This window comes from Sciurus vulgaris (assembly GCF_902686455.1).
Source record: "Sciurus vulgaris genome assembly, chromosome: 12".
NCBI lineage: Eukaryota > Metazoa > Chordata > Mammalia > Rodentia > Sciuridae > Sciurus > Sciurus vulgaris.
In genome coordinates this window covers 24,238,942-24,311,030 of record NC_136473.1, presented here as the reverse complement: position 1 = coordinate 24,311,030, position 72,089 = coordinate 24,238,942, and the positions used below count along the sequence as shown (strand labels likewise).

The 72,089-nt window shown below is 38.5% G+C and overlaps 1 protein-coding gene across 1 annotated transcript; it reads right to left on the bottom strand.

Moving 5' to 3' along the window:
* Positions 1 to 34,308: 34,308 nt before the first annotated feature.
* LOC306641905 (uncharacterized protein) lies at positions 34,309 to 49,032 on the bottom strand (the record flags this gene model as incomplete). The annotated part of the gene is made up of 3 exons (XM_079107259.1): positions 34,309 to 34,693; positions 34,955 to 35,357; positions 48,927 to 49,032. The coding sequence occupies 3 exons, from the start codon at positions 49,030 to 49,032 to the stop codon at positions 34,609 to 34,611; spliced, it is 594 nt and encodes a 197-aa protein (XP_078963385.1). The 3' UTR covers positions 34,309 to 34,608.
* Between the last annotated feature and the right edge of the window lie 23,057 nt (positions 49,033 to 72,089).

The window sequence follows — 72,089 nt, the reverse complement described above, 5'->3', positions numbered from 1 at the left end:
CCCTAGAGTTTGCAATATACATTTACAAATAATCTAAGCCCACTTTCAAATAACCCTAACCATTTCACAGGTAGCGTGCCTGCCTTATGACAGCAAAATGACCTAAGTCCGCTCTCCCATCCCTTTATTATTGCTGTCATTCATTTCACTTAAACACGGCATAGACTTAAGCATATATGCACGTATATGTACACAAGCAAGAGAAAGACCTAAGTGTACATGCTCACTTATATTGTTTGAGCAAATTATTATTACATCAATTAGAATGAGAAAAACAGAAGTCTTTTATTTTCATTTCCTTTTTTCCTTCTTTGTTCTTTTTTTCCCCCTCTTTATATAGATCCATTTTTTTTTTTTTTTTTAATGGTGCTGGGGATTGAACCCAGGGCCTTGTGCTTGCAAGGCAAGCACTCTACCAACTGGGCTATATCCCCAGCCCCTAGATCCAAAATTTCTGAACTACTCTATTTTTCTTCTCTCTTAAGAACTTATTTTTCTTTCTTCTTATTATTCTTCAAATTGAACCAGGGTCACTTTTACCACTGAGCTATATTGCTCTAACCACGGAGCAAGCCCAGCCCCAAACCTTCTTTTAGTGGTTCTGGGGAGTAGAACCCACAGCCGTGTGTGCACAGAGTAAGCACCCTACCAGCTGAGCCATATCTCCAGCCCTGACTTTCCATTTTGACAAAGGGTCTTGGTCAGTTGCTAAGGGTCTTGATTGCTGAGACTGTCCTCAAACTTGCAATCCTCCTTCCAAATCACTGGATTACAGTTGTGTGCCTGGCTCTAAAGAACTTTTTTAAAAAAACATTTCTTGCCAGGCAGACCTACTGGCAACAAATTCCCTGAATTTTTATTTGTGTGAGAAAGTTTTTGTTTCTTAATCACTTTTCAAGGATAATTTCACAAGGTACAGAATTCTAGATTTATGGTTATTTTCTCTGAAAATTTTAAATAGTTCACTACACTCTCTTTATGTAAAATATTTCACCCCACTTTTTGTGCTTTGTGGTTTCTGAAGAGAAGTCCACTCTATTTCTTTATCTTTGCTCTTCTATAGGCAAGGTGGGGATTCCCCCTGCCTTTGACATCTTTCAGAATTTTTTCTTTGTCTTTGATATTTCTATAGTTTGAAAATAAGCTGCCGAGGTGTTGTTTCTTGGCATTTACCCGACTTGCTGTTCTCTCAGATTCCAGGAACTGTGGTTTGGTGCCTGATATTAATTTGGGGGAAATTCTCAGAAGTTATTATTTTAAATAGTTCCTCTGTGGCTGTCTTTATCTCCTTCTGGTGTTATCTTTGCCTGCGTGTTACACCTTTTGTAGTAGTGGTGCTGCAGTTCTTTGATATTCTGTTCTGCTTTTCTTTGTTCTCCTCGCTTTTCAGTTTTGGAAGTTTCTGTTGAGATATCTGAAGTTCAGAGTTTCTTTTCTCATTTGTTAGCCAGTCTACTAATCAGCCCATCATAGACATTATCATTTCTATTACGGTGCTTTTGATCTCTAACCTTTTTAAAATTTCTTTCTTAGGATTTCCATCTCTATGCTTACATTGCCCACCTGCTCATGCATACTGTCTACTTTATTTATAATGTCCTTAGCATATTATATTCTGATACTCACTCTGTTTCTTTGAACTATGTGGTTTTTAAAAGTACATATTGTAATTTTTTTCTAGGTAACCAGACACAACATACTGGGTTAAAAGACCTGCTGTAAACAGGCCTTTAATGATGCAGTAGAGGTTGTGGAGGGAGAAGTCTCCTCTAAGCCTATGATTAGGTCTCAGTCTTTCATTGAGCCTGTACTTGAGATGGAACTTCACAAATGTTCCTCAGCTTCTGTTTAACCCTTAGGTGGGACAGGGCAGCTAGAGTAAACTGGAGTTGGCTATTTTCCTTCCCCAGGCAGTTAGGATCTGGTCAGTAGGATCTGCTGAGGGCTGACCTCATTTAGAACAGAATTCTCTGGTGTATTTCAAAATGGTTTCTTTTTGTTTTCCCCTGCCAGGGGTAGGAGATTATTTTCTCCAATATTTACTTTGAGAACCTGAATGAGTTCTTGGAGCTAACTCACAAAAAGCATGGGGACCCCCCATGATTGGATCCTGCCAGAGGGTTTTTTTTTTTTTTTAAGATGTTGATAGATATTTATTTTTATTCATTTTATTTACACGTGGTGCTGAGAATCGAACCCAGTGCCGCACACATGCTAGGTAAGTGCTCTACCACTGAGCCACAACTCCAGCACACCCTAGAGGTTTTAGCGCTCATACTTATCCATTCCTGGCCTCTATCAATTTATCAACTACAGTTCAGGATTTCCTACCCTAGCACTAGTTTCTGAGAAGGTTTTTGCTCTATATGCTGTGATTCTCTGTATCCCCTGTTTCTTCAGTTTTGGAGGCAGCAGTTTGCCCCATGACTTTGCTTCTCTTTTACATCTAAGAACTGTTGGTTTCTCAGTTTGTTCAGATTTTTACTTGTCATTAGGATGGAATGGTGGGTTCCAGGTCCTCACATGTAAAACTGGAAACCTTCTTCCTATATATAGAACTATAACTAAATTAGGGAATATACCTGCGTAAGGTGAAGATAATTTAGAATTATATTAAACTCTTCACTGTGTAGTTACTTCATCAGATATGTAAGGATACAACTACCTATCTTTTGCAATGTTGAGAAGATTTAATGATCCCATGTATGGGAAGTCCTTAGTATGGTGCCTGGCATACACTAAGTATGTACACACATCATCATGACCAAGATCCTCATGAGATGAACCCCGTCATCTCTACCATCAGGCTCTGTTTTATACACAAAATTTTACAATACTAATTTTACATCAGTCTTCCAAAATGAAAACTCAACATCTGTCATTAACTAAATTGCATTAAATCTCCCCTGTACCATAGTGAGCTCTAAAACAATTCCTTCTCTTCCTCCATGGTATTGTTTCAAAAATTTCTCCAAATATATTTTAATTATTTTAAAATTCAGGGTACTCAACAACCTTCCATATTCCTAAATGATCAAAATTTTCCTATTAATGTCCAGATATTTTTTAGAACTGATAGTGACATAATCTAGACAAACATTCATGTATAAGGCCCACAACAATTAAGAGGCAGGCCCAAAGCCACTCTGCAAGTCAGACTGGCACAGGACTCCAAATCACACCAGGCCTGTCAATCTTCATCATCACAGATGTATCAGGTAACCTGAACTACACAAAAGGACTTCCGTTTATTACATTAAGTTGTGTGCTATCAAGGATTACCCAGGCCTTCCTCCAAAAAATATTTTTACACGAAACAATCCTCTGAGTTTCTAGCAAACTATACTACCTTACTAATTACTATAAACAATAATTTAGGTATTTCAGTTCAAATATCTCTTTTCATATAAAAGAAAAGGGCTAGGTTTGGTGGCACATGCCTATAATTCCAACTACTTAGGAGGCTGAAACAGGAGGATCCCAAGTTGCAGACCAGCTTGGGCAACTTAGTGAGACTGTCTCAAAAGAAAATTTTAAAAGGGCTGGGGATGTGGCTTAGTGGTAGAGAACCCCTGGATTCAATCCCCAGTACTAAAAAAATAAGTAAATAACAACCAAAAATGAAAATGAAAGATTTCAGTTATACTTCAAGCTTTATAGGGAGTGTGTTTTCCCATGCTGGAATCTCACTCCTAATCTTTTTGGCTGTGTTTCAAAATAACCTTTTTATTCAGCTATTTCCTGAATTTTTTTTTTTTTTTTTTTTTTTTTTCTGTTTTAAATATAGCCTTTTGACTGTTTTCCCCGTATGGTGCTGGAGATGGAAACCAGGGCTTCACAAGTGCTCTGTCACTGAGCCACACCCCAGCCTGACTTCTTACACAAATATCAATACTTCTTACCTTCCCAACCCACCCACAAAACATTTTCCCTCCTCCCAATATGGTTATAGCATAATAAATCAATGTTCTATGATTTATCATTGTGACTATAAACCCGCACAACTAAAGCACATAGGTTTCCATGATAACTTTCCCCTAGATATTTCTCTTTGCTTGGTTTTCTCTCTCTGTCTCAAAGTCATCCACACACCCTCTAGGACAAACCTTCATTCTTCGGAAGGGCTGGGAGAAGTAACTGTGGTCATGTGGGAGGTGATCCAGAGTCCCAGCTAGAAAGGCATTCAAATAGTTCTTCCAGAGTCAGTGCGCTCCCTCCCGTGGAAGCCTCTCCTTTCTACAAAAGTCTGTGGCTTTCTGGGAATCTGCAGGTAAGTGGCTTACTTTGGGCTGGCTCTCCACCCAGAGTCTTGGGTTTCAACCTTATTCATGCTATGAATCAGGTATCACTCATTTGCTTTCCTAATCTTGGTTGACATATGTTGTCTGCTGTCATTTGCTCTGCCATTCTCTTTGTTCTGTGTGTTTGTTCCTTTTTTAATCCTATAATGTTGTTTCAATGTGGTTTATAGAAGGATCACAGCAAATGCATCTGTTCAATCCACCATGAGTAACCAGAAGTCTTTGTGCTGATTATTTCTTATGATTTTCTATGTTAAAAAAAAAAAAAGAAAGAAAAACAACAATCACACCCATTTCTCTTTTGTCTACACAAAGATGTCTGTAGGTAAGTCTGATCTGCTAATTGAAATGGATTTTTTTTTTTTAAATCAGAACAACACTCAGACCTAAGCAAAATTGTTAAGTAGATGGAATTCACACTCTATGCCTTTAGCTTCTCCATTCTTTTGCCATTTTCCCCACTTGATGGCACCCTTCTCTGATATACTTATCTCCATGTTCTCTCCAGGAAATTAGATCTTAGTGGGAAAAATAAACCCGAAAACTTATTCATGCTAGAATGTAAATGATTGACATCATTATAAAGTACTTCTCAGGATATCCATACGATGAAATTTTCTAAACTGAAGTGAAGGTAAACTGAAATTTCCAAAGGTGTGTCTTGGAAACTACTTCTGGGAACAGGAATATGTTGAAAGAAGTTTGGGGGTGGGTTGCACAGAGTGAGTGAGAATGGACAGAAAAAATGAAATGCAAAGGCATAGCAGGGAAAATAGATGGGTTTTAATGCCCAACTTCGAGAGCCATGCATATAAATCCTATTCATACCAGTCCCCAAAATGACAAGATAAAAACATCAAGAAAACAAACTTCTGTGTATTCAGAGACATGATAAGAGACACTTCTCTGTGGAGATGCAAATACCATGAAAATTCTCTTACATCTTGTGAACAAAATTATAAATAAAAGGTTTCCCAGATTCCATTTATACTCTTACCTAGCTAATGTTAATAAGTGGCCTAACTTTTTTGTTATTGACATTAACAGCTAAAGCACTGAAGTTTCAGATCAGGGAAATAAATTTGTATGGACTATCCCAGCATGAATATAAAAGAAAGGAAGTAACTGCCTCTTAAAAAGATAACATTGTTTCTAAGATGATCAGCAAGGAACTCCAGGGACTTCTAGAAATGATTACTGGACCTTTTCAAATACACAATCTCTGAGGTGTTTGGGCCAACACAAACAGAGAACTGAAGTAGGATACTCTTTAAAAAAAAATGGGGGAGACCCCACTTTGCAAATTAACTTTAATATGCTTCTTAAAGTATTGTGGAGAATTTTAATTTGCTTATCTATACAATTAGAGATTGGCCTAGATCTGTGGTTCCCAGTTGTTTTAGTCAGTGTTTTCACTGCTGTGCCCAAAAGACCTAACAAGAACAATTAGAGGAGGAAAAGTTTGTTTGGGGGCTTCTGGTTTCAGAGGTCTTAGTCCATAGACAGCCAGTTCCATTCCTTGGGGCTCAAGGTGAGGCCAAACATCATGGCGGAAGGGTGTGTCAGAGGAAAACAACTGGGAACGGAGCCACCAAGAAGGAGAGAGAGAAGAGGAGAGAGAGAGAGAGAGACAGACAGACAGACAGACAGACAAAGTTCAGTACACTAAATACATATCCCAAAAGCAGGCCCCCAGGGACCCACCTCCTCCAGCTACACCCTACCAGGCTATAATTATACTCAAGTTAATCCCATTAGGGATTAATTCACTGATTGGGTAAAGAATCTCATAGCCCAATCATTTCACCTCTGAACCTTCTTGTATTGTCTCACATATGAGCTTTCCGGGGACACCTCACATCCAAACCATAACACCAATGCAGGTATATGAATCAATACCCATCTATCATTAAATTGTCATTGGGTCACAGTGTAGCAAGAAACTCAGGACCAGTAGTGAGCACTTTGTTAAGGCAACTTTCAATTTAAACGATTGTCCTTTATTTTGAGACTGTGTCCTCTCTTTTTTGAAATAGTGATGACAATGGATAGCAGCTCTTCTTTTCTTCCTCTTTCTCCCCTCCTTATCCCTACTTGGATTGTTCTGACTTAACGAAATAGAAAAGTTCATGAATTTCTACTTGTTTCCAACATTTCAAAAATGGAAACCACCTATAACTCAATGATATATAAAGTCACTTCCAAGATTAATATAAATTCAAAATAGTCTTCTGATTTTTATTGCACCAGAGAATTTCAATATGCTTCTCTTATTTTATTTTTTCTTTTTTTTTTTTTTTTTTGCAGTATTGGGGATTGAACCCAGGTCCTCATGCTTGCAAGGCAAGCTCTCTACCAACTGAGCTATCTCCCCAGCCCACTATGCTTCTTTTAAACCTGGCTTTTTTCTTACATTGTTATACTTCTTTGTGTTGGTCTGCATTTATGTTATGGGGAGGGAGGTAAATTATTTAAAATGCAACAAGTACTTATTTGAAGGTCAAGGTCCACCTAGGTACACTGGTGATGGCAGACTGATTGAAAGGAGAGCTATAGGACTTGCCCCCAAAATGACATTACACAGGAAGCATACTCAACTTGCTTAGATTGTATGTTATAGATTAAGGAAAATAGCATTCACAGGCTTATAAAATATTTTTATTTATTTTCCCCTTCAGATAAAGACAATGTCAATTATCCATATCAAAGACCTCAGTTTATACCCAAACGACTTAAAATTAGCATACTATAGTAATGCAGCCACATCAATGTTTATAGCAGCTCAATTCACAATAGCTAGATTGCGCAACCAACCTAGATGCCCTTCAACAGCTGAATGGATAAAGAAACTGTGGTATATATACACAACGGAATATCATTCAGCCATAAAGAAGAATAATATTATGGCATTTGCAGATAAATAGATGGAGTTGGAGAATATCATGCTAAGTGAAAGAAGCCAATCCCAAAAAATCAAAGGTCGAATGTTTTCCCTGATAAGTGAAAGATGATATATAATGGGGGTGGGAGTAAGAGAAGAATGGAGGAACTTTAGATTATGTAGAAGGGGGTATGAAAAATGGTGGAATGAGATAGACATCATTTTGTCTATATCACTATGTACATGTATGATTACACGAATGGTATGATCTACATCATGCACAATCATAGAAACCAAATGATGTGCCCCATTTGTGTAAAATGAATCAAAATGCAGTGTGTTAAAAAAAAAAAAAAAAAAACATGAAATCACTTCAGTATGCAGGTCAACCCTCAGTAACTTTAGGACATTGGTTCCAGGTCCCTCCTCAGATACTAAAGTTCTTGGATGCTCAAGTCCCTTGTATAAAGTGACATAGTATTTGCATATAACCTACACATATCCTTCCATATACTCAAAATAATCTCTAGTTTACTTATACTACCTAATACAATATAGGTATTATGTAAATAATTATTACACCATGTTATATTAAAAACAAGAGAGAAGTCTGTACACATTCAACACAGAACACAGTAGGCCTGATTGCCTTGACTCCTTGGATGCGGAAGGCCGATTGTGTACGTATGTATGCACCCGCGGGGGGGGGGGGGGGGGGGGGGGGGGGGTGCATGTGTGTCCGTCTTCAGCAAGTTCTCCCTGGCTAATCTCCATAAAAGTTGTCAGTGCTTTCCAAGAACAGATGCTTTATAATTTTTAATCTTAAAAATCACATTTATTCTATAAGTATTCAGAAAGTTGAGTTCCTGATTTAGCTCTGTGACTCACTCTGGGACCTGGCCAAATAATCTCACTTTTTTGTGCCCTCAATTTCATGGTGTATCAATGAGGAGAATAACATCTTATAAGAGCTTTAAGATACTCCTGTGAGGTCCTTTCAAAAATGCAAAGCACTATGAAAATATTAAAAGCTTTGCTCAAATTCAAATATCATTTACTGACTTGAGACTTCCAGAATCATCCTTATTTATGTACACATCCAAATCAAATACCACAATTATTACCAATTCCCTGTAATCCATGTGATTCCTCTAGCCTTTCCTTTTATTCCAATTACTTACTCTATCTTAAATCTCTATCAAGTCACTAGATTTTATACAAAAGTTTGCACTTTCTAAATATTTATTCATAAAGTAATTTCTTCATAAGAGTTATTTAAGGGATATATTGCTCTTTTAAAAAAGAATTTTTTAGTTGCAAACGGACCTTTATTTTATTTTTACGTGGTGCTGAGAATCGAACCAGTGCTTCTACACATACCAGGCAAGCACTCCACCACTGGGCCACAGACCCAGCCCAATATGTTACCTTTTGAAAACCAGTGGAATCTTATCTATCTTCTTCCTTCCTTCCTTCCTTCCTTCCTTCCTTCCTTCCTTCCTTCCTTCCTTCCTTCCTTCCTTCCTTCCTTCCTTCCTTTCTTTCTTTCTTTCTTTCTTTCTTTCTTTCTTTCTTTCTTTCTTTCTTTCTTTCTTTCTCTTTTTCTCTCTCTCTCTCTCTCTCTTTCTTTCTTTCATGGAGTCACTAAATTTATGAAAATAATAGAAAGAAAGCCCAGCTCCCGAAGAGGGAGGAATCCTCTATGCAATGTATTTTTCTAACACATTATTCAGTTTGCAAGAAGAAGCCAAATGATTCAAGGTCCAGGAAACAAATAGCAGAGAGCGATTCATCTGAAGATATATTAGCAACTACAAATCCATTAGCAGGGGGTTTAAGGACTTCCACCAGTGGTTTTCCCAACATGTCAAATCTGAAAATTGTTTTAATATCAAAATACCTCCACAACTGAAATATATATAATGACAAAAAGGAAAACACCCTCTGTGAAATTAGTACTGCTTTTGAGTGAATCACCTTTTCCTCGAAAGACACTAATTTAGAAAAACTGTTGCGGAAAGTGTCTCTGAAAAAGTGACAGCACCCCTGGCCCGTACGGGGATTGAACCCGCGACCTTGGCGTTATTAGCACCACGCTCTAACCAACTGAGCTAACCGGCCACCTGCAAACCACCCTTTCCTAATCTTAATAGCTTCTGCATACATTTGAGACAGCATACAATGAATGATTGGCAATCATAGACATCAAGGGACTTACCAGTTTTTGACCCACAGGATGGCAACCAATGACTTAGAGCTAACTCTAGCCATGTTTTTGTCTCACAGTAAGAAATAATTGAGTTCTCCCTTGAACAAAACGGGAGGAAACTAGAAAAATGCAAAATCGGATGTGGCAAGTGGCTGCCTCATGGGTTCTCTTTTTAAATCTAGGGATTGAATTGTTTTTAATTTGAATGATCTCATTAGAAGAAAAACTTTAAAACCTTGCACGTTATTGAATCTTTTAAGTCCAAATTATGAAGTGTTTACTGTCTGCAACAGTGGTTCTCAACAATGTGAGATTTAATAACCCTTTGTATAAAAAATATTCTAGAGTAAGTCCCTTTTGATAAATTAATTTATCTGTTGCAGTGAAAAAAACCACCCAAAGAATAATTTATTACTTCTCATTCTGTGAGTTGACTGGGCAGTTCCTGTGCTTGATGTGGTGTCAACTGAAGCTCTGGGACCCCTGAGAAGCTTCCCTCTTATAAGTGGTGGTTGGTGCTGGGCTGCTGGTTGGGAACTCAGCTGGGGCTCTTGGTCTGTGTTCTCACTTCTCCAGGTCAGCATCTTGCAGTATCTACTGGTGTTTCTTCATAGCACGGGCAGCTGGGTTCAAAGAAGGAGTGCCGGGCGGGAGATGTAGTGCAATTGTAGATCATATGCTTAGCATTCACAAGGCCCTGGGTTCAATCCCCCTCTACAACAAAAGATGTCCCCAAAGCAAAGGTGAAAGCTGCAAACCTCTTAAGGCCATGTCTCCAAAGTCATACAGCACCACTTTTGCAGCATTCTGTTGGTCAGAAGAGGTCACAGGACCAGATCCTACTCAAGAAAAAGGAAAACAGACCTCACCTCCTGAGGTTACACTGTAATAAAACATTTGGGATGGAGAGGTTGTTGGGTGAAGACCATAGAGGTGTGTCCTCAGAAGGGGTTGGTCCATATTTGAGGTGAGAAATGTGAATCCAAGAATTTACCCCCTGTGATGGTTTGAATCTGAAATGTCCCCCAAAGTTTCATGAATTAAAAGGTCGATCCCCAAGGCAGCAGTGTTCAGAGGCAGGGTTTGGAGGACGCACTTGGTTCATGACGACTCTGATCTCATCAATGGTTTAATCCACAGATTGATTCAGAATTGAATGAATTATTGGGAGGTGGTGGAATCTGCCTAATCAGAGGAACTGGGTCGCTGGGGGCATGCTCTGGAAGGGCACCCATTTTAAGTTTTTAGGTGTCACTTCTAAAAGTCCTTTGGTATGGCATTTTGTTTCTTTTGGAAATTATTAGAGGAGAGAATAGAAGGATAGGATAATAGAGGAGAAAGGTCGGATTTCTCCAGTACAACAGGCAAAGGAAGAAAAGGATAGTCAGGAGCAGAATGTTGGCAAAAGTAAGGTTTCTCAGAATTTGTCTTTATTCTGAAACAATCTCTAAAATTTTCTAACAAAATTGCCTGCCTTTTCAACATTTTTTAAATTCTGAAGCAGTCTCCAAAATTCTTAGTTTCTTGTAAATGAGTGATTTTATCATTTCTTCTCTAAGATGCTTCTGAATTACAATTAGACTCCCCATTGGTCATCTTTTGTTTTATTGCCCAGGGTTTCTAGTTTAGTGTGTAAGAAAACAAGTTAGGAGTATCAAATGTTCCCCACCGAGGGAAATGCAAAACCAAAATCGTCTTTAAATTTCCCCATTTTTCCCCACTACTTGAAAGTTGAAGTGCTACAATTACCAAACATAAAATAAGCAGGAGTGCCCAGTGGCAGTTTTTCTCCAAACCCTTCTCTCTTCCTTGAATTTCTGTTTCCTATTTGAGCAGAGGTGCCCCTTCTCCTGAAGTGGCAACCTTCCCTGGGCATTCCCTGTGAGGGAATGCACCTCCTGGGGGTTCCCCCAAATACTTCCCCACTGTCAGATTGTAGGGAACCAAGGGCATTTTGGCATATTGTATAATCAGGCCCTCAGAGAACTTCTAGACTAAAAAAATGCAAGCTTGCAATAATTAAGAGAAAGAAACAAAAAAGCAAATTTAGATAATGGTTGAATGGCAGGAGGGGGGGGGGGGCTAAATGATAGCAAAGCTCTAAAACAACTAACTGACAACAACTAGAAACAAATGCCCTGAAACAACTAGCAAATGGAATCAGCTACAAAACAACAAGAAATATTCAAATCAGTTGACTCAGGATAAACCAAGGTCTGTCAACCAAACTAAGGGAGGTCCAAGTCCCAGGAATGACACTCTAGCAGCCACAGATAGAAGGATCCAGTCAGTGGGCACAGACTGGCTGGTGCTGGTACTTAGCACACTTCTGTGAAAGTGGATCATGTCTGCAATGGGCCCAGTGACACCAAAAGCCTTCACTGGAAAGTAACAGCTCTGAGGAAATAGAAAATGGTTTATTCTGAGCCAAATATGCATGATGACAGCCTGAGATCATACATTCAAGTTACCTAGGATGATGTGGTTCCTCCATGGAAGAAATTACAGACCCTTTGATATTCCCAAAAGAAAGCAGGTGGAGTCATCAAAGAGGCAGACTACCAAGAACAGGGAAAACCTTCTAGAAGATTCAGCTGTTGTATTCAACAGAAGGAAAATCCCCTGTGGGATTCGGGGGCCTCTCATTCCCAGCCTTAAGGCTGAGAGAGGTCAGAGGTCCATTAAGCTTAGGGCACATTTATCCAGTGGTCATTAAAATGCTAGGTCAGACAGAGACTGGCAAATGGCTTTCAAAATGGACTAAAGGGGGCTGGGGCTGTAGCTCAGTGGCATGCATGAGGCACTGGGTTCTATCCTTAGCATCACATAAAAATAGGTAAATAAATAAAATAATTTTGTTTTTTTAAAAAGAACCCTCCCTTCATGGAGAATTTAGTATTATAATGAGCGAACTTAAAAAAAAAAAAAAAAAAAAAAAAAAAAGGAGTGGGGACTAGTCCAATGCAACCTTGGCTTCTTGATCTACTCCATCTCTCCACAAGATCTTGATGTTCCCATCAGTGAAATTCAAAGTGGAAGCTCCCAGATACAAACCTGAGTCTCTATGGAGAGCGTCAGTTCTCAGTCTCACTGCTGTGTTTATAGCAGAATATTGTTCAGTGCATCTTTTGAAACTCTTAACTGGACAGGGAATTTTTTCACTGTGCAGAGCTGAATTGAGTTTTGGGATGAATCAAGCACATCTGGTTTTAGGTGCCAGCAGTATTCCCACACATCAAATCAGGTCAACCAAAAGTGCCTTGGTGTGCTTCCACACCTGCGGGCCAGGTAGGTAATGCCTTGAGTGAGAACGATTGAAGATACGTCGGAAAGTGAGCGCATCCAATGAGCATGGGCTGTCCGCGTCTTTTGAGAACTGTCTTGGATACACATCTAAGGTTGATTTGAACTTTAATTAAGTCACACTTAAAGTCTCTCTAGGGTTTTTTAAAAATTAAAGAGCTTTTAAGATACAATGCTGCATTAGACAATTGTAAAAGCTGAAAGCTGAAGTGATCACGAAACTAGTCACACTATACAATTTAAACCTCTCCCACGGAAAAGATACAACACTCTACTGTTGCTCATTTCTTTTGTGTAGCCACTCGATGCAATTATTATGTTTTATTTAATCGTGTTTTAATTGTTTCATCCCAAATTGAGGCTTTTTTCCCCCTCCCTTTTGTTTTCTACTTGTTTTTTTTTTTTTTTTTTTTTTTTTTTTTTTTAATTTTTATTCTGGACCAGTGGGGTGGGGTGAGGTGGGGGTGGGAGATGGGGGCTGGGGACGTTCTCACTATGCTGCCCAGTCTGCCTTGAACTCCTGGACTCCTCCTGCCTTAGCCTCCCAAGTAGTTGGGACTATAGGCACAGGTCTCTGCACCTGGCTACAAATTTAGGCCTTTGATTTTGGCAATATGTTACACCTTTCAACATACACTTTCCTTTGCATTAATTCACAATAACATTTTTATTCCCAAGATGTCCACGTGGAGAGGGGAAAGGGTGATATTTACAAAAAGAAGTGTCCAAAACCTCCAAAATGATACTGAAAGCACATATAAATGATAATTTTTGTTGTTTTGAGACATGGAGACAATGGAAAAATCACATTAACTGAAAACAATTTAAAGTGCATCTGTAAGTTTTTCTCTCCACCTTAATGGTGTGCTTGCTAATGGATGCCACTTAAGTTTGTGTATTTGACCATGACACTTCTTAATCCCAAACATTTAGTTAACTTACATTTAATTAGCAGCTCTAATCACAACAGCCTGAGCATTATTTATTATGAATACATGTCTTAGATTACAAAAAAAGCAAAAGTCCTTAACTAAAATATGCCTGTAATCTTGATTATTTGGATAATTTAGAATCAGGGTTGGGGCTGAGAGTATAGCTCAGTGGTGGAGGGCTTTGCCTAGCATGCACAAGGCTCTGGGTTTGGCCCCCAGCACTGGCAAAGAAAAAAAAAAAGAATTATTTCCAATATTCCAGTAACCATGACATCAACTACAATGTATCACACACTGGGAAGCACTGGAGAGTACTTGATGGGATCCTTTTTTTTTTTTTTTTTTAAATTTATTTTTATTGTAAACAGATGGGATACATCTTGTTTCTCTGTACATGAAGTAGAGGCATACCATTTGTGTAATCATTTTTGATTCATTCTGTTATTTTTCCCTTCCCCCCACCCCTCTTTTCCCTCTATACAGTCCCTCCTTCCTCCATTAGGATCCTTTCTTTTTTTTAATTATTTATTTATTTATTTTTATTTTTTACAGACTGCATTTTGATTCATTGTACACAAATGGGGTACAACTTTTCATTTCTATGGTTGAATACAAGGTGGATTCATACCATTTGTGTAATCATACATGTACATAGGGTAATGATGTCTGTCTCATTCCACCATTTTTCATACCTTCCCTCTCATTTCCATCTATGTAATCTAAAGTTTCTCCATTCTTCTCTCACTCCTCACCCCCCACCCCCATTATATATCATCATTCACTTATCAGGGAAAACATTTGGCCTTTGGTTTTTTGGGATTGGCTTATTTCACTGTGCATGATATTCTCCAACTCCATCCATTTACCTGCAATGCCATAATATTATTATTCTTTATAGCTGAATAATATTCCATTGTGTATATATACCACAGTTTCTTTATTCATTCTTCTGTTGAAGGGCATCTAGTTTGGTTCTACAAACCAGCTATTGTGAATTGTGCTGCTATAAACATTGATGTGGCTGCGTTGATGGGATCCTTTGAGTACTCTAGGATTTTATGAGTTTTCCAAATCTTGTACCAGCTACAAAGAAGACAATTAAATTAATGAATAAATAACTTGAATTGTATATTCTTCTATTGTTCTACAATATCTTACAGAAAAATCTGAAGATCTTAAAGAGTAACACAGAAATTACAAATGGCTTATCTTCTGAAATTTCTAAAACATGCAGTTTTCAAATGGTCTGTAAAAATCTGATCCCTTGCTAGAGAGGAAAAAAGAAAAGAAAGATGGGGGTGGATCTCATAAAATTCAAAGTGAGATCGGTAGAGGAAAGGGACTAAGCGGGGAGAGGCTGGGAGGGAGGGGAGAAGTGCTGGGGAGTGATATTGGCCAAATTATATCGTTATATTGTGTACATGTACAAATATGTAAAATCAAATTCCATCGTTATGTATGACTGTAATGGATCAATAACATCATGTGGAAAAAATCTGATTGCTTATAAAATTTGGTAGCAATAGGACACATCCCAAATGACCTTTCTTTTCTTCTTTTTTTTTTTTTTTTTTTTTGCGGTGCTGGGGATCAAACCCAGGTTTTGTGCTTGCAAGGCAAGCACTCTACCAACTGAGCTATATCCCCAGCCTCCCAAATGACCTTTCTGATACTTTCCATCTGTTTTGTAAATAGAATAAGTCCTTACCAGACATTTTTTTTACCTAGTTATTGGTTTATGGTCTCAAGACTTTCTTTAGGAAGCTTTCCTGCCCATTTTGGCAATTTATTTTTGGTACAAGAATCTAGGTCAAATACAGCTTCGCAAATAATTTCTGGAATGAAATTTGTTGAAAATTTCTGTAAATATACTTGATTTTAGAGCATTATATCGAAATCAAAATTATATCAAAATCCAATCTAGGGCTCTTGGGTGTAGTTCAGGGGTAGAGAGCATGCTTAGCATGCACAAGGCCCTGGTTTCTAGTCCCAGAGGCGCACACACACACACACACACACACACACACACACACACACAAATATTGAAACAAAACCCAACCTATGAGGCAAATGCTCCGATAAAGTAGATTTCTCTAAGGGAATCCTATAGGTCTTCGACCTCCACTTTCCTGTATGAGCAAAATTATATTCCACTTAAGGCATGAAATTCTAATTAAGGAGCAAATTTGTCTAGCAGTGGCAATGAACTTTCTTTTAGTTTATCAGCCATCCTTAACAAACATATATTAATTATCTGCAGTATAAACACTTTCCCTTGAAAAGTCAGAGATGTAGAAGAAAAATATTATAAAGGATGATATATAATTACTGCTAGTTGCATATACTGTGATTATTTTTATAGAAATTTCAAAATGGAGAACTGGGAAAATTTTTGTCAGAGTATTTTCTAAGTTCAGTGAATGACTTCCATTTCCATATGAATGCCAAATAACATATTAAAAAATATAATGATAAGAGTCATCATCCCCAAGAGCCACAAAGGGGGCTGGGGATATAGCTCAATCAGTAGAGTGCTTGCCTCACAAGCCCAAGGCCCTAGGTTCAAATCCCCAGGACTGTAAAAAACAAAACAAAAAAAGAGCCACAAAGACATGCATATGAGAAGAAGCAGCCTATAAAATGAAGGCAACCCAGAGCAAGTCACCAGTGCAGGCTTCTTCCAAGATCCAGTAATTAATTTTCAGTTTTTCCTTAAAAAAAAAAAAAAAAAAAGCCCTCAAAATTGCATAAGCATTAGGCCCCATAAAACCTGGATGTATCCCAGTGGGGTGCAAACAATATGTGATTTGCATAAAATGAGCACATCACATGACTGAACTATTTCAAAAGGCTACAACCAGAAAGATATACCAGGTTCCTGGTAACACTATTAAAATGTCAAGTCTCTCAAAGTTAAATTGCAAGCACAATAAATATTCCAACCATATCTAAGAAACACAACAAAAGTTTGGAAAAATCTGGAAAACATCTGGAAAAAATAAGTCTCTAAGAAACTTTTGAAAAAGATGATTAATTGAATGTGAGGTGCTGGGCTGAGGGGAAAATGACCATTTTTCCAGACACAAAACATATTATAAACCTCCAATAATTTAAACAATGTGGTACCAGTACAAAAATAGACAAACTGACCAAAACAGACATTAGAACATATAAAAAAATTAATAACCAATAAAAAAAGCACACAAATTCAGTAAAGGACAGATGAAGTGTTAATAAAATGGTAATGATGCAACCGGTTGAAAAATTGGGAACAAATCTTAATTATACTTCATTTACTCAAATAAAATAAAGTATAATAAAATATTTTTAAAAATCAATTTATAGAAAAATTATAATAAAATAAAAAATATTTAAAAATTATATTCTATGGTGGAATTTTTAAAGTTTGGAAACAATGAAACAAGTTATGAGATAAAATATTAATAGAACTGACAATATAAAAAGTAAAAATAAAATTTTTGAACACAAAAATCTATGGCCCAAATTAAAGACAAGCAATATATGGAGATAAAAGCTTTCTACAAATAAAGATTAATATTGACTTTATATAAAGAGCTTATATAAATAAAGAAATCACCAAGCTTATATAAATAAATAAAAGCACCAAGACACAAATAGATTAATATACACAAAAACCCACACAGTCTAGTAGTTCTTCAAAATTTTCAACATGAAGTTACCATATGATCCTGCAACGGCTCTCCATAGTATACACTGGAGACAAATAAAAATATATATCTGGGCTGGAGTTGTGGCTCAGTAGTAGAGGGCTTGCTTAGCATGTGTGAGGCCCTGGGTTTGATCCTCAGCACCACATATAACATAAATAGATATAAATAGATAAATAGATAGATTGATGGATAGATAGATAGATAGATAGATAGATATCCCCAAACTTGTACCTGAATGTTCACAGGAGCATTATTCATGATAATTAAAAAGTGGAAACAACACCAATATCTATTGACTGACAGGTGGGTCAGTAACATGAGCTATTTCCACACAGTGCAATATTGTTGGCAGTAAAGAGGAATGAAGTTCTGATATCTGTTACAACATGGTTGACTCTTGAAAACTAATATGCTAAGCAATACAAGGCAGTTCCAAAAGACCATATGTTGTGTGATTCCATTCATATGAAACATCCAGAATAAGCCACATATAAAGATGGAAAGTGGACATTGGTGGTTGCCTAGGCCTGAAAGGGGTCAAGGAGGAAATGAAGACCAATTGCTAATAGACCTGTGATTCCTTGCTGGAGTGATAAAAATGTTCTAGAATTAATTGTGGTTATGATTATGCAACTCTAGATGACATTGACCTGTGTGCTTTAAATGGGTGAATTGCATGATATGCAAAAAAAAAAAAAAAAAAAAAAAAAAATCAATACACAATATTGTATTTTGTATAATATGAAATATATAGTTTATGACTATTCTATCTACATTATATCACCATACAGCATCATAAATGGCTTTATTATAACAAATTTTTATAGTGCATGCACAGTCAAATCAAAGAGGAAAATAAACAAGGATATTGTCAACATTTCTAGTAATCAAAGATATATAAATTAAAACAATAAGGAGATAGTACTTTTGTGTGAGTTAGCTTTCTATCACTGTGAAAAAATACCTAAAATAAATAAATAACTTAAAAGGAAAAAAGATTTGTTTGGGTTCATGGTCTCCGTCCATGGTCACTTGGCTTGGTTACTTTGGGCCTGTGTCAGCACAGTACGTCATAGGAGAGTATGTAGCAGAGAAAACCGGTTTTCATCATGGTGGTTGGGAGGAGAGAGAGAGAGAGAGAGAGAGAGAGAGAGAGAGAGAGAGAGAGAGAGAGAGAGAGAGAGAGAGAGAGGAAAAGGGGCCAGGGTGTCAATATCGCCTTCAAAGGAATGTCTAATAATCTAACTTCCTCCAGTTAGGCCCAACCCCTTAAAGATACCACTGGCTCCCAAGAGTACCACAAACTGATGACCCAGTCTTTAGAACATGAACCTTTGGGAACGTTTAAGATCTGAACCATAACCATTTTTACTAATCAAAATAATAGGGGGATAGTTTTTAAATGACATTTCTCACTGCTGCTGGAAGTATAGCAAAACTGACAGTCTTGTGTATTGTGTATTGGGTGCAAATTGACATAATACTTTTTGAAGTCAGTTTAGCAATATCTATCAAGAATTCTAAATATATTAATGTTCTGCCTCAATAGTGTTGCTCATAAAAATATCACCCAAGAAATTCACCTAAATATGAGGAGGAAAATCCTTATATCCAAAGACCCTCATTTCAGCATTGTATATGATAGTAAAGAAATGAAACATCTTAAATGCTTATGATAATGGTAGTTAAGTACGTTTATGACACACATACTAGCGAGTTTTTCCTTCATTCTTTTATTTTTAACTTGTTCTAATTAGCTTTACATGACAATAGAATGCATTTTGACACATCATATATAATAAATGGAGTATAAGTTTTCATTCTTCTGGTTGTGCATGGTGTAGAGTTACACCAATTGTGTAATCAGATATGCACATAGGGTAATAATGTTCAATTCATTTTATTATCATTTGTACCCCAATACCCTCTCCCCTCCCTTCACTCTCTTCTAATCCAAAGTACCTCTATTCTTCCCTAGCACCCCACCTTTATTGTGAATTAGCATTCACATATCAGAGAAAACATTTGGCCTTTAGTTCTTTGAGACTGGCTTATTTCACTTAGCATGATATTCTTCAGCTCCATTCATTTATTGGCAACTACCATAATATCATTCTTCTTTAAGGTTGAGTAATATTCCTTTGTGTATATATACCACATTTTCTTTATCCATTCATCTGTTGAAACTCCTCAAATTGTTTCCAGTTGAGTTTTTCTAAATATATTTTTAAAATAAAGATAGCATTTGAATTTAAATTCTATTAGGCAACCTGTTTAAGGAAATCTATCTACCATCAGAACAGAATACTTAGCTGGGTACAGTGGCACACACCTGAAATCTCAGTGGCTTGAGAGGCTGAGGCAGGAGGATATCAAGTTCAAATCCAGCCTCAGCAAAATTGAGGCACTAAGCAACTCAGTGAGACCCTGTCTCTAAAAAAATTACAAAATAGAGCTGGGGATGTGGCTCAGTGGTCAAGCGTCCCTGAGGTCAATCTCCTGTACTCCCTGCCAAAAACAAACCAAAAAACCCAAATACTTTTCATTCAAATACTTTTCTTTCAAAAAAAAAAAAAAAAAATCTGGGAAGCAACATTCTATACACTCTAGGTAGTGTATTTGTAATTCTGTTTCAAAAACTTAGAATATTTCTTTGGAGAAAAAGATACATGTTCATAGAATTCTCATTATTGGTAAATTGGCATAGAAAATGCCTCAAAAAAAGAGACAATAAAATGAAGACTGAGGAAGGACAGGATTTTAATGAAAAGTTACAAGTTATACATTATGGTAATAAAGAGTATAGACCTTTAGAAATTTTAATTTGAACTTTAAAACACTGAAAGTTTAATCAGAAGTCATTACTGTGTGTCAAGTACCCCCTGCCCTCCTTCTACTCCTAGCTTCCTTCTTCCCAAAATCTGCACAATCAAAACGCTCCACAATTTGCCTCCAGACTATTTTATTGAGACCAAAAACCAAGTGCACTTGAGCTTTGAGTCCAAAAATCACAACTAGTGTGCTCCTTCCTTTTACCTTGAGTCAGCCAATCAGAGTCCAAAGTTACCCTGAAAACCTTCATGCTCATTACAAAAATAACTCTAATTGCTTGGTTTTTAAAGCAATAAATATGTATTCAAAGCTATTCTCAAGATGGGTGTGGTGGTGAGCACTGTAATCCCAGTGACTCAGGAAGCTGACATAGGAGGATCACGAGTTCAAAGCCAGCCTCAGAGTTTAGCAAGGTCCTAAGCAACTCAGCAAGACCCTGTCTCAAAATAAAAAACAAAAAAGGGCTGGGGATGTGACCAGTGGTTAAGTGTGTGTGAGTTCAATCCCTGGCACCAAAACAAAACAAAACAAAAAGCAAACCTCAAAATCTATTGGTAAACAGTCAACATTTCAGAAAAAGCACAGAAATTTGTTGTCCTGGTTGATTTTCCCAATCATTATTGAAGATTCAAAGAGGATAAAGAAAACCATATCTTTCTCATGCTGTTCTCATATTCATTTCTTGTGTTCAAAAGGTTTGGTAATATAGAGACAAAGAGAAAAAATATATATATGCTCTCACTTTTTTTCTGTATGCACTAAATGCCATGTATTTCATTACACACAAATGTCTTCATTAGATTTAATTATATTCAGTTATTTTATATATTCCTTAGAATGTGTGAGATAAATAAAACTAAAACTCTTAGTGAAAGTCCAATAAATTACAGAAGTAGATACTATATTGGCTATATTTTCTGACTACCAAGTGATAAAATCATAAATCAATAAACTTAATTTTGAAAAAAACCCAACTGCTTAAAAAATTTTAAATCTCTCCTAAATAACTTTTACATTAAAAAAAAAAACCCAGATAATTGCAGACCATTTAGAATATAATGAAAAGGGAAGCACTATATATCAAAATCTTGGTTATTTGCTGCACAGAGGCCCATGCCTGTAATTCCAAAAGCTCAGGGGGCTGAGGAAAGAGGGTTGAAAGTTCAAAGACAGCCTCAGCAATTTAGCAAGACACTATGCAACTTAGCAAGCCATGTCTCTAAATAAAATATTTTAAAAAGGGCTGGGAATGTTCAGTGGTTAAGCACCCCTAGGTTCAATCCCCAGTATCAAAAAGAAATCTGGGTTATTTAAGTATACATCTAAATGATTCACTATTTAAAAAAAAATTAAAATATATAAACCAAACATGTAACTTAAAAAAAGGTGAAAAGAACAAAAACAGCAATGACTTCAGAAAGCCAGGAAGAAATAATAAATATAACAGGACAGAATAAGACATGGTGAGGGACCCTAGGAGATGTGCAGTGGGCACGATGGTCCCTAACCAGGACCCCTTTAGGTCAAGGTTATTGCTGGTTGCAATGGCTATTATTGATTGCTGATGGCTCACAACTGAATTGTCCTTAGCCAAAGGCAGGGCCTCCCATAAGTTTCTGCCCTTTCTCTAAGAATAGCCCACATCAATGACTGATCACTGCAGAGCTTCAGAGACCTAACCCTAGTGGCTTGATTTGGTGCATCTCTAAAGGGCTATGTCATCCCTGACGCTCCCATGTAATCAGCTGGGACTGTTATTGCAACTACAAATGCAGTTCAACTTTTCACTTTTCTCAATTATTTCCCTTGTTTCCTCAAAGGAGTTGTTTCTGAGAGCCCTCCTCAATCAACTCCTACATGCAAATCTCAGAGTCTCCGTTCCTGCAGCAACTGGTGGTGAGAATGTTCCTAGGAACACAGCTTTAAAATGAGATTTGGGGGTTGGATCACCCTCTGGCAAACCAATCTACTACTCCAAAATAGGACTTGTTGGAAAGGAGTCAACTCTGAGGCATGGAATGGGGACATCTTGAACTCCCATGTTCTCTCCAGACTCTGGGTGTATGGAAGTGGCCCCCTTCATCCTATCAAGGGCCAGCACTCTTTCCTTGCTTGAAGACGATGCAGAGTGTTTTGCCTTACAAGACCCTCGTCATCCGCTTCAGACCCATCCCTGTCTCCTCTCCTGGACGTGAGACAAAATAGGATTAAGTCATAACATAACCCAGTCAGCTGAGAGAAAATTAGACTCCCAAAGGAGCCACAGGATCCAGCTGATATGTGCCAACAGAAACCAAGAGAGTATTCAGATGCTCCTTGACCTAAGGGGGGGTCATGTCCCAATAAATCCATCCTAAAATGAAAATATCCTAAATGGAAATGCACTTAATACATCTAACATACCAAACATCATAGCTTAGCAACACAACATGCTGTAGGGAATTGGTCGTTTCCCTCATGATTTCACGGCCGAATGGAAGTGTGTCTCAATACTACTGCCCAGCATCTTGAGAGTGTGTACCACATATCAGCCTGGGAAAGGATCCAACCTGGGAGTATGTTTCTACTGAATGAGAATGGTCTTTCCACCAGCATCAAGTCAAAAAATCCTAAATTAAGCTGTTGTTAAGTTGGGCCATCCGTATTTGGGACGGATGCTGAGGGTGCTGGATCAAGGAGGGTAGAAGATGAATCTAATGAAGGAGAGTTGATCAGTGTGGAGGACTATGCTCCGAGACAGCATCTAACCATGACCCTGCAGAGGAAGGCAGAGCCAGCACACTACAAGATCCTAGAAAACCCTATAGAGAACGGCTACCTCAGGGAGAGGGAATGGTAGAACTTCCGTGGCAGACAGAACAAAGGATTGAAAGGCTCAGGAAAATCCAGTAAGTGAGTGGAAATACAGTCATCTCCCCTTATTCTCAGAGGATTCATTCCAAGGCCCCAGAGGATGAAGTAGAGGATGGTGCCCAATCTTATATGTGCATGCACAAATTTAATGCCTTTTCTTCATGAAGCACGTCTCCTGTACTATGACCACAGTTTTGGCAGTTTGAGGTGCAATAACAAACATGAATTTCTTTTTCCTTCTTCACGATTTCATGGCTAGAAGGTTTGTATCTTAGCAACCTCATTATACATTTTTTTTCTTTCTTTACTAAGAACTTGCAGGTTTTCGCTTGGAGCGCTTCACAACTACTCTTTGGCATCTCCAAATTACCACTGCCACTGCCTTTGTGCTTTGGAGAGTGCAAATGAAAACAAGGGTTACTAGAACATAAGCACAGAGATACCAGAACCACCAATCTGCTCTATGAGAGGGCTACTAAGTCACTCACAGGCAGGTAGCATATAAGCATGGATATGGGAAGGAGGCGGGTGGAATGGCAGGAGATTTCATCACAATGCTCAGAACTGCATGTGTTTTCAAACTTATGAATTGTTTATTTCTGGAATTTTCCATTTAATATTTTTTTAGAACACAGTTGACTGAGGGTAACCAAAATTTTTGCAATCAAAACCCCAGATAAGGGAGGACTATTGTACTGCATTAGGCCAGAAAACCCACCCACCAATGAGATCCTGGGGATAGGCCCAGAGGACACTCTGTTTAATGAAGTAATAAAGAAGCACCAGGTGAGGGGCACCAATATCCCTGTGAAGGTCAGTGTGACCATCCTATGGGACTGGCTGACATTGGGGATGCTGTTAAACAACAGGGTTTCCTGTTATAATCTGCGGGGATGATACAGCCTGCAGCAATACAGGCAGATTGTGGGCAATTACTAAGATAGCTGTAAGATTAGATTGAACAGATAGGGATCTGAACCACAGAGATGTGGAGATGGTTAATAGAACACTATAGTCACAGCAGTCAATAAGTGCATTTTTCAAATTACACAATCCAAAGAAATCAACAGTGGATCTCCAGGAGATGGAAACCAGTTACTCCAATAAAAAAAATTATCATATTCTGCCTAGATTCTGGATGTAAGCTACTACTCAGGCTGGGAACCCACTGACAGAAGGATAGACTTAGTCCCAGGAAGAAGAATCCTGTCACCCACAGCAAGTATATAAGACGAAGAGCCCCTCAGTCCTTCCCCAAAAAGGATATATAACCATTTACTTGAGAACACTAGGGAAAGAGGAATTCCAGACATTTCAAGGACTGTTGGACATAGAATTTGAATAACTCCAGGCATCACACCCCACTCCATCATTAGAGCCAGCACTTTCACAAGCCAACTAGTAACTGGAGTCCTGGCCTTATGGGTCACAGCAGTGCTGAGTGCATAAGTGTATAATTGGAATGGATATACTTGGTAGTTGGCAGAAATCCCCACATTGGCTCTTTGCCATGTGGAGCATGAGCTATCCTAGCATGAAAGACTGCTTCATACTATCCTAGCGTGGAAGAAGGCTTCAAAAGTACCTTTCCCTGCCCCAGCTAGCAGGGAAGTAAGAAGCAACATCACATCGCAAGAGGAACGGCAGAAACGACTGCCACCCTTGAAGACCCCAAGAATACAGTTGAGTGTCCTCACTGTATCTCCGTTTAGCCTGACCTTTTCAAAAATCAGATGGACCCTGGAGAATGACGGTAGACTGCCACAATTTCTGTCAAGTAGTGAGCCCAATTGTACCTGCAATTGACACAGTCTCCGTCTCAAGATGGCCACATAGGTCACCCTACCAGGAAGGAAGGTCAGAAGCAGTTTGTATTCAAACTAGTATAGCTAGTATACTAGCTCCAGGGCTGTGTTAATTCTCCCATCCCTCTTGATAACCTCGTCTGAAGGGAACTGGGCCGTCTGCATATTCTTCCAAATATCACAGAGTCATCTACAAATGTCAGACAGACCAGCAAGTTGGAAGTCCAAGTACACCAGAGAACTTGGTAGGATACATGCATTCCAGAGGTGGAAGACAAATCCCTCAGAGATTCAGATTCCCATATCCAGGAAAGTATGAAGAATCCTTCTGACTGGAACACCCCTTCCAAAAGTAACTGGCACACCGTTTGTGTTTAACACATCCCACCTCTAAGAAAATAGCAAAATGCTCACTAAGCATTCTTCAGGTTTCAGGAATACTGCTTCAACCTGTTTAACAGGTGACAGGAACAGTTGCCAGTTTTGCTTGGGCCCCAGAGCAGGAAAGGGCATTGCAGTAAGTCAGCTGAGAGGCAAGCAGTCCTGCCACTTGCACCTTAACATCCTCTGTGGTATTAGATGAAGCTTTGGCAGGAAAAGATGCCTCATAGATTTAACAGCAATCCTAAAACACAGAGTCACAATACAGATCCTCTCTAAATATTTTACTGGTCCCCATAAGAGTGCCTGACCATAGGTGATCAAGTGCTAAAGAGACCAGAATTGCCCATCATGAACTGGGTTCTGTCAGACCCACAGAGTTATCCATTGTAAGATAGAGGTGATATATTCAGAATCAGGCAGAGCAGGGTCAGAGGAGATAATAAATAAGCAGGTGACCCAAGTCCTCATTTCCTCAGTTGCCCTAGAACCTCTTTCACACCAACATCTATGGCCAAATTGGGGAATGGATATCTCTCTAACCAGGTAACAAAGGAGGGAAAGGACCAAATATAGTCCTGATGTGTCAGGTGAGTACATGGCCACAAGCCAAAAAGGGGTAGCAAGTGTACTACTGTCCCACTAGGGAGCAACCCTGAAATGTAGCAGCAAGGCCAAAGCCTTCCAATGGGTGGAGTTTCAGGTGGTGCACTCTGTATGGGACAGAAACAGCCCAAGGAGAGAATATGTCATGAAAGAATTCATGGCAGGGATGAATGAATGCTTGGCTGGTGAGTCTTTAAAGAAAATCCAAATAATTCTGCAACTACCTTAACCCATTTTGTCCTATCATCCCAGATACGAAACACTTGTAAAAACTTAAATATAGTATATAACACAGTTTAATTATATAACAAGAATAAGAATATAATTCTATAATAATTATAATATTAATTAACATAATAATATATAAGCTTTAGATTATAATTTCCAAGTTGTTTTAATGCACCTGTGTAAATTTCATTGAGGTATTCACAGAATTGAAAACCTGGAACTTAATGGGCTAATAATGCCTTAATGTATCTCTGTTCCCATCATCAGGTGGGGCTTATGTCCCCTTCTTTAGAATCTGGATACAGTCTATGACTACTTAGACAAGTAGAATGCAGAGAAATAAAATTTGGGGACTTCTGTGCCCAAGTATTAAGAAGGTCAAGCATTTTCTACCTCTTCCTTCTTAAGGCCCCAAGCTGCCATTTAAAGATCAGGCTACCCTGCTAGAGAAAGAAGCCCTGTGGAGAGGCCCTGCAGGATGAGCTCTCCGATGGATGAAGAAGCAGCCTGGAAGGGGCACTGAGGCGCCAGATAGGTCTAAGTCCCAGCCCTCATCTCAGTACAATCACATGAGAGTCCCTAAGTACTACATCAGTAAAGGCATTATTATTTGAGCCCCACCCAATGCATGGAACCAAGAAACATAATAAAATGTTATTGTTTTAAGCCACTGAGTTTTATAGTGCTTTCTTACGCAATAATAAATAGCTAAAAACAGAACTTGGTATCTGAAAAGAGTATCCACCTTAAGAAGCAAAAACCTGTGACCTTAACTTTGGGATCAACAGGTCAGCTGATGATGGAGATTCTTAAAGAGACCATTCATGAAGTCTTAAAAAACAGTGATGAAATTGCTATTGAAGGTTGAAGGAGAAGGACCTTGAGTTTTGTTTGCATTGATAGTATGGTGTCAACCCATACAGAAGATGGTGGTGAAACTGTCACCTGCAATAGAGTGGGAAATAGAAAAGCTATCTAAGAAACTCTATTTATAGGAAGACTGTTCAAAGTGCCATCTGTTTTTGTTGTGTGTTTAGCTGCCTGTGAAAAAGTACTTGAGGAGGAAAATAAGAAAAAAAGTGTAGTTTTCAAGTGGAATTTAGAGGAAATGTAAAGGTACCAGGATTTACTGGGAAGCTGTTTCTAGTTTCCAGTCTCTGGATAACAAAAACCTCTCCAGGTAAGAAATGAACCCAGTGGGAAAAAATCCAACCCATGACACTGAAGATAAAACACTCCTCAGCATAAACAAACGCCAGCATAAATTTCAGGCCAAGGGTGGAACTGTAAGACACTTTGTGGAAACCTCAGGCAGATTTTAAGTGATGTGTCATAGAGCCTTTCAGCTAAACAAAAGGACTTCTAAGAATCCAAAGGGTGTGCCTCATCCACCCTCTTGACTAAATAATAGGTCTTCTAAGAATCATAAGGACATTGTCCCAGAGCAGCTTCTGTTTGAGAACAGCATGCCTGTTTGAGAAAAAAAGAGTGCAAGTATGGCTTTTACTAAATGGAGTTGATTATAATTCGATACAAAAGAAATGCACAATATTTTTAAAGGAACTGAGTCCACTTGGACTGAAAGATGAAGAGATAATTCATACTGAAAAAGGGAGTCTGGGCCCTCAGACTCCTACAGTACAAGAAAACTGAAGAGCTTCAGAGTGGGACTATTTACTATGGAAATGGAAGGATGACTTAGAGGGCAGAGTCCAAAGGCTTGGAAATATTCCCAGAGCTGAGGACTGCACTATAATCAAGGACTGGCAACTTGTGCCCTGTTGGTTTTCCAAATTACTATGAACCAGTAACTGCTAATATTCCCCTGTTTTGTCTATCCCAAAATTTCTGTCCCTGTCTCATCATTGTATAGTGAGTGAATATAACACAGGCACCTTATCTCCTTCACTCATAGTTCTTTAGAGCAGGAGGAACATTGACAGCTTAGTGACTTGTGGTGACTGCTGGGACATTCCTGTCAGATTTTGATGGTTAATAGAAAGGCTGAGTTGACAACTGCTGATAAAAATGGGTTCAGACTTGTTCATCATACAAGCTACCTAGATCAGAAGAGGTGCTAGTTGAGGAAAAAGGAATCAAAAATAGTTAGAAGAAGACAGGACCAGCTGCAATGGCCGGGGCCATTGAAGGTTAGTTCATCCCACTAACCTTCTTCTTGTGAATTTCTCTGAAGAAAAGACATCTGGAATCATGCAGATGTTTACACATGAATGAACTGACAACATAAAGCAAGCAAAACCAATCAGCAGATGAAGAAAATTCTGGTGCACCTGCAGGATCAAGGCACTTTGCTGTTGTTGCTGTTGCTGGGAGGGTTGCTATTGACAACTCACAGCTGCATCCCTCCTCAGGAATTGCCTAAAGATGCTATGCCCAAAATTATGACACCTGCCCATGGGTAATTCACATCCAATGACTGGTTTCAAAGACCTACTTTTGCCTGATTTGGGATATTTTTGAAAGTCTTTCTCAGCTTCAGAATTCCCCATGAGTTTACTGTTGGAACAGCATTGCAATGGTATTGCTTTTCAACTCCTCTTTCTTCAAAATCTCATTTCCCCTGTTCCCTCAGAGGTGTTATTAATTTGAGTATTCTTCCATAAACTCCTTATCCCCAAAGCTCAGCATCTCATGATCTGTTTCCCTAGAAATCCAATGTGTGACAGTTTTCTTAAAAAAATCCAAGTTTGTACAAATACAGATAGTCATCCTTGATTTTACCCACAAATCCAGCCATGTTCAAGTGTTCCCATTATTTTATGTCCTTCTCAACCCTTGAAAGTGTTATACTGTAAAATTTTTGTCAATCTGGTATCTGTGTAATGGTAATTCATTTCAGATGTAATTTACATTCTCCTGATTACTAAGAAGTTTAGCATCTTTTCCTGTGTGTACTGGTCATTTGAATTTCCTGTTCATGTCTATGGTCCATTTTTCTATTAGATCTTTTTCTTCCTTTGGAATTGTTGGTATATGATCCTGGTGTTGGTTTTATTAATTTTACCACTTGACTCCTTGCCATTTCATTCCTTTAATAGTGTCTGCATTTTATGTTTTGGATGTGAGGTGTCCCACAAAAGTACACATGTGAGACAATGCAAGAAGGTTCAGAGGAGAAATGATTGGGTTGTGAGAGTCTTAACCCAGTCAGTGATTTAATCCCCTGATAGGGATTAGATGAGTGGTAACTGAAGTAGTAGGGTGTGGCTGGAGGAGGTGGGAGTTGGGGTGTGGTTTTGAGTATGTATTTGTATCTGGCAAGTGGAGACCTCTCTCTGCTTTCTGATCACCATGTGAGCTGCTTCTCTCTGCCACACTTTTATGCCATGATTTCCTTCCTCACCTAAAGCCCCTAGGAATGGAGTTTGCTATCTATGGTTTGAGACCTCTGAAACCGTGAGCCCTTAAATAAACTTTTCTTCCCCTAAAATTGTTCTGGTAGGGTCTTTTAGTCACAGCAGGAAAAAAAAAAAAAAAAAAAGCTGACTAAAACATATAAAAACACTGGATGAACACAACCTCTTTAGTTTTCATGTAATCAGATTTATCTAACTTACCTTTGTGATAAGTGGAATTTTTTCTGCCTTATCTAAGAACATACCTATTATGCAGTCCTGAAGATATTCATCATATTATCTTTTAAAGGCATTATGGCATTATTGTTTCATTTTTGCATTTGTGCTGTTATCCACCTGGAATTGATTTCTGTAAATGGCGTGAGGTGTGGGTCCAATTTTGTTTGTTCCAAATGGATAACCTATTGTCTCCATCCTATATGTTGAAAATTCAGTCCCTTCCCCAGGATGCTGTTCTTCAGGGGTACTTTTCTTTTCCAAAATGAACTTTATTAGAACTCAAAAAACTTAACACCAAAAAGCCAAATAACCCAATCAATACATGGGCTAAGGAACTGAACAGATATTTCACAGAAGAAATACAATCAATCAACAAATGTTATGGGGTGCAACTTAAGAACAGACCGATCACCACTGAGATGTCCAAATTTGAGAGTCTTTATTAAGCCGGCCAGCTGACTGTCTCACACAATGCTCCCCAAAATGGCTATTGGGCAAACAGCCCTGACCATAGGATTGTAGGGGTTCTTATACCAAAAATCACATCAATCATAAGTGTCTTTTGCTATGATTCGAAATTACAAACTAACATCATGAGATCATCAACAGAGGGAGAAGTGGGTCAAAATGACCCTTACCTAGGTACAAACTAATATCCACACAATCATTGTTCACATGGTACATTGTTTAGGAGCAACAGGAATCCAAAGAGAGCAGTTTTTCTTTACATAGGAATTGTCATTCTGTATTGTTAAACATGTCACACTAAGTAACTGATGATGGGTACAGAGGCGGGGTGTTCCCATGGGAGAAGCTTATCTCCTACATAACATGGAGTCTCAGAGCAAAATGGAGTCTGTTTAGTTATTTCCCTTATAGTCTGGCCTATAAAATTCTCATGGAGTCAGATCTGTCAGCCCATCACACAAACATGAAAAAATGTTCATCATCTCTTGTAATTAGAGAAACACAAATCAAAACTGCTCTAAGATTTCATCTCACTCCAGTCAGAATGGCAATAACAAAAAACACAAGCAATAATAAGTGCTGTGAGAATGTGGGGGAAAAGGTACACTCATACATTGTTGTTGAGACTGCAGATTGGTACAACACTGCCGAAAGCGGTATGGAGATTCTTAAGAAAACTTGGAATGGAACCACCATTTGATCCAGCTATCCCACAGTTTATACCCAAAGGACTTAAAATCAGCATACTTTAGTGATGTATCCACATCAATATTTATAGCAGCTCAACTCATGAGAGCAAAACTATGAAACCAACCAAGATGCCCTTCAACAGATGAATGATAAAGAAAATGTGATACAGATACATAATGGACTATTACTCAGACCTAAAGAAGAATTAAATTATGGCATTTGCAGGTAAATGAATGAAATAGGAGAATATCATGCTAAGTGAAATAAGCCGATCCCCAAAAACCAAAGCCTGAATATTTTCTCAGATAAGTGGATGCTGATCCATAGTGGGGAGTATGTAGGGAAGAATGAAGAAACTTTGGATCGTATAGAGGGGAACAAAGCAAGGGGTGGGGCAGGTGGGGATGGGAAGGATGGTAGATTGAGACCTCCATTATTACCCTATGTGCATAAAATTTTTTTTAAAGTTTATCACTGTCAGAAATGTTAATGAAAAAAGTAAATAAAAGTTAAAAAAAATGGACTTTATTTTTCAGAATAGTTTTAGATTTACAAAAATTGAGATAATAATACTCAACACCAATAGTCCCCATATGTGATTTCCCCTGTTTTAACATCTTACATTATAGTGGCACATTTGTTACAATAAATGAACTGAACCATTATTATTAACTAAGTTACATATTTCATTTAGATTTCCTCAGTTTTTATCTAATATGTCTTTCTTTCCCAGGGTCCCATCCAGGATCCCACAGTACATTTACTTGTCATTTCTCCTTAGGTTCCTCTTAGCTATTATAGTTTCTCAGACTTCCCTTGTTTTTAAGTACCTTGACCCTTTGAGTCGTACTGGTCAAATATTTTGTAGAATGACACTCTACTGAAATTTGTCTGGGTTTGGGAATTTAGCTCCATGGTAGAACTTTGTGTAGTGCTGAAGGCCCTGTGTTCAATCCCAGTGCTGCAAAAATAAAAAATAAAATAATAATAATTAAATTAAATTAAATTAAAAAAATAAATCTGATATTTTCTTTCTGAATAGACTGGGATTATGGGTTTTTAGGGAGAAAGGCCACAGAGGTGAAATGCTACCTAACATCAAGGATGTCTACTGATGACTTATCACTGTCAATGTTGTCCTTGATCACCTGATGGATCATTTTTAGGTCTCATGTCTACCAAAGTTCAGAGCAGTAAAACTAAAATTCATGTTAGCATTATCTATTATTATATATTATGCCTACAGAAACAGGCAGTTATATTTCTCCAGGATTTTTACCCTAAACCTTGCATTTTACCCAAATCTTGCATGGTATCAGGCACAGGTGTTAGAAATGAAAATAGAGACATATTAACCATGTGGTTTCCTCCCAACTCACATGATAACCTAAAGAAATACTTTTGATATAAGAATATTTAAAATGGATGAGTTCTATAACTTTTTGGACCTTTTTGGACTTTTTAGATCTAGGTATCTATTGACTGCCTATTTGGTCCTTTCCTGAATTACATGAATATTACTTTATTCAGCTATTAAAACAAAGCAATTGTTCACCCTTTATTACTTCAGTGAGTTTTCCTCTGATCTTATATAGGCCGCTTAAGTATATAACCATTTATTAGTAATATCTGAACATATTTGCATACTTGGATATTCAACATAGCCTTTTAAATGCTATCCAGTCTTTGATTAAAGCTCTAAATGATCCCAACATGTATTTGGGCCTGGTTAGTATTACAGACAGATAAAATTAAGAATAAAATGAAGTTCCTCAGAAATAGCATTTATTGCAACATCTATAACTAACCCACATTAAAATTTTACAAAGCTGGCTGGGGGCCAGGGTGCATGCCTATAATCCCAGCAGCTAGAGAGGCTGAGGCAGGAGGATTGCAAGTTCAAAGCCAGCCTCAGCAACTTAGTGAGGTCCTGAGCAACTTAGCAAAGCCCTGTCTCTAAGTAAAAATGTGAAAAAGGACTGTAGATGTGGCTCAGGGGTTAAGCACCTGTGGTTTCAATACCTTGTACCCCCCAAAAGATGGGGAGGGTGAGGTGGGAATGTGCCTCGGTGGTTAAGCCCTTCCAGGTTCAATCCTTAGTACCCTCTCCCCCAAATTTATAAAGCCAATGTATCCATAAATATTTAAGCAATGTTTTCACCTTTTTAAACTATATGCAGTGGTCATATAAAAGGAAATGTACTAAGCACTTGCCCACACAGTAATATCAACTATTTACATGAGAAGACTGTTGGCTCTCAGTGTACTGCCTCTGTTCTCATTTAATCTTCCCTATTTTCTGGCCTCTAAATCCTATTAATTCCTCAAATAGGGTGAAACAGAACATACTCAGAAATTGAAGATCAAATTTAAAACTACCACCTAACCACCTGTCAAGTGCAAAGTCTTGTACTATTTCACAAAAGTGTCCTGAAACAGGGCTATATGAGCACCCTAATTGCCAAAAATCAGCCTTGGGGCAAAGAATCTCTAAACTCTAGGCTATCTAAATCTCTCTAATCTTGCCTTCTCTGTCTAAATGCTATCAGATTGGTACTCAAAGACACAATGCATGTTAAGATTTCATGTTTGAGCTGCACAGTGAACATGTCATTGAGCAAAGCTCTTTAGCACACTATAAATGTTCAGTGGGTTTTTTTTTTTTAAATCCACTTCATGGCATAGGCTGCAAAATATTAATGAAACTTTATAAAAACCAGTTCACATAGCACTTTTGGTTTCAAATTAACTAATTAATCAAGTAACTATTTTAGAAGAGAGAACTTCCAGGTAGACAGTACAGCAGGGAGGAGCAATGGGCTTTGGGCCTGACTACCTAGGTTCAAATCTAACTGGGACTTCAGACAAATTTCTCAGCCACACTGTGCTTCAGTTGCCTCATCTGTGTAATGGCAAAATAGGACCTTGAAGGACTGTGAGGATTATACATGAGTCCGTGAAGGCACTTAGAACCATGTCTGGTAAATAGGTAGCACTCCACAAGACTCATTAGTCTTTGTTAATGATATGATTTGGTTGTATCTGCTGAATTCACATATTGTAGACATAATCCCCAAAGTTATAAATTAATGGTATTTAGAGGTGGGGTCCTTCAGAGGAAATTAGAATTGCAGCAGGTTATGTGGGTAGGACCCCCTCCCCAAGATGGGGCCCCTCCCCCCATGATGGCCTTAGTGACCCTATAAAGAGAGTTGAGCTACCAAGCTTGCTGTGTTTCACCAGGCCTTGCCTTGCACTGTCCTGGGATTCTGCAGAGTCCCCACCACTAGAAGGCCAGATTGGAGCTGCGGGGTCTTGAATTCCCCAGCCTACAGAACTGTGAGCTAAATAAACCCTTATTCTTTTTAAATTATCCAACTTGTGGTATTCAGTTACAGCCACAGAAAAAATCCTAACACAATTCTCCTGGAGAGGAATATAAAGAAGAGTACAAAACTATATATTTGCAGGAATAAGATGTTTTGTGTTTCTTTTAAAGATACGTTACCTGGGCTGGCCTCCAACGCCTGAGCTCAAGGGATCCTCCTGCTTCAGCCTCTTCAGTAGCTGGAACTACAGGAGCATGTCCCCCAACCAGGGCCAATGTTTATTTTTACACTTTTCTTTAAAATTGTCTTTCAAATTCTGTAACTTATACCTAAGACAATGATTATGAGATGAAACCATGATTACTTTTCAAAGGCAGCATATATTTACAGAATAAAGTGCAAAGTGACTATTTAAAGAGGGTTAAAAGATAATATTACAGAATGTTGAAGCAAAATATGATAGCAGCTTCAATTGTAATCTTTTCACGATTTCTTTTTAAGTTTAACACTTTTGTAAAATAGCTTTTCTCCTTCTGAATCGATGAGAAATTTTGCAGGTTCGTTCCATCTTCTCCAAAATGCAGGCCCTTTAGCAGAAAAAAGTAAAACAATACGTAAACGCTCTTACAATAGTGCACACACCACGGATTTATTGTGACAAAAATTATTTCTGATTCTAGCACAAGAGGAATAATTAGTGTGGAAGTCTAGGTGGAGCGATGTTTACTCTGACGGGGCGGGGGGCGACCCACAAAAAGGGAGGCACGCTGCGATAAAATGGGAGCGCCTAAAACCAGCTCGCAGCTTGAACTTGACATTGGTGGAGCACACGCGTCCGGCGGACCTACGGCTTTCCAGGGTCCCGGAAAGACCCGCGGGGCGCCACTCCCGGCGCTGGGCCTCCGGGGACGCTCGGAGCTGGGAGGCGGGCGCGCGTCGCTCCCCGGCCTGCCCGGCCCCTGCGCGCCCTCGATGCTCGCGCCCGGGACCCACAGGAACCCAAGTTCCGCCCGCCGGCCCCGGGGAGAACAAGCAGCGCCCACCTGGCCACCGAGAGCGGAAGGCGGTTAGGAGGGGCCCGGCAAGCCCGGAAGCCCGAGAGCCGCCCGCCAGTGGGCTGCGAGGTCGGCTTCAGTCCTTGGAAATCGACTCCCGCGTAGTTAGGAGGTCCGAACGCAGATTTGTGCAAAACTACCGGGGGGCCAACTCGTAAAAAGGTAAGGCGTCCCTGGGTGGGCTCGAACCACCAACCTTTCGGTTAACAGCCGAACGCGCTAACCGATTGCGCCACAGAGACTGCGGTGGCAGCAGCTCTTTCAGCCACCGCCTTTACGAAGAATAATAAAGACAGCGCGCACTATTTACTACTTCCTGAACTTGCTGGGGTTTCTTATTTAATAATTTCAACCCTCTTAATTCCATTTTCCACCTTTTAAACACATTGGAAAATTATACAAGATCGAGGAAAATTACACATTACAAAGTGTATTAAAATATCATTGCTTCTTTTTTTTTCTCCCCAACACCCTTTTAAAATGTTCTTTTTCAGGAAGATAACTATTTCTGATTCGTTGCCTTTTATAAGGAAATAGAAATATCCACCTTGTGTGTTGAAAAACTTTGCTTTTGTTTCAAACTGTTCGTCCAGGGCTTTGGAGGCTAGCCTTTGATTTGCTTGGAACGCATTTTCAAGGTCACCTGCATTGTTTGCCTTCTTTATTTTTAGATTCAGGTATTATTGAAAGCATCTATAAAAGCCGTTTGCTTGTTTTGTATTAACTCAGAGTGTAACTATTTGTTACAGTAACATTTTGTTACTAAAAAGGGACATCAGGAAAAGCTACAGTAACAGCTTGCATTGCAGTTAAGTGCCAAAGCCTTCCTTGAGTCTCCCCTGTAAGTAGCCTATACATCGGCATGTAAGCCAGGCCACTTTAAACACACATCACTCAGGATATTTATAACCTAATTTGAGAAAAGAGACATTAACAAAGAAAAATCTATTTATGACAAGTTTTACACAGAAACTAGTGACATTCTGTTTCCCTGTAAATACTGTAGAGGCAAACCTTGCCCTTTGTGTGACTGTTTCCTTGATGGCTTTTAAGGTATTTTTCAAAACTCCAAACATCTTTCCCCCCTCTTCCTCCCTCAAAGCAGAAGGGAAGAAATATCCCTTGGTATTTAAATTTTTACTTCACTCAATTGTTGTTCCAGAAGCCCTGGAAAAATAATTCATATCATGATTTAAGGGAAGTTGCATGCGACATTCCTTAGCCAACTAACATGATGAGTCCCGTTGCGTGATGACAACTTAAATTGGCTTTGGAACCAATTAGCAGCGCAGTTCCTTGAAAGCGTGGAGCTGTTAAACATCTGGGAATTCACACCAACCTGCACCCTCTCCGCTTTCAACACACTTTTAGATGTGCACTTGAAAATTCTGAATTTGAAAAACCAATCTAGGAAACGTAAACAGAGCATAAAATGAATCTGATTTCATTATATGACGCTTCCTTCATACTTTACATTTTATACACCTTTTAGTGTAAAAGCTAAAACCTTCAGGCACTGGCTTTTCTTATTCAAATACCAAAACGAATGTCCTTCCCTCCGCTATTGTTCTTGTGACTATTCAATTAGAACAGGCTGCAACGGGTGGACCGCACAGTCCCTTCATTAAATATTTACTTTCCTTCTTAAAATAATATTAGAAATAGTTCTGTTCATGTCTGTATGTTTAGTTCCCATTTCTTTTCCTCACTTGAATATCATACTGACATTTCAACTTCTAAAAAGAGATGATAAGCAGTTGAAAAGAAAAACTAATTCAGAAAGGAAGATTAACTCATTGTACCAACAATTTCTTATGTATTAGTTTGTTTTAGAACTCTCTCTTCAAGCCTGGTTCTACAGTTTTTAACATTTAAAATAAATGTCTTGGGCTGGGGTTGTGGCTCAGTGGTAGAGCACTTGCCCAGCATGTGTGAAGCACTGAGTTTGATTGTTAGCATCGCATATAAATAAATAAAGGTCCATCAACAGCTAAATGTATACATATGTAAATTTTTAAAAAATGTCTATTTCCATAGTTAATTTAACTTTGCCTTTTTATGCCTCTCCACTTGAAAATATTTCAAAAGATCATATAAATATTTACAAATATTGAATGGAATCTGAACACTTTGTTCCTGTGACGTCTATTACCATAGCTTTTATGCAAAATGTCCACTTCACAAAAATAGAAGAGTAGCATGTATTGTCCTCTTAAGTCATTGTGATTATATCCCCTTAGGCCTTACTACTTACACTCAGTTTTAAAAGCCAAATTAAATCCACTGGATTAATTTTAGAAACATACATTCTTTCTTAAAACGTCAGGATAACCAAAGAAAAATGATTCCTGTGGCTTCATTAGTGCCTAGGCCTTTGTGATTGTTAGAAGTAAAGAGAACTAGAAGCTGTGCCCCTTTCTGTATATCACACATCACTGAACTGCACATTTACCTTTCCCAAGAATATGCCCTATCAATGGGACTGACCTGTGCAGATTAATGAGCCCATATATTTAATTTACTTCCAAGAGAGGAAAAAAGAGAGAAGGAACATCTGTGCAAATGGGATCCACGTGTCTTAACAGACAAGGCAAGATGGCCCCTGCTGATTTATAGACCTTCCACCTATGGTGAATCCAGTGTTTTCAGATACTGTGTCTCCAGCTTCCTCCCAACAAAACCAGCAATTCCTGGGATTTCCATTAACATGACTGTGCATGACCTTAATTCTTTTCAATTACTGTATTTAGGAAGGATGGTGATTAAGTCGTTAAAAATGGGCAATCCAGTCAGAATTAAAAAACGAACCAGTGAATGAGAAAAACCATCCCAATAAACAGAAGATTGTACACCAGGAAACAAGTTAAAAGAGAATGCTAAACCACATGTTGCTAAGAGCAAAAGAACTATGAGACCAGTTTAAGTCACATTTTGCAAGTGATTTATAACAATGTTAGGTTGAACTCCTCCAACTTTAAAGTGTATTTCCAACTCACCAAAAATATCCTTCTATCCTCCTCACACAAAACTGCTAATGATCACTTACCAATTCAGCAGACCAATGGCAGCAGGACAGAAAATAGGATTCATGGTTGACCATTAGATTGAGTCTATTCATAAAACATACCAGAAATATGAGAAAATTATTTTAGAATATCATTTCTTTCTTTTTTTCCCATTTTTAAAGTTGTGCCACTTTGTTGGAAATTTGTATGAAAGTATTTAAATAACTATCTCCATTTTATTTTTTTTAAGTGATATGAACTTTTTAAAAAAATTTTATTGACTTTTTTTGAAGGAGGTTTTCACATTTTTTAAAACTATCTCCATTTTATTTAATTTTTCCACATTTTTATTAGCACATTATATTTGTCTGTAATGATGGGATTTATTGTTACATATTTGTACATGCACACAACATAACAATATAATTTGACCAATATCACTCCCCAGCACTTTTCCATTTTATTTTTAATAACAGATGATTTGAGGGAAAAGGCAAAGAAAGGCAAAAATAATATTCTATTATCCTGCCTAGAGTGCTCCAACACAAATTCTTTGTAATAGGGTTCTTTTCTCCATTAACCTCTCTTCTATATATACCAATAATCCCAAATCATTTTTGTGGTTTTACCAAACAATACAGAACAAAACTTTTAATTGATGTTCATCTCATTAGTTAAAAAAAAAAAAGACTATTCACAAATATTGTCAACGATTTCAATTATTTCCGAATCACTGAGTCTTGGATCAACTGAATATGGTGTGAGGTAGAGGCCAGACTCTGATACAGGGGAAGGTCTCCTGGGAAACAGTGCAGTTATCTCAGTAAATTTCACAAGTTCCTCTTCATAGTCCATCTCTTGACCACCACTCTTAATAAGGGAAAAATTGCCTTTTATATTCCATGATGTTTTCAAAGAAGTTTGAGAAAATGGTCCTTTGCTATCTAATCTATACATTAAGTGCTGTTAACTTAGCTGTTCTATCTTTCTAAACTCACCTATTAAAAATTAACATTTCAAAGGGGAATGAAGGGAAGGGAGGGAAGATGGGAGTAGGAAAGACAGTAGAATGAATCAGACAGAACTTTCCTATGTTCATATATGAATATACGACCAGTGTGACTCCACATCATGTACAACCACAAGAATGGGAAGTTATACTTCACGTATGTATAGTATGTCAAAATACACTCTACAGTCATGTATATCTAAAAAGAACAAATTAAAAAAAAATTTTTTAAATTAACTTTTAAAAACTCAGAACAGCCAGGTGTGGTGAGATCAATAATCCCAGCTACTTGGGAGGCCGAAGCAGATTTACAAATTTGAGCCTAGCCTCAACAACTCAGCCAGACCCTGTCTAGAAATAAAGTTTTTAAAAAGATCTTGGATGTAGCTTAGTAGTAGAGCACCCCTGGGCAATCCCCAGTATCGGAAAAAGAAAAAGCAGAAGAAAAAAAAGTCAGAGTCGATAGCGTCTTTTTATTTGCTTCAAAAGAATAAAGTAAGTAAGCAGATGCTAAAGGGAGAGTGGCTTCCTCAGCTGTGAACCTCCTGGGGTGGGGGTTTAGGCAGGTGCCAATCAGTTGAGGAACTCTAGACACAGGAGAGGAAAACTCTCCTGTGGAATGGATTGTGTGGAATGGATTGGCAGTGTAGGCAGGTAGAGAGGAAAGAGTACTCAATGTTGCTTGGCGTGGAGCAAGTGTTCCTGTTTCCTTCCATATAAAAGTAATAATATTTGTCCTGCTCAGCTGGAAAACAATACACGGACATATTTTTTTTTTTTTCTGAAATGTTAGACAACTTTGTTACTTAAAAATTTAAAGATTGGTAGTTCTGTTTAAAAGAAATGGCAGAAAAAAATTTTATCTTAATTCAACCAGAGAGTACAAGTTCAATTAAATCTAAGTCTCTGATCAATTGGCGGAGAAAAGCACTAGGCACTGTGACACACTTTTTAGTGGCCTCCAGGTGTTCCCAGAGCAGGCATAGAGGGCATGACACAATGGTGAAACCACTGTCCTTTCTATGTCCACCGTGCCAGCAGAGCTTCAGGTACAGAGTACAGACTAATGCCTAAGGAACAGCTCCCTCCTTGTAGCTATTTCTCATAAATTGTATAGAAAGCCTGGCATTCAAGTTAACCAGATCATGAAGACCATGGTGCCTTGCCAAAAGGTGGCACTCAGTGAGCAGTTCATATGATTGTTAGCCAAGGTATCAAAAATTTTTAAGACAGATAAATATTTTCTTAGGTATAGATATAATCTAGATTTTAAGCAAACCTGATATAAAATCCATATTTGAAAAAATAGATTTCATGGTGTTACAAAATGATTCATTTTAGAATGTTACAAATACCAAGTGCTTTTGTATATTTAAAGTACAATCCAACCAAATGAATGATTTTCAAATATGAGATAATAGGCATAAAGCACTTGCCCAGTGTCTGGAGCCTACCAGGTATAATTAAAGTTAGTTTCTGGATCTGGGGTGTAGCCATAGTAGAGCATGTGTTATGCACCAGGGCCTGGGTCGGTAGCCAGCGCGCGCGTGCGCGCGCGCACACACACACACACACACACACACACACACACACACACACACACAGAGTATATTTTCCATGTGGCCCTGTAGGGACACTGTCACTCTTCTGGTAGCTCAAGTTGAAACTCTGGCCTCTTCTTAGTTCCTTTTATTTCTTACATTCAGTCAGTCACATCCTTCACAATATCTCTCGATTTCGACTTTGTCCCCTTCAACACTCAGTATTCTCAGTATTAAAGGTCCTCATTCCCACCACTCAGTATTAAGCCAATACATCTCATGCACCTATTTCCTTCCTATAACCTAACAGGGAATAAAGGTATTCCAAAAATAACACAATACAGCAGTACCTGTGGCATATGTAATGAGCATTTATTATCAGATCGTAAGCTAAAGACTACACAAATAATATATTTCTCTTTCATCTACTCCATAAGGTATGTACTATTGTTATGTCCTTTTTATAGACAAGAAAAATTAGGCCTACAGCAGTTAAAAAATTAAACTTAAAATCTATTTAAACTCCAAATAGCTTGTCTGAGGTACCTGCGCTTCTTGTCTCTGCACCTTGCTTTTGTTCATTCCTCCTCTTCGAATACCCTTCCTCCTCCCCCGTTCAGGTCTTAATCCTCTTTGACCTCATATATTAGCCTGGTGGTCTACAAAACCTTCCCGGCTCCCTACAACTGGATACAGTCTTTCCTTATTGTAGATCATGAGGCATTGTTGTACTACCTCTCCAAGTGCCTTTCTTTCTTTCTTTCTTTCTTTTCTTTCTTTCTTTCTTTCTTTCTTTCTTTCTTTCTTTCTTTCTTTCTTTCTTTGCTTTGGTGGGGTGGGGGGAGGGATCTGGAGATTGAACCCAGAGGTGCTTAACCACTGAACCACATCTCCAGCCCTCTTTATTTTTTATTTTGAGACAGGGTCTCCCTAAATTGCTTAGGGCCTTGCTAAGTTGCTGAAGCTAGCTTTGAACTTGGAATCCTCCTGTCTTAGCCTCCGAGTCCCTGGGATTAAAGGTGTGTGCCACTGTGACTGGTCATTGCCATTTGTGCATTTAATTCTTCCTTCTAATTTGCATTCTCCTTGAGTTTGAAATATTATCCATCTTTATACTTGACTTAGTCATGCCAAACAAATGTATTGGATAATCTAAAATAGAAATATCAAATGTTTGTCATAGGAAACCAGCACACTTTACAAGTTCCTAATATGAAGCAGACCAAAAATTTAGTGCAAGACATTTTCCAGAGAGATGACAGGAATCCCAAGCTGGTCATAAAAAAGACTAATCAGAATCCAAATCAGTTATTTTTAGAAAAAAATTTTTAAGTATTTTAAGTGTTTAAAGTGCCAGGCACTGCTATTCCTAGAAGTGATGTTGACATCATTTAAACTGCAGGGCTTTTACAGATTTATTCACTTAGTACTGACAGTTTGTGTCAGACACTGTTCAAGTCCTTTGCAAATACTCACTCATTTAAATTTTATAACATTGGGTGGTAGGTTCTATTATTGTCACCCTTGTTTTACAGAAGAGAAGTGAGGAATCTCTCTCAAGATCACACAGCTAGTGGCAGAGCAAGACTTCACACCCAGGCAGCTGACTCTAGGCTACTCTTAACCACTAGGCTACGCTGCCTCTTTTTATTTTTTAAAGTACTGAATAATTCTCATGTGCTGGATAGCTACACATTTTTTAACAATTAGGAGACTTTTAAAAAATAGTCTATTAGTTTAAAAATTTTTGACACAATTTCAGACTTAAAAGTTGCAAGGATACTACAAAGAATTCAACCAAACTCTTCAAATGACATCTTACTACATTGGCTTTATCTTTTTCTCTTTCTCTCTCTCGGAATATGTAGTATTTTTCTTGATTTGAGAGTAAATTGCAGACATGATATCTCTTAAATACCTCAGTGTGTCTCTTAAGGATTTACTTTTACATAACAGTACAAATATCACAGGATGTTAACATTGATACAACATTATTAGAATTAGGTAATGATATATAGACCTTATTCAGATTTCATTTATTGTTCCAGTGAGGTCCTTCATTGCAAAAGAAGACCCAAAATCATTATTTGCATTTAATTTTGTCATTTTTTTAGTCTTTTAAAAATCTACAACCATTCCTGAATCTTTATTTCTGTTTCTCTCTTGAATATTATGACATTTCTGATGAGTATACACCAGTACAAGATCCCTAAATATTGGATTGTCTAGTGTTTCCTCATGATTAGATTCACATTAGGCCCCTTCTCCCTCTAACACATTTTACTGACTAGATATTGCAACATCAAACCAAAACAATGGTAAAATGGAAAAGATCGAGACTAGAATTAGACAAAGAGATGTGTGATATTTATCGTGAATTTGGCAGAAAATGGAATTTCTCAGGGTTCCTTAATGTCATACTGTATAGGGCTGGAGGTACATAGCTCAGTAGTAGAGTCATTGCCTAGCATGCATGAAGCCTTGGATTCCATCCTTAGCATCATTATAAAAGAAGAAGGAAAAGGCGGAGGTGGGGGGGGAGGGGGAGAAAACAAAGCAGTCATACCATTTGAGTAGGTAGCTTCAACTACTTAAAATAGTAATTAAAATTGTTATTAAAATTCCTCTTTTTTCTGTTCATTATATATTCATTAAATAATTTTAATGTGTCATTTCGTTTCCTGAGAAATACTCATCATAAAGGGATCATTGCATAAAATTACCTCCTATATTTTGATGAGATAGAGTCATCAATGAATGCTTGTTGAGTTTTGTGGTTTAAAATCCAAATCCTTTTACATTGATTATGAAGAATCCAGTCTTCCGAACCCATTAACCTCTTGATGAACAGAATAACTTGAATTTCTGAAACTGCAAAACTAAAACTCACATGGAGTTGTTGGGGTATATCAAGGTTTAGCCAGTTGTACCTCTTCTTGTCCTGGGTCACCTCTAATATAGTTTCTGTGTCTGACCAATAAAGTATAGGGAGCAGAGATTTTTTTCCCCCAATATTTTTCCCATTTAAATAATCACAAAGATCAAAAATCCTTTCAGGGATGTATAATTCAACAAGTAACCTCAACAGAAGCATTCCATCTAGGACTCCCCTTTGGCAAGACTAGAAGAGAAATTGTGATCTATTTACTTAAGAAATACCCATTCTTCATGAGCTGAAGAGCTAACTAAATACAACTGTCTATGGTAGTTCCTTCTTCTCCTTTCTAGGAGGCTTACCTCACTAACACTTCTCTTTTATAGGGAATATTTTAAAACATTTTTCTGTTAAGAGTATCAATAGCAGAACTTCAAAGACTACAAATTGAATAAAGAGAGTCTATGGTCCTAGAGTCAAGAAAGTTTTGATTTCTGAGAATTCTTTTATTTAGAGAAGGGACCCATTAAACCCTTCATCTAAATCCATAGAATAAAACAAATATTTTTCTAAAAGTAATCATCTGAAGGGTTTTGCTTGAAGACTAGTTTCCAAATTAGAATGACACTAAGCATTCTAATAATTGAATGTCTCAATTGATAATTGACTTTTTTTTTTTTTTTTTTTTTTTTGGTGCTGGGGATTGAACCCAGGGCCTTGTGCTTGCGAGGCAGGCACTCTACCAACTGAGCTATATCCCCAGCCTGATAATTGACTTTTTAAACTGTTTCATAAAATACATAGAGAAAGAGATCACCAAAGCCTACATCATTAACATAAGTAGAATTATATAAAAGGGTCCTGCAGGTGAGCAGCTAAATTTAGATTTATGCATGCAATTTATTTCCGACAGTTGATACAGACAGTCCTTTTTCAAAGAGATATGAAAAAAAAAAAAAATCTCTAACTACAAGTTTCTGGAATTATCAAGTAATTGGACAATAAGAATTTCTTCTGTGCAATTCACTTTACATTCTGGAGTAGTAGTTGTGCTGGTGTGGGTGTGGATACAGATAGAGATTGATGGAATAGAACTGAGCGTCCATACGCCTTGGCCAATAGATTTTTGACAAGGGTGCTAAGATAATTCAACAGGGAAAGAATAGTCTTTTCAACAAGTGGTACTGAGACAACTACATACCCATATGCAAAAGAATGAAGTTGAGTCCCTAACTTATGCCATATACAAAAATTAACTCAAACTAGATCAGAGGATGAAACATAAGAGCTAAAAACCATAAGGCTCTTACAAAAAATCATAGACCTTAATTTTTGTCCCCTTGGATTAGGCAACAAAAGAAAAAATAGAGTTTTCAAAATGTTAAACAGAATCACTAGATATGATCCAGCAATTCCATTCCTAGAGAGCTGAAAACATATGGTCACACAGTAACTTACCCAAAAATGTGAATAGGAATATTATTAATAATAGCCAAAAAGTGGAAATCCACTCAAATGTCCATTAATTAATGAATAAACAAAATGTGATCTGTCCAATTAATAGAACATTACTTAGTTATAAAAAGGAATGTAGTACGCATACATGCTCCAAGATGGATGAACCTTAAAAACTTTATGCTAACATTTTTTTTATACTAAGAGAAAGCAGCCAGATACAAAAGGCAACATATTGTATAATTCAACTTAAAGGAAACATTCAGAATAGGAAGATTCCTAGAGATAGAAAGTAGAAGCCAGGCACTGGGGGAAGAGAGGGTGATGGTGGACTGCTATTGGGTGTGGGGGTTTCTCTTACGGCAATGAAAATGTTCTGAAATTAGATAGTGATGACATTTGCACAACTCTACAAATACACTGAATAATACACTTTAAAAGAGCAATTTGTGTGTGTGTGTATGTGTGTGTGTATGTGTGTTGCTGGGGATTGAACCCAGGGCTTTGTACATGTGAGGCAAGCACTCTATCAACTGACCTATGACCCAGCCACCAAATTATATTTTAATAATAAATAACTAAATGAAAACATAACTATGCTTTTGAATTGTTTAGCAGTACAGAAATGAAGACACAGAGAATTATCTGAATTGCCCAAGGTGCAAAGAAGAACTGTATTCTAATTTGCCCGTATATATATATATTTTTAAAATATTTTTTAGATGTTGATAGACCTTTATTTTATTCACTTATTTATATGTGGTGCTGAGAATCAAACCCAGTGCCTCACACATGATAGGCAATCGCCCTACCACTGAGCCACAACACCATTCCACCATCTATATATTTTACTCTATTATTCTTCACTGCGACTAACTGCATCTAACCCAAATCCCATACCAATTGTCATCTGGTTTCTGACTCTTATTGAAGTTTTATGAAAAATCTGCTAGGAAATATTTCCTTACTTCTCTCTTCTTCTCTGTGTAAGCTTCAGTTTACTTGACATCCAAATTTACTCCTACATTATAAGTTTATTTTATATTGATATTTAAATTGATATATATTACTAGTACATAGTGCCCCATACTGTGAACATTGTTAGAAATGTAGAACTCAAACTCAGCAAGTCGGGGAACTGTTAACACAGAATGAGAAATCTCCTGTGGTCTACAGGAGCTAGTGAGAGGCCTATATTGGATGAAATTGCTCAGGAGGAATGAGGAGAGGGAGGAGAGGGCCTGGGGTGGAATCCTAGAACCCTGGATAGCAGAGAAATCAGAAGCCACCCTGCTAGGGACATTCACTGATACAAAGTAGCTAGTGAGTGACCAGAGGCAGAGGAAAGTTACCCCACCTTATAGTAACCCTTATATCTTACCACGCTACGTTACTATTTAAGACTCTCTTATTCTGTGAGTTCTCCAATGTATATATGTATGTATGTATTTTTAATTATAGTGCATTGTAATTATACATAATGGTGAAATTCATTATTACATATTTGTACATATCATTAAAAGTATTTACATAACTTGTTAAGGTCCTCCAAATTCTATGATTCCATAGACTTTCTCCACTCCTTTATTACTGTATTCCACTTGATACTGTAAAACATTAGCTTATTTTTTCTTAAAATATGGGCATAAAAATGGTGCTCCTTTCCTGGGAGCCTGGAAAGGGTGGGTCCTTGAACACAGGGCTGAGCTGGTATGGCATAGATTCTTCTCCGCGTGGTGTCCTCCCATCTCCCCAACCCTCTCCCACCCACTTACCCTCCCAGTCTGCACTGTGGAAGCAAGTCCAAGTGCTGAGCTATGGTATGACCGCTCTGAGCTGCACCTAGAGCCCCCTACTCCACACATGCGCATATGTCCACACACAGGTAGACCCATGCCTCCACATAACAGAAAATAGTAGGGGGAAAGTCCTGGTTTCTCTCAAACACACTGTTTTACTCAAGCTTGTGACACCTCTCCTGGTTCTTCTATCTTCCTGCCAGGATCTTCCTTTGTTGACTCTTTAAACATGGTATGTTCATTATAATGTGGATTCTCCGGAATTGACTCAAGTGACTGGTGGGAAGCTTCACATCTGCCTTCCACAAGCTGAAGGCCAGGAAGGCTCAGGGTGTGGCTGGAAGGCCTGAGATTCAGAGGACTGGCAGTACAGATTTCAATCCAGGTCTGAAGACAGAATCAGGAACGCCAAGGTAGGAGAAAATCACTGTCCCAGCACTGACCCAGCAAATTCACCCTTCCTCTCCATTTTTGTTCTATTCAGGCTTTGAACGGATTAGACTGTGCCCATACATATTGTGGGGGGAGGGTATCTATTTTGCTCAGTTCACTAATTCAAATTCTAATCTCTTCCAGAGATAGCCTCACAGACCCTCAGACACAACTTTTCACCAGCTATCCGGAGCATCCCATGGCCCAGTCAAGTCAACACATAAAATTAGCCAATCATATTGGTGCACGCTTCTTTTCTATTCCACACTCACCCTGAGCAATCTCATCAACTTCTGAGCAACATGTCAATCCCAACCTATGCGGTCATAATTTTTTAATTTTCTAGATCTGCTTTAATGCCATAAAACAATCTTATCCTCACAGACATCTCCAATTGAACATCCAAGAAAAAAAAAAAAAGAACTCTTTCTTCCAAAGGTGTGTTTTTCTACTATTAGACACCCTTTAACCTGAGCCTATCATCAAGGAATCAATCTTTTTTTTTTTTTTTCTCTCCCAAAAAGAAATTCTATCCATTCTACCTCCATTAAGAATTTTAGATCTGATAGCATCCCCAGGAGTCTGCTTCAAGTGACACCCTCCTCACTTCTCTCTTAAATGTCTACCATTAATTCATGGTCTCCCACCAAGCCTTAAGTCAATCCTCCAATCCACTGAGTAGGTAATATTCCTAAAACACAAAAGCAAATATTTAATTCAACAGATGAAGAAAAAGTCTTCTATTGTTTATACTGATTCTCAAACTGAGTCACCCTGGGACACCACAGTGAACAAATTCAGTGTTTTCATGGAATATGATGAATTTTGAGAGAAACACAGCCACATTCACTAGACACCATATAAATGACCACTGCTATGTTTTGGGGGCCTAACTGCTCAACTAAAGGGACTAAGTATTTCTTTTGACTTAGGACACTGTGAAGAAGTCACTGAGACAGTCTGAGCACAGTTGACTGAGAGACTTTGGAAACCTATAACCTACTAAATATCTTCAAGAGCCTCGGTACAGCATGAACGAGTCCTGACCCACGTCTGCAGCCTCATCTTGATCCTTGTTATGCCTTTCCTTTTCCCCTAATTCTACTCTAACATCAAACAGATAGTCTTGAATCTCTCCATGTATATTCTTCCAGTGTCTTGAGTGGTTAAGCTCTGACATCTAAGAAAGTAGATGCACAGAGTGCCCACAGCATAGGGGTGAGACCTGGCTCAACAGGAAATCAGATGAAATAAATAAACCAGGCGGTCATGCCAGAACAACCATACATGGTAAATTCTGTATGAGTTGGATTATCTGAAGTTAAAAACAAAACAAAACAAAACAAAAACTGGTGGAATATTCTTTGGAATTCCATGCATATTTGTCAGGCCAAGAGAAGACAAAGGGCTAGCTGGTCCCTATCCTGCTTCTAATTTCTACAGAAGTCTCTATTTTTCCAGGGTGGGTGGCAGAGCCAACCAATCAGAGAAGTGAGGTCATTTATTTTGGTAATGACTGTGCTGCCTGTGGCCTTCCTTCTCAGAAGAGAGGCATCACACATCTGAGTTCTAGACAGATCTTCTCCTTGTGCCCGTTTGATCTCATCCATAACTGCATCACAACATCTGTAGCATTCATTTGCACCTACCTGTCCGCCTGCCTACCCTATTAGACGGCAAACTTGTGAAGGGCCAGCGTGAGTCAGGATTCAGTTCTATCTTCTCTTCACCTGCAGTACCTGACACCTGAGTCATGAGTCGGGTATTTGATGACTGAGTCCATTTCAAGAAAGATGCAGTTGAGCCTCACAGAAAGTTCAAGTAGCTTAGAAGATAAATGTTGTCCACTGTCCCCTTCCCTCCTTGCTAAACAGAATTCCAGTTTTATTTACATATGAGCAGATTCTCCTTTATGAAGGGAAGCTCAACATAAAGGGTTGTATGTTATAGTTCTGGCTGAGATGGAAGGGGAAATCTTTGGTAGGGTATTTATTTGGTATTATTATTTATTTGGAAGATATTATACCTCCTTGACAAAAATAAAACTCATGAATAATAGCTTCCCACTCTTGAATCCAGAAGGACGTGTGGAAGCCATTTTGCAACCATGAGATGAAGGTCAAATGAATTGCAGAGCTCTGACGTCACTGAATCCGATTAGAAACACTGGTGAACTCATTGTCTATAGATTTCTTAAATAAACTTCTAGTTTTGCTGGGTTTTCTGTTATATTTTAATTTATACAAGAAGAAAAAGAAGTTAGGTAGGTATGGTGGTATGTGCCTGTAGTCCTGGCTACTGGGCAGAGGAGGTGGGTGGTTGAGGCAGGAGGATCACTGGAGGCTAGGAATTGGAGGCCAGCTGGGTAACAGCAAGATGGTGTTAAAGGGCAGTGGTGGGGAGAGCATTGACCACTCTTCTTAATAAAAACATATTACCAATAGTTGAATAGTAGCAATTGCTAACTTAAGGATAGAGTTTGGTAGTATCAGAAATGAGCCAAAGGCTGGGGCGATAGCACAGTGGTAGAGCGCTTGTCTACTATGTGTGAAGCACTGGGTTCGATCCTCAGCATCACATAAAAATAAATGAATGACATAAAATTAATAAAAGAAATGAGCCCAGAAATATAAATTCAATGACATTACAGGTGTATCTAATGCTTTAATGCTTTAATATTATTGGCAATGGGGAGAACAGAAGGTTTTTTTAATTAAAGTTTTGAAACTTTCTGAAGATTATGTAGGCAGAAATTAACAGGATTCAAATGTAGCTTGCTGCAAACTAATGTATCACATTGCCTAACTTTCTGACCTTTATTTGGTATAAGTATATTGGCACTGCCTGCCATGTGGGTTTATTCAGTGTGTAAACCCCCTCTTACTCTGTTCACACACAAGTAAAACAGTAATCATGTTACTTCATGATGTTTGTTGACCTGAAACTTTAGGTCTCAGAGCAAACAAAATGTTACATCTTTTTAATGTTACTATGTTATGAATAATCCCTATGGAAGTTACAAAGTAAATAAACTTCTTTTAATAAAAAGTAGCAATGACAGAAACATTGTATGAACTCCTGCCATATTCAATGAGAAAATGAGACCTCATGTTCTTTCACAATATCAATTTATAACTGCACACACACACACACACACACACACACACACACACACACACACCACACAAACATCTAAATAATAAAACCTTGCATGATAGGCCTAAGGTTGTTAGATTTTTCAACAATATTTCTAAAAGGTTGTGAAGAGGATTTTTTGTGCACCCTTTGTGTTGCCATTCCATTACTGTAATAAATACCTTAGATAACCAGATTATAATGTAAAAAGGTTTATTTCAGTTCACAGTTTTGAAGGTTCATTCCATGGTCACTGGGCCCCATTGCCTCAGGGTCAATGGTAAGGCAGGACACCAGGGCAGGGAGAGGGTAGAAAAACAAAATCACTCACCTCATGTTGAATTCTGGTTAGGGGAAGAGAGAGAAAGAGGAAGAGACCAGGTATGCATCCAATGAACTAAAACAACCTACTAGGCTCCACCTCTTAAAAGTTCTACCACCTCCTAATATTGCTAAATTGGGGACTAAGCCTTTAATATATGGTGCTTTTGGGGGGCATTTAAGATCCACACCATAGCACTTAAAAAAACGTTTTCATAATTTCATTACATAAGAATAAATGCTCTTAAACATATTCATAGTTTCAAACATGTTTTCATTCTTTTCATTAAGTCTACATGGAAAACAAACTGACAACAGAAAGACACCAGACCCGAGAAATCTCCACCGTGAACCCCATATAGCATTCAAACACTGTTCGGGAAAAATACTGGGGATACGAATTCGCTTTGCATCGTACATGTGGACACCATCAGACAAGATTATTGAGCAAGGAAAAGAAAAGTGCCTTTAAAAAATTTTTTGGACTAGGACTTGATGTTAGATATTTTTAAATAAATTATAATAAGCTTGTAAAAAAAGTATAAAGAACAGAAAGTTTAACATCTCATAGATGCCTCTGATCTTCTTATAAAGTGTGGTTGCCCCTGTGGGACCCCTTCCTATCCCTCTCCTTCCTTCTTTCCACCTCTCCAAAAGGAAATAATTTTCTTTTGAAATTGATAGTCATCCTTCCTGTTAAAAGTACACTTTCACTTCATATGTACATATCTTTACCCACATCTTTTACTTATGAAATTCTTCATGAATTATTAATTTTTTATACTTATTTATACATCCTAAATATTAATCCTTTGTTAAGCACATTCCTTGGAAATATCATCTCAGTTTATCTTCAATGTTTTGTGATATCTTTTGTTTTTAATTTTTAATATAATCCAATTTTATCATTTCCTCTGTGGGTTGTGTAATTTAATGTTTTGTTTAAGAAATCCTTCCCTACTCCAAAGTTAGGAAGAAATTCTTTTAGATTTTCTTTCAATATTTTTTAAAGTTCTGTTTTTCTTACTTAGGTGTTTAATCTGTAAAAAAAATTAATTCATATGTGGAGAAAGGTAGGGATCTAACTTTATGTTTTTCCATTTGAATGTTTGCTTTTGAAATCAGAAAATAAAGAAGGATTAATCACTCCTTACACTCTATAAACTCCTTAACAGACACCAAAATCTATACCCACCTTATCAACATACTGCCTCAAAGTACTTCGAACACTACTGGTACTCAACACATATTTGCTGGTGAATGATTTTTTTTTTCCAGTCCCCATTGCTGAGATTACATGCAAAGTTGCTCATATAAAATAATCTGGGTTGTGCTTAATTTATCCTCCCTGAGCAGGAAGTAACATCTTAACAGGATCAGCTTGGCATAAGTACTGAATTACTCCAATTAAACCCCGGGTTATTAATGACTTCTTTAACTTTGTCCATTTTTAGAGAGTTTATCTGGGGGGAAAAATCTCCCTATTCATCAAATTAGAGTCATATATTTTATTCATCTAGCAGGAGAAACACACACACACACACACACACACACACACAGACAGACATTTTAACCTACTTTTGTAAATCAACCATTTGAATCAGAGGAATATCTGCACCAAGTTCAATTTGACAAACATTCTGAGATTCAGGTTCTTAATAAGGCCTAGTTGCATTGGTTTAGTTCTTGTCAAAAATCTACTTATTTTCTCCTTTTCATAAATAGCCTCAAAGTAAATTACACTTAAAACTCAATTTTGATCAAGGGATGGAATGGAAACCAAGAAAGGTAGTTATTAAAAGAAAACATTCTAAGATTCCTTCCCTCATGCTTTTGAAAAGGAGTCCCCCTTACAAAACTTTGATCTTTCCAAATAATTCCATTCACATGAAGAATAAACACATTTTGTTCTGGAGGGCTTGTTCTGAAAGTGAGGATGTAAAATTGGCCAGAAAACGTGAGACTGCACTGGCAAACGTGAATAAAGTACATGAAATATAATTGAAAAGCAAAATCATTTTATTTTCAAACTTTGCCTATAGACTACCTTTTTCACTATGACTCAAAAAGGTACTCAATCGGCCAATGATGTCATTGCTTCCCTTCCAATTAGCAGGTTCTCTAATAGAACCCAGGAGAATCCTGCCCAGCTAAAGAAAATGAGTCCCCACTGCTCAGATTCAGCAGAGTCAAGAAATACCGCCTTGTTTCATCTTTAATGTAGTAAAGTATGTCTCATTGTTTTATTGAACATCAATTAGAGACCCTGAACTTCAAAATCGTGGTGCCTCAAAGGAAACTATCCAAGAACACAATTTTGTGGCATTCTGTATTCAGAAGTAACTTTAAAGAGTTCATTCTTTTTCTAAAGTAGATCAAAGTTAACCATGGGTGTAAAAGAAAAAGTAACCTTAAAGAAAGTTTATTCTTAAAAACACCTAACCATCTTAGTGCTTGGGAATTCCCTGTGTTCAAAAGAAAACAAGAAAAAAATTATTAACATTGCTATCTTCTTTGCAAGCTTCTTTTAAAGTCGTCATTGGAAGTCCCCTGGGAAAATGAGATTCGGCTTTCTGACCTATTGAAAATCATGCCATGCCCACGAACTACCGCCAAAGCCAAAGGGAAAGGGGGTGGGGGGCGAAACACGTCAACTTTTGAATAAAATCTGTGCCTGAGAAGCTTGGCTGGTGGGACCCGGCCGCGCGAGTCCGGGAGCAGCGGGTGGGTGATGCAAGACACCAGGCGAAGCTCCCTTGCGCCGCAGGCAGGCGCACGACTCCTTCGGGGAGGTTCGTGCGTTCTAAAATAACACCCTTCTTCACCAAATCAACTCGCCACCGAGGCCCACCGTCCCTATCACCCCCTCCTGCTCCCTCCCTCAGACAAAAACATAAAAGTGAGACGGGCGGGTTGGGTGGGAGTGGGGGCGGTGCAAGCCCAGAAAGGGAACTAAGAAGAAAAGCGCCAGTGACAGACACAAAATGGAGAAAGAGGAACCGAGAGGGGAAAGAAACCAGGGAAGAGCCAGGAAAAGGAGGTTATGAATAAGAAGAGTGGCGGGGCTGTGGGCTAGAGGACGCCAGGAGGAATGCCAAGGAGGCAGACGTTAGAGGACCAGAAGAGAAAATCGACGAAGTAAGAGGCAGAGGCGGAAAGGAAAAGAAAGACGTTCTAGATGTCGAGGCTCCATTTTCAGCAGCGCCATATTCGCTTTTCCTTTCGCCTCTTTTTGTTTGGTTTTGTTTGCAGGCGGTGGACAGGCGCCAGCGCGTTTCTGCAGCCTCAGCAGCTTCGGTCCGACAGATGGAGAGGGCTGCAGGGCCCGGGCGGGGGACGAGCGCCTTCGCCGCGACCCCGGCGCGGCCCCCTGCCCGGCCTGGCCACTTGTGTGCACCGCCCACCCCGCGCTCCCCTCGGCTGCGAGTGGGCCTCCACCTCGGCCGGGCGCGGACCCGGGCAGCCCCCCGGGAGCACACGCCCTCTAGTTTCCTCCACGGTGCTGGTGGGCGCGCGTGCCCTGGGGATGGGTAACCCGGATCGTCGAAGAAAGAAACCGAAAAGGAGAAGCTAAACCCGTAGGGAGGAGAAGAGGGCGCACGCTGGGGGAGAGCCGGGTGGGACGCCCGAAAATAGAGCCTTTCTGGAGGTAACCCGGGAGCCAGCGCTGGGATCTGGCCTGGGTCGGGCGGCCCATAGGGCCGCCTCCACCTGCGCGGGGGCTCGCTGGAAGCAGGGCTGCCCGACGCGGAGCCTGGCCTGGGCCGCCAGGCCTCTCCCGGCTCCAGGAAGAACTTCCAAGGTCGGCTGTCGGCCGAGTCCAGAGGGAGGAACTGACCAGTGCAGGCCTCGGGGGCGCCTGCCCAGGGGGTGGCAGGGACGTCGTGGTGCCCTTCCCAGAGGTTTCAGGTGGAGTCGGTGCCTAGAAACTCCTTGGGGTTAAGTTCTGGGGCAACTGGCGGCAGTCCACAATTTGGAAAGCCAGGTCTTCTCAGTCCCGACCTCACTCTGACGTTTCCGTCGAATCGCATCTGGGTCCAAAGAAAAGTGTCCAGCGCGTCCCAAGTACATGTTCTTCCTGCGCTGTCTTTCTTTCTTTTTCTTTTCTTTACTTGCACTTGACATTGACCCTCGCTCAAAGTTCCAAACTCGCCCGCGCTAGGTTAGAGCTTGGGTTCTGGGCGTCCCGGTCCCGCGGCTGGGACCGCGGGAGAGCAGGCTGGCGACGAGACCCGCGGGTCAGGAGGCCAGGACGCCAGGAGGCGGGAGCCCTCGCTGTCGGGTTTTGAGCAGTGCCACCGGCCAGGACAGCCCGTCCATTCTATCCCCCGGCTTCCTTTCTTCGCCCTGCAGAATTGAGGGTAGCTTCAGGCTGAAATTGACAGCTGCTTCAGGCGGGTAAAGTGGACCAGGTCATTGAAGCGACTCGGGATCACCGCAATGTAACCGAACCCCACAATGTCCCCGGGTGTCTCGGTCGGTAATTTGGGGGTTTTGCCCCTAGGAGAAAAGTTTTCACGGTAGTGTTTGCCGGGCTCCCCACGTCCGCCGTTCCTGGCCATTTCTAACAATGCAATTCAGTGCATGTCACTAGCATCGGAGTGAGTGTTCAGGTGACCTCAGACTCAGGAATCCAACCCTCATACTTGGCACCCTCGAAGCTCCTCCCGCGTAGGCGGCAGCTTCTCTAACCCAGGTGCTCCTTAAGTCACAGAGGGGGCTCATACCCACCTGCGGCCCGGCTTTGAATGTTGTAACTGCTATTTTATTAGTACGTCCTTATTAATCTGCCTTTGAATTTTGAAATAGCATTTACGTTATTTTCAACTGCTCAGCCTTCATATATCTGTTTTTCCAGGCTACAGATTTCCACAAGGAAAATATCTTTCCCAAGCAGCATAAACAACAAAAAACTGATTTATCTTCTATTAGAAAATGCATGTTTTAAAGTACTTAAAAATTGAACTGCTTTCCCTAAGAGAAAGTTCAGTGACAAAATTCAAACATTAGTATTGACACTTTTCCTGTTTTTGTGGAAGACTAAAACCAACATTTAAAAATGAAATAGCCATGCAATGGCTTTAGCAGAGTCCACAAAATTAAGAACTAAAAACACAGACAAGCTGCAAGGCCTACTTTACAAATAACATTATAGCTTCTCTTTCTGAGACAGATAGCAAAGGGTATATGACATTTTTTAAATTAAAGTGTTCATGACGGTCTATTCATGGACTCGACATCATTGTTTGACAATAGGTGAGATTTTAAATTGGGCATTGCCCACACAAGTCACATGTTTATATTGTTGCTTGGATGTTCTTAGTAGTCTTTTGTTCTTCCTTCTTATATAGAAAGGTTTACAATTAGCTCTCCAGGTTTCCTTTAGTTTAATCAAGACTTTTAAACAACTAATAAACCCTAAAGCCATTTAGGAAAGGACATTGTATGGCAGCCACATACAAAAGTAAATGATGCCTAAAATAAGTTCTCATCTATCAAGGACTTGCTTTCTTCTGAAATAAAGGTTGGAAGCTGTGTTCTTGGTAGGTGTTCTATCCACTTTTAAATCTGGTCATTGAATGCAACTGATTAGGGTTTGAAGGCCCACTTTTATTTTCTAAATCATTGCAAAGTGTCTGTTAAACTCATTTATTAAACTCTTAAGAGAAACTTACGATTCTTTTCATGAGGCTCTGTACTGCTTAATGAAGAACAAAGATACTTTAATGTAGGATACTTGTAATGTTCATGAGTTAAATATTGATAATATGCATTTCAAAAAGAAAATCATCTCTACTTGATAGGTTTTACCATATAAAAAAGGCATACAACCACCATCAGAATTAAGAGAGGCAAAATTTTAAGTAGAGCTCTTAAGTTATATTCAAAATCTATTTTGAAAAATAGCTGATATATAGATTACCTTCAGAGAAAATTTTTGATCAGATAATTCTTAGGAATGCAAACAACAAATTTATATAGGTCCAGCATATGATAGCCAATTTATAAATCATGTAATTTTATAAATCTATGTTGATTTTTATTTTTAGTATTATCTATTGATCATTCAAAATCTTAATATTAGTAATGCCTTAAATACTTGTAAAGCATTTTTTATGTTTGTAACTGCCTGCTTTCTTACATCACTTTATAATTGCTTTAGTCCATTGAAATATGTTACACTAAGTATATTTTAAATGGTCCTTATTTGTATTATGAATACATCAAATTTCAGCTACCCACAGTTTTTACATTTTTCAAGTACATTTTCTTAAATGTCAGACAGGGTGATATATTAACACAGAGACTACATTCAGGTATTTCATTCTCATAGAATCCAAATGTAAATGTCTACAATAAGATGTATATAATCATAGGAATTAGCAAAGAAAATAGCTTCATTTTATTATAATTCTTTTGGCATTTTAAGAACTTTTATTTTTGGGCCAAATGTTAAAAACGAATAATTTATATTCTTCAGCAGCCTCTTCCCAATCCATCACTTTACTGAATGATCCAGTTATGTCTACTCGATGCCACTTAATGAAATGAGGTATCTCCATTTCTCTTTGTAATACTCCATGTTCTTTCTTAATTGTTTTATGAGAAGTTGATATAGTTCAAAGATGTTAGTAGTTTTAAAAATAAAATTAGAACAAACACTGCACTCATTTATCAAATACATAGAATTTTTTGAGGTCCTAGGTCACTGAGCAATGAATGTGTTGAAAATAAATATTGATAAATAAAAATTCAAGGGTTACAACTCTCTCTGTTAACTGGGAATTTAGAAGTACTGGACTTTAAAATGTTTTAAAATATTACTTTTGCTTCAGGAGAGATAAATAAGACATTAAACATTCTAAGGAAAGTGTGGGTAGCAGTCAGTCCTGGTGATGGTTTTAGAGGTGATTGAGGGAGGTATAAAGGTAATCTTAAAACTTTTTTACCTATGTGTTTGTTTAAAAACATTTTTGTGTGGTTTCAGCTAAATATTTTGCAATATTCAATATCTCAGGCCATCTTAGGTAATCATGAAGACTTAAAAATAAAAGAGCAAAAGAACATTGATCTGCTAAAATGTTAGAATTTTTGTGTCAGAAAAAGAACTATCTATATGCCATTAATGGTATTAATGAAAAGTATACAAAGTATTACAGAAAAATTACATGGTTGTGTTGCTAAATGAGGAAGGAATGCTACAATAAATGCAATATTTTACAAAAGTTAGTAATCTTTTACACTGGTTTTCACATAATGTTTTTATATATTGTTTTAAATTCTTTTGTTTATTATAGCACAAGTGTTCTGAATTGAGTTGTTTTTAAACATATAGAGAACACCCAGCTGACTTTGTACACTAGAAATAAGAAGAAACAACTGGAATTCTTGGTTATTAACAAGGGTTTAAACAATGATAACAGGAATTCATAAATGAATTATATGCTTCATTTGAAGATTATAAAGCATAATTAACTTACTTGACAACAATACAGTGTCTTGTTTCTTCACAAAATGTGCTATGAGCTGTTTTCAATTATTGCACTGAAATGTTGTCCTTTAAAATTAACAAATGAATGAAGTGTTTGCATACTGTGCATGCACAGAGGACAACCTAGTGTGGAGTTTTCCAGTTGTCTTCTAATTATATTTTGCTTACTTATATAATTTGATCTCCACTGAGAAACTAGTGGTTACCTATTAAAAAGAAAAAAACAAAAACAAACAAACAAAAACGACTAAACATCTTGGTGGGGGGAAATCCCCTCCTAAGGTATTATAGTATCTTTATGAATGATATGAGATAAAAATTATTATTTGAAATTACATCTAGAAATTGTGGGTTTAATTCTTAATTTAGAAAATTGAGCATAAACTATTGTACTTATATTGTGCATCTTACTGTGACATTCCTTACAAAAACACAGGAAAACAAAAATACATAGATAATAAAACATTTTTCAGTTGTATAAAACATAGGAGAGAATCTTAGGGATGGGAAGGGGCCACAGAAATAGACAAGTAGCTATTTAGTGCAATTTCAAGAGCAACTGCAAGAAGCATGTCCTTGCCAAATATTTCCATCACCCATTTACTAATGCCTTCAACATTTTTATAGTTCAAAAGTTTGAAGCTGAATGTGGTGGCTTACACTGTAATCCCAGTTACTCAGGAAACTGAGATGGGAAGACTGCAAGTTCAAGGCCAGCTAGAGCAAATTAGCCAGGCCCAAACTCCTTAGCGAGACCCTGTCTCAAAATAAAAAATAAAAAGGGCTGGAGATGTGGCTCAGTGGCTAAGCTCCTTGGGTTCAATCTCTGGTACAAAAAAAAAAAAAAAAAAAAAAAAAAAAGGTTGAACATAAGTGAAATCTAAACACTACTAGGAAAACACATCCTAAGCTGTTATCAGTTATTTACACATTTAAATTAGTGCCATAACAAATGTTGGTGGGAGAAAGAGAAACTTTCAGAACACTGAGTAATTAACATGAATCAGAGGAGAACCTGAAGAGATGGGAGGGGACAGAGGAAGGAGGGGATTGTCCGGCATCCAACAGACAAACATTTTAGTCGACACTTTTGACTGGTCAAAATTAATTAGCTAATGCTCCATTTAACATTAACATTTAATGACCTATAATCCACTTCATTTTATACCATTCCTTAAATATGGACAATTAAATTATCAGTGCAAGATATAATGGGAGAAAACGAATTAATTAGAGACTTTAGGTATACAACCTGAATGTAAAATAATCAGATCATTAAGTCATGTCTATAACATAGAAAATGAACTATTACTTTTGTTTTGAATTTGACAACCAGATAACTTATCTGTCTATGTTAATCATATTAACCAGATATTGCTAAATATCAGCTTTACTATGAACTGTGTTAATATATACCACAACTAATACAATCTCGAAACATTTTATAGTAGATTCTAGGGGTGTTTTCTCTGATTGGTTATATTAGTGATGAATTTCCACAATGTATGAAAATTAGAACATTTATCAATTCAAAATCAGCTATTAAAGTAGCCAAACAATCATGTAATGGTTCAGTTATTTCAAACATAAACCAGACTCAGATTCCTCCACCCCAAAGAACTGGTTCCAACTCATTAAGATTCTACCCTAAAAATAATATTTAGCACTTTTCAGGCTAATTCCAAACAAATTAACTTCAGCAATTAACTCCACAAGTTAAGTGAAAAATGAATTGTTGGTGAATAAGCTAATGATAAAAATGTGAAATTTATGGGTGTTCCTTATTCTTAAATATTGAGGAAATACTAATCATTAAATCAGCCAAAACCAAAAAAAGTGTGTGTGTGTGTGTGTGTGTGTGTGTATACATATATATATATATATATATATATAATTTCTAGTTTATTTATCATCCATAATTGATTATTCCTCTTTGCAATTCATTAGCTTATCAGGGATCAAAGATGTGTTTTAGTAGATTAATTCTTTAAGGAAACCATTTCCCAATGGTACAGCACTTCTTGATATTAATCCAAGAGGCAAGAAGACATTGATGATTTTGGAAGTTGATTTGTACTGATTTCAAGGAATGGTTTAGTTTGTACTCTAGGCTCAGTGAAGGAGATACACTCTCATGTAGGTTAAAGCAAGGATCTAAACCATTTCCTAGCTGGTTATCTGCTCCCTGAGTCCAGCTTTGAGAACCTACAAGTTTCTTTTTCCCAACTGACTTGATTCTGGTTTCTTATTTTGTGATTGCACACTTAATTGTTTTTTTCTCATATTCCTAACTTTGATTTTACAAATAAACATATCTCCTGAATTTAGATGTTTGTCTGTTTTTGAAAAGATGTTTATCTGCTTCTTGGATCACATGCTGTTGATCCAGTGATTGCTAACCAATGGTTCATCAGGGGGAAAAAATGCTATTTCTTCTGGTAGCATAACCATGTGACCACCTGCCCTTCAAAAGAACAAGGACCCGTCACCTGTCAACTGGTTTCCCTCTCTCCTGTGCCTGATACTGAGTGGTCTTGGACTGAGCAGCTGTAGGTTCCCATCAGAACAGACCAGGAAAAATGCCACCTTTGCAACACTCCAAAGTTGTGCTCAAACATCCTCAGGTTCCTATATTTACTATATCAGTGAGTAATGTTTTTCAATTTATTAGTTGCCAAAGATTACCTTTGGCATATCTGATAATCTGGTCAGTTAGTCCATCTGTAGTTGAAAGGAAGTAGCAAAGTCTTCTACTTCTTACGGTATTATCTCCATGCTGGGCCAGTCCCAGTAATGGCTGCATATATCTTAAGACCAGACTTCCAGGGAATATCATGAAAAATAGGGAAGTTTGAGCAAGACCTCAGCATCCCTGACCTTGTCTTGGCCTTCATGTTAAAATCTATAAGGGACACTGGCTTGAGATAGCTTAGTGGTAGACTGTTTGCCTACTATGCATACTTGCCTACTATGCTGGGGTGTTCAATACCCAGCACCACAAGGAAAAAAAATCTGCAATAACACTATGATTCTGTTTTACTGATATTGGGTTCTCAAATTCAGCATCTTTGTTTGACCCTGTGTCAAGATTTGTATCTTTGAAGCGTCTTTGCCATCAACTCAACTATGGGAAGCCAACATCAGATTGTGTTTTGTATAGAAAGTGAAATAAAGTTGGTCTTCTAATCCTCACCATGTTTTCTGAAATGCAGACCTCTCTGTTTTTAGTGATACCATCTATTTCTCCAAAAAAGTAAATGGGTGGCAGGGCCTAACCTATTACAGAGCATTCCACTTCTTCAGAGATTTGATTTGGTCTTTTATTTCCAGATGCACCTAACTGTCATTAACTCAAGTAGAATGGTGAAGACCTACCTATAGTTACTTTTAAAGTCTACTTTTCTAAAATGCAATGCCATCTCATTTATTCCTTATAACAAGTTTATGAGGAGGATAGTATCAAACCTCTTTTATGGAAATGCAAGCATATGTTCTTAGTCAATTTAGCAATTTGCATTAACCAGGTATACAAAGGTGCAAACTGCTTTCATGCACAAAAACCCTGGGAAGCAGGTACAATTATTATGACATTTTACAGAGGAAGGGATGCTTAGAATAGTAAGTAAAGTGACTGAGATTCTTGTGGATGTGGCCAAGGGCCCCTGTGTTGTCAAATCAAGTCAATCCTTTTCTAGCCTCATCTTAATCTCATTTTACCAGCGAACCCTCTTAGACTGATAATCACAGTTGCCTCTTCTTGTCTTATCTTGTTGGTTGTCTTTGCTGCATCTTCTTTCTTTACTTTAACTCTTAATGATGACATTCCTTCTTTATGCTTTTTCCTCTCTTTCCCTTTATGACCCCAAGTGCTGTCATAGCTTCTATTATCATTTGTGAACATACAATGACAGCACTAACACCTATATTGCCATCTCCCCTGACACCAATTTATCTAGCAATCTACCTGATGCCATTACTTGGATGTTTCCTGTGCATCTAAAATCACACAACATTTCCAGAGCTTCGTCCTTAACCTTTTGCCTACAAATCAGTGAATGGCATCACCCTTTACCTAGTTGCTCAAGCAACTAGGTAATTTGCCACGTTTTGAATAAGTGTCTCTCAAAGTTCTCTGTATTGAAAGCTTGGTCCCCAGCCTCCGGGTCTCTTGTGCTTAGCAAACAAAAGAAGGAAGCATAAAACAGTGGTGGATTTTTCTTTGTTTTAGCAGCTGTGCACACATACAACTTATGGGTGTATTTGATGGTTCAATTCAGTTAACAAGGAAACTGCAAGAATCAGAAAAGAAGTGTCAAACAGAGATGACAGACTATGGAAGACCTGCCCTGTATCTTCCAGGAGGCTCCATTGTGCACCCCACCATCACAAGTTTCATATTCATTGGTGGGAAGGAGAGACTACAGCCTTTCCTTTTAAAATGTAAATATGAAGTCCATCAGTCTGTGAATAACTATAGTTGTATTGTAGAGGAGATCTGGGCTCCTGAGAGGCAGAGAGGAGAGTGGAGAGAAGCAGACCTCTTGGTTATTTGGCCATTTTCCCCAGGACCCAGGTGACAGATTTCTGTTTAAGTTCTGTTTAAGTTGAAACACTCATCACTCTATATTAAGTATGTATATCTCAGTTTGTGTGCCTTGAACTTGGATTAGTGAGAATGTCCTTTTACCATTTGAACTAGAGTTTCCTCCAACTGTGATCAGTTTCACACTAAGGAATGCCTGGGTACCCCTGAAACAGACATCTGGGAGGAAGGGAATTGGAGAGGGGATGGGAAGGGTAGAGGGTCTCAGGACACTGATGCAGAGCAACATCCTTGAGGAAACAGGTGCAAAGTAATCCTCAGTGGGATGCCAACATCACATGCCTTGTTGCAGGCAGTCCTCCCACCACACGTGACATAGGGAGGGAGGCTGCATACAGCCTTCCTTAGAAGTCATCCCTCAGTTTCACAGAATGCTCCACTTTAAATGGGATTTTCAGACGAAATAAATACCCCATGTAGGATTTAGTTTTCACCTTGGAGAAAATAATATCCATGATTATTCTTATGAAAGTATCCCACGCAAAGAAAATACTGAGAAAAATCACATCTGTCCTGAACACGTACATGCTTTTCTGTTTGTCATTATTCCCCAGACAAAACAATATGAGTGTTTACCAGCATTTGTGTTGTATTAGGTATTGTAAGAGGGAAAAAAAAAAAAAAAAAAAAAAAAGAAAAGGAAAGGAAATATGCTCCCCAAATGCTTGCTCTCATGGAGCATAGGCTTGGAGAGAACCCAAAAGTGAGAGTACTTGTTATTTACAGTACAAAAGATAGTAGAGTTGATTACCGTTTGGGGATTCGGTTGGCTGTTTTTGTTGCAAAAGGCAGAAACGGACTCAAGTAACCTGGCTGTTCCAGGTGTGGGTTGGGGCAAGACAGAGGATTGGTTGACTTGGGCTGTGCCGTGTCATCCAGAGATGGAGTTGCTTCCTTCTTGGCCCTCTCTGAGGTTGGCTGTTCAAGTTTCTTTTGCCACAACTGCATCTCAGGCTTCTTCCTCCTGCTCCCAAGTAGTGGGCAGGGGAAGCAGGACAGTGGAAGGAGCGCCACACCATCTGGGACTGTGGCCTCTGCACTCAAGCCAGTAACTTGACTTGTAATTTCCCTCTCAGCACCTACCTGGTCACTCTCTTAGCCTCTCTATCTCATTACTTTAAGACTTCTCCTTCTGCTCAAGACTGCATCATCCACTTAAAGACTTTCATGTCAAATTCCTGAGAGAGAGAGAGAGAGAGAGAGAGAGAGAGAAGAGAACCTGAATGGATGTTCACCCTTCCAAGTCTACTCATGCCAGCCTATGAATTTACTGTCCTTCTACCTGGGCTAGGGACATGGGATGAAGCAGAACATGTAACAAGTGTACCTAAGATTGCACTTGCAGGAGGTGCAGGGTGTGGTGATAAGACATCTTTAGAAGGAACTGTGGTTTTAGCTGACATTGTATTTGACATTCCTTCTCTATGTTATCTTTAATAAATTTTTAATATATTTTTGAATTGTAGATGAACATAATACCTTTATTTATTTCTTTTTATGTGGTGCTGAGGATTGAGCCCAGTTCCTCATACATGCTAGGCAAATGCTCTACCACTGAGCCACAACTCCAGTCCCCTACTGTATGTTTATCAAACAAATAAAAGCCTTAGTGATGCAAGTAATGGGTACAAAACGTATAATCTGTATATATATACATATATATAATATCATTAAATATATATAATATGAGAATTAAATATATGTGTATATACACATACATATAATGTGGCAGATGTTTTTAAAGAATATGTTCTTTTAAAAATATGTTCTGGTTTGGAATGTTTATTTGATCCAGCTGTGGAACATTATTTACTGATTCAAGAAGTTAATATATTCTTTAGAAGTTTTAATATTATAATACTCTATTCCTGCAAGCAATTAAGACAGTTGATGTAAAGGTTTAGTTTTATACACCTGGACTTTGATGAAAAAGAAGACTTTGGATGGGATTGTATATGTTCCAGCTACAGTGTTCAAACTAGATGTTAGATATTTCCAATCATTTTCAGCATATTTAACATGAGTTTAACCCAACTTTGCCATAGGCTTAGTGGAAAACAGGTTGTCAAAGGAGCAACACAAAGATGTTTTTATCTTCCTTATGTATTTCTGCAGCAGCGAGAGTAAGTTTATGCATTTGCATCAGTCATATCTAGCCAAAAACCTGCAAGATGTCCTTGATTTCTTCCATCCCTTTACAGCCTGTTTCCAGCCAACCCATCATCAAGTCCTGAGGTTCTACCTCCAAGATATATCCCGAGTCTGACCACTTTTCTCTGCTGTCCTGGGTACTACCCTATCCCGGCCTGGACTGCAGTGACAGGGATGCAACCAGCAGCAAACACAAAAAAGTCAACTGTGGAAATTTCAACAAAAGGGAGTTCGTTTTTCCTCTCATAAAAATAGTCCAAAGATCAGCAAGCTAGGTCTGCTACCTCAGCTCACCAATGTCATAGGAGACCCAAGCTTTGTATTCTATCATCCCTAATGTGTTGACTTTTTTTCTCATGTTAATTATCTCACAGTCTCAGATGGCTGCAGTAATGCCAGACATTGCAACTTTGTTCCAGACAGAAGAGGAAAAAACAGAAAATGATTTCCTTCAGAAATTTTGTCTTTTTCTTCAGGAGAGGAAATGCTGAAAAGATGTCCCCTGGTATTTTGTCTGCCAGAATTGGGTTCATACCTTTACTTAGATGGCTCAGTATCCAAAGGGCTGAAATTCCTGAAGTGTAATATGGTAGGCTCTCCTAACCTACTGTGCTTTCCTGTATAGCTAAAGCAGAATAGCTTAAAAACTACATTTCCCAGACTCCCTTGCAGTTAGGAAATGAAGAGAAGTGGGGAAAGAGGCTGGGTACAACTGTCCACTTCCTTGGTGTCATTTAGAGGTAGGGTGGTTCTGGAGTGATTAAGTGGGCACTTGCTTTATTGCCTCTTCTTTGTGAAATGATTTAAATCATCAACTCAGCGTTAAGTTTGCCACTTTTTGTTTTTTTGTCTCCAGCTGTTGCAGTAAAGACTGTTGTGAAATTAAGTAACCCACAATAAAGTACTTTACAGCGTATTTGGTTGATGAGTGGTGCTTAGAGCAAGTTAAATTTCTTTGGTCTCAGAACCACAAATTGCAGGGCTTCTCCAAGGGCACCAGCTGCTGCCGCTGCTGCCAGTGATGGTTGTGTGATTTTCCTAAATAATCTGGAAGCTGGAAATTGTAGCCAATGGTGTTTTCATTTTCCTGGAGACTATTAAAAAGTCTTAAGGAAATTCGCTGATCGACTCTCTCCCTGAAAGGATAGTCTTCATATGGCGTAACAGCCTCACTCTGATCCCCCTTTCTCTCTCGTTTCCTTATTTCTGTTATGTAATGTTGTTGCATCTGTTTTTTCCCCCTCCACATGGAAGAAACTCTTTTTGGAAATAGAAAGGATTATAAGATTCATTCTGAGTATCAGGTAATCTCCCAAATTAGGAACACTATTAATATACTCTCACTGTAAAAAAATGAGGATAAATATTTTATAGGTATGCAATCATGTTATTAGAATATTTTAGGCTGGCCCCAAATATGAATCTCTGCTTTATTTCTTAGAAAAATGCAGATGTTCCTCCATATGTTTGCCATAAACTTAATGAACAGAATGAGTGTGAAAGACAGATGCTCTGTGTTGGCCTTAAATCATCTCACTTGCAGTGATAGGGAATGCACATGTGACAAGGGCAGAAGGGGAAGAGTTTGTCACCAACACTTTAGATAAGATCATAAAGGTGTTTTAAACAGCAATGGACAGGCCCTCCAGATGACAGACCCCTCCGCATGGCAGTGATGTCATCCGAAATGATTAGAAAAGGACCACAACCTGGACTGTGGAATGATGTGTGCATGGCAGGAGACAACGCTCTGCACCTTGTCCTGACTGGGAGCCCTAGTCCAGACTGAGGCTTCACAAGCTGCCATTTCCTTAAAGCAGGGGAATGGGATTCCTGTAGAGCACTTGGGTGATTCTGCTACTGTCAGATTAGTTAAAACAATTAACAAATTCAAAAGTGTATAAGTATCTGTTTTATGAAATGCAATAAGAAGCAAAGATTTTGCTAGGCATGGTGGTGCACCCCTGTAATCTCAAGTACTCAGGAAGCTGAGGCAGGAGAATTGCAAGTTCAAGGCCAGACTGCAACTTAGAGAGAGTCTGTCTCCAAAAAAAGAAAGAAAGAAAGAAAGAAAGAAAGAGGACCAGGGGCATAGCTCAGTGCCCCTGGGGTTCCATCCCCAGTGGTGCTTCTCCCAAAAGAAAGCAGAGATTCAGGGGCTGGGGGTGAAGTTCAGTGATAAAGCACTTGTGTAGCATGTGGCCCTAGATTTGATCCCCCCAGCATGCCAAAAAAAAAAAAAAAAAAGAAAAATCATCTTCATAGATTTTTAATTAGAGCAAATTTCCAACCCCAAATAAAAATTACCCTGCTCCTAAGTACAATTCCTCTAAATACATATTTTCTGCTTTCCATCTCATTCCCCAACTTAAAATCAAGTCCACTCTTAAAACCCTTCATAAGCACTGAGCCTTATTCCAAAGAGCGAATGTAATTTAAGAGGCACTCCAGACAGTTTTGCATAAAAGATCATCATGGAAGAAGTGAGTCAAGGACAAGAGCAGCCTCCTCCCTCCGCTGTGGATTTTCTCTCTCCAGGCCCCGGCTTCACACGCAGGACCTCACACACGTACATATGTTCTACTACCCGCTTAAAATCATTGCTCAGCTCACGAACACTCTCAGAACGGGACGCAGAACCCGTGGTATGACATACAGAATTCCTTACCCCACACCCAACTGGGAATCAAACCCAGGGGTAACTATCACCGTGTTACAACCTAACCCTTTTTGTTCTTGGACAGGGTCTCACTAAGTTGCCCAGGCTAACTTTGAATTTGCAATTCTCCTGCCTCAGCTTCCAGGGTCACTGGGATTAGAGGTGTGCTTCTTAATGCTTGGAACCCTGCTACTACCGTCCCAGCTGCATCTCTGATCACTGCCCTCTTCCTGACAATATTGGTCATAATGAACTGTGTGTAGCCTCATAAATACTCACAGGCTCTTTTGCCTCCAGGCAGTGGGAAGAGTAACCGCCTTCCCCAACACGCATCCTAGCGACCCTGGCTGATCTTTTAAGACCTGCTTCAATCTTTACCTCCACTTTTCATGGTACCTCATTGTGTCCCCAGTTTACCTGTGTGCTCTTTTGTCTCCAACAGTAAGTAACTTGAAGGCAAGGACTGTGTTGGTTTTATCACTGCATCCCTGTGCCTGGAACCCAGGAGGTGCTAGATGAACACATTGAATGAAAGTTATTATTCTGAAGGAAACAACTCACTTATGTGGGTGGTGTGTGTGTGTGTGTGTGTGTGTGTGTAAAGAAAACCAGATCTGTGCAGTGGCACGTGCCTGTAATTCAAGCATCTGGGGAGGCTGAGGCAGGAAGGCCACAAATTCAAAGCCAGCCTCAGGAAATTAGTGAGGCCCTAAGCAATTTAGCAGTCCTGTCTTAAAATAAAAACATAAAAAATAAAGAGGGCTGGGGATGCGGCTGAGTGGTTAAAAATCCCTGGGTTCAAGCCGCAGTACCAAAAAAAAAAAAAAAAAAAGAAAAAGAAACAAGAAAAAAATGGAAAAGAAAACCACTCATCTTAAGGGCACAATTCATGTCTTAAAATTCATGTTCCCGACTAAGTACTCCAGAAAAGTATTGCCATCCTGTTGGGCAATCCTGCCACTTGTATTACTTGACCATGTGAAACTTATGCAAACCACATCATAACTGAAATAAGGAATGTAAAAATCAAAATCATCACTGAAGGAATGGAAATATTCTCTCAATACAGTTGGTTAGTAAATAACCTGGAACAAATATTAGCCTTAATTCCCTTTAGAATAGGAACTGAATGGTATTTTTATTTTATGAAGAGTTGAGTTCTTTTCAAGCTGTGAAGACATCTATCAAGAATAAAAGCTATGGGCTGGGATGTAGCACAGTGGCAAAGTGTCCGCCTTGTATCCCCAAGCCCTGGGTTCGACACCCAGTCCCCCCCGCCAAAAAAAAATCACCAAAAAGAATAAAAGCTGCCATTTTTGTGTGTGTTTTTTCTCTGACCTGATAGTGATGGTGACGATGATAATAATAATAATTTGGATTTGCTACATGGGTGCTAGTGCCAGCACGTTTATTCATGTATTTGTATGATATTAGGGATCTAATCCGGGCTTCCTGCAAACTGGGGCAAGTGCTCCAATCACATTATTCAGTTCTCACAACAGCACGATGGTTACATCCATTTAAGATGAAAAAATGAGTTTGGGGTAAAAGAGTCAAATTTTTACATGTAGAACTTGTAGAACCAAGATTGACGCCCAGGCAGTCTGACACATGAGTTGAAGCCTTTACTGACTTCTGGAAGATGAAATCTCACAAAGGAAATATAAAATGCCCGTGAGTGTGGTGGCACGCTCCTGTAATCCCTGTGGAGGCTGAGGCAGGAGGATAACAAATTTAAGGCCAGCCTCGGCAACTTAGGGAGACCTTATCTCAAAATAAAAAATAGGAAGGTGTGGGGATGCAGCTCAGTGACAGAGGCTTGCTTAGCATGCAGTATAAAGATGCCATATGTGTGTTTCCATGAACTCCTACTCTATATGTTATGTAACAGTACTCATTATCGAGTAGAATGTGGTCTAAAACTGGTCTTCTGGACCTCCATTCACCTGGGTTTTAAATATGAAAGTGTTAGAAGTTATGGTCTGTATTTTTATGTATTTCTGCATAAAATTATTCCCCAAGGCTAGCAGCTTTAAACAACCAGCATTTATTATCTCACAATTTCTGAGGCTCAGGAATCTGGAGGCTGCTAGCAAGGTAGTTCCGGCTCAGTCTCTTTCATGAGTTTGCAGTGAAGCCATTGGCCAAGGCTCCAACCATTTTAAGGGTCTACTGGGGACTCAGTGATCCACTTCCAACTCACTAGGGTGGAGGTTGGCAACCTTCCATTTTGGGGAGGATGTTGGATTGAGTACCCCAGTGTAACTGAAGATATCCCTCAGTTCTTTGCCACACAGGCCTCTTGATGGGGTAACTCACAACATGGAAGTGGGTTTTGCTCTGAGTGACTGATCTTAGAGCAAGCAAAAGACAGGTGACCCAAAAGTGTTATCAACTAATCTTGGGAGGGTCACACCATTTCTTCTGCTGTCTTCAGTCATTAGAATTGAGTTGCAAAGTCCTGCCCACACTCAGGGGGTTATACAAGGGCAGGACTTTGAGAAGATGGGTGTCACCGGGAGTCATCCTGGTGGCAGCCTACTACCTGTGCTTTAACAGGCCTAGAAGATATGGGTGTCTAGCCTCATTCCCGAGTTCCAAGTCTCTGTGTTTTAGTGTTGTTTTTTTCCCCTTCATTCAAATGGTAAAAAATTAGATTATTAGATTCCAGAGATATTTCCAAGCTTTAAAAAACAAAACTGTTAACTAGAAAACAAGATTGGAAAGATGAAATAAAAGGTAAAATATCTTTAATTCACAATTGTCAAAATGCTAGTAAATTTCTTAGCACATAGCACATTTTGTCCCAATTCAGTAGGTCCAAGCTACATTGATTGGGCCCCAAATGAAAGCTCACAGAAATAAGCAAAGAGCACTTATAAAAAAAATAAAACTGTAGTGAATCAACTCCTGAAAACAATTCTTCCATTTTATGGCTAACTTCTGAAATCAATCCAACAAATCTCATGGCAGAGACTCCTATTGAACAATCTCAGAAACACATATTTAAGGTCAATTTGATGCGCTGGGGGTATACCTCAGTTGGTAGAGTGCTTGCCTTGCAAGCACAAGGCCCTGGGTTCAATCCCTGGTACAGCAAAACAGAGAGGAAAAAAAAATCAGTTTGAGAAAGGGAGTGTTAGTTTTACAATGGAATAAATCCATTTTAAACTACTTTGGTACCAGGTATTGAACCCAGTGGCTCTTAACCACTGAGCTATATCCCCAAACCTCCCCTGACTTTTAAAAAAAATTTTGAAGCAGGGTCTAACTAAGTTGCTTAGAACCTCAATAAGTCGCTGAGACTAGTTTCAAACTTGGGATCCTTCTGCCTCAGCTTCCTAAGTTGCTGAGATTATAGGTAGGCACCATTTGCCTGGCTTAATTAACTGTTTTAAAGGGAAGTATATTCTTTAGACCTAGTGGTTTAATGAAATGGTGATATTTTCAAATTTCAAATTAGTTTTGAATATTAGATATTTTCATGCTTGGAAACTCAGTCTATCTCTACATTCATAGCTTATAATGACATCAGAGCAAGTAATATTTTATTCTACAAGTTTAATAATAACCATAATCAAGACCTTTAAAATTCTGATAGCATGAATTTTACTACTAGATGTGACTGTATGGTCCTATGAGGATCTATAAGATCTTTGCTGCCAGGCACAGCAGTACACACCTGCAATCCCAGCTACTTGGGAGGCTGAGGCAGGAGAATCACAAGTCAGAGGCCAACTTGGGCAACTTAGCAAGACCCTCTCTAAAAAAAAAAAAAAAAAAAAAAAAGAATGTTTGCCCTTGATTTATCATAAGGTAGAAATTATACATGCTTCTAAATATTTTCCACTTAATCATTTATTTAGGGTTGGGGTTATGGCTCAGTGGTAGCGTGCTCACCTAGCAAGTGCAAATCACTGGGGGGGATCCCCACTGGGTTCGATCCTCAGCACCACATAAAAATAAATAAATAAAATGAAGGTATTGTGTCCAACTATAGTTAAAATATAAATATAAAATATACATATATATATTTTAAAATTCATTTCTTTATTATTGCCAACTGACATATAAATTTGACCTGTGACTGTAAAATAAAAAATCATTATTTTTTTCTTCCCAATGCTGAAAAGTTGTGTAACAGAATATACAACTGTGAAATTTTTTTTCACAACTGTGAGATTCTCAACATTTGTAAACATTACACACACTTTTACAACTCTAGAAGCTAATATAGCACCTAGAACGCAGTAAGCTGTGTTGATTGCCTTTCAGACTTCATCTATGACCTCCAGAGGTCAAAGCTGAACTAAGGCTTTTCCAGACTGATAATAGAAATCTGCCACTTTTATAATAATATTCTTCCAGGGCTAGGGATGTAGCTCAGTAAAGCATTTGCCTAATATGCTGCCAGGCTCTGAGTTTGATTCCCTACTACTGCAAATAATAAT